This window comes from Enhydra lutris, unplaced genomic scaffold, assembly GCF_002288905.1.
Source record: "Enhydra lutris kenyoni isolate GAN:26980312 unplaced genomic scaffold, ASM228890v2 scaffoldscaffold71, whole genome shotgun sequence".
Taxonomy (NCBI): Eukaryota; Metazoa; Chordata; class Mammalia; order Carnivora; family Mustelidae; genus Enhydra; species Enhydra lutris.
Window position 1 is genome coordinate 967,584 of NW_019154155.1, and position 71,887 is coordinate 1,039,470.

Consider the following 71,887-nt stretch of genomic DNA (forward strand, 5'->3'; position numbering starts at 1 on the left):
GTGTGAGCACTGTGCAGTGATGAAGTCTTCTGGATGGTAGGGCTGTAAGGAAAGGAGCCTACACCAGATTGGGCTGAGCCCCACTCAAGGGCTTAATTCATGTTTAACCACAGCGTCACATCTCAACAATAAAACTAGAGACATGAAAGCGGGGAGTTTCCAAGCGCTTTCCTAGAGGAAAAGTGAAGAAACACAAACGAAAGCACTTTAGAATGATTGGGATTTGTAGTTTCCAGGTGCCCGTGAGCAATAAAGGGAAGAGCCTGGTTGATTAGTTAACGTGGTACCCAAGCAGCAAAGAGACAGGGACAGACTGCTGTTCGGTGGCACTCGTAGCCAGGCTCGGCAAACAGGCCACAACAAAGAGCAGAGCAGGAGCTACTGCTTCCCAAGGGTGGAGAGCAGGCTGTGTCCCCGGAGCTATGCAGCTGCAGGAGCGCTGAGGGGCCCGGTACCTGGCGCTCCTCGTGGAGGCCCTGGGACTACCACCCTGGCCGCGAGCACTGACCGGGCGGAACGCGGAACGCTAGCACCCTAGGATCCCTCCGGACTCAATTTTCAAACGCACCCGCGAGCGTCCAGCCGGCGGTGCGGCGTCTCCACTCGTCCGAGGAGGCACCTGGCAGTGAGGAAAGGAGGGCCGGGGCCTTCGTCCCTCCTCCGGAGCCGCCCAGCCAGCTGTACGACTCCGGCACGGAGTGCTGCAGCACGGGCTTCCGGCTTCTCCTTTCAGTCAACGGTTAGAGGGCCCAGCGGCCTCCGGAGGCTAGCCCCTCTCGCCCGTGGGTCACAGCCTTCCAGGACCCCAGAGGCGCGCCACCCGCCACAGACTTTCTTTAGGGGAATAAGAGGACGGCCCAGCTCCGGACGAGGTGAGCTGGCGGGAAGGCTCCCGGCTCGTCCACTACTTCCGGGAGACGCTGAGGAAAGCCAGCCCTCCTTGGCCCCCATCTCTTTTCCGATTGGTTAACTGCTCTCTTAATGCGCCCCCCTAACTGGTGATTGGCTCAGATGAGCCGTCTGTCACCTGCCTCCCTGTGGGAATCCAGGTCGCTAAGGGAAGCGTTACTTGAGGCTTGGTCGGGAAGAGGTTGGTTGGGCCCTTGAGCCTAGTTTGCTTATTGTGGTGCGAACCGTACCCCGGCGCGAGCTTCGGTTGCAACGGCCAGGGAAGGAACCAGTAGCGGGACGGAGGGCGGGGGTAGCAAGAAAGTGAACGTTCAGAAGTAACTGGAGAGACCTAACCCTGGTAACATCTGAATGGGAGCAGGGTAGGAAGGAAGGCCTCTGAGAGGGGGAGTTGTAATCCCAGGAGCTGTGACAGTGTAGGAGGGAAGGCCTAGTTTCTGTTGTGTGAGAAAAGGGCCTTGCGGGAGGTTTTAAGGACCTAATTGTGTGGGGATCTAATTTTCTAGGGGAGTGTCTAACCAAATCCACTGAAGATTTTGCTTTGACTTTGCAGCAGAGCTTTGACTTTGCTAGCCATTCCTGTCCTTCAAAGAGACAATTTATTGAATAATTCCATTCTCTCTTATTGCTTCAGATGGGCAGCTCTCAAAAAAAGCACAAACAATTGAAGGATGGATGCCATTGCCTATATTAAAAGCATGTTGAAAGGAAAATAAGGTACTCACTTTGTTTAATTGTGGTAAATTGTATAAGAAAATTACCTTTGAGAAGAAGCTCTTAAAGTTTTGAATAATAGTAGGGTAGCTTGATTTTATAATAGCTTTCAATTTTTTTGATTGTTTAGTACAAAAAAATCGTATGACTGCTGTACCTGCCAAATGTGCTCCTTGCTAATGATGGCCTAGTCCTGTTTATTCTGAAAATGGAAAGAAATCTTGAGTTTTTAATAGTGTTAATTGGTGTGTGATTGGGTAGTGCTACTAGATCTTTCCTTTAAAAAACTATGTAATAATCACTGTAATAAAATCCTTGAATGTGTAACCTAATGTTAGGTGTAAGTGAAATTGGATAGTTGCTTACTCATACGTAGTTTAGACTTGCAGAATAATTTATTTTGTATTTAAAGTAGTTTGCTTAAACACTGAATCAGAGTTGCAACAATTGCTTCGCTGGTCACCTAGCTATTTGATTCCCCAACCGCCATTAAGTCATGTGCTGTATTACAGATACCCTTTATTAACATCCAGAAGTTGTCAAGGAATAGTTTATTTATCCACAGATCACCCAAATTAGCTCTTAAAGATAGGCCTGGGCCCTACCTTGGAAAACTCTGATTTAGGATTAGAGATGAGATCTGGGCATCTGTACTTTTAAAATTCTCCTCGAGTGGAACTAGAGGGTATTATGTGCTAAGCAAAATAAGTCAGTCAGCGAGAGACAATTATATGATCTCACTTGTATGTGGAATCTAAGAAACAAAACAGGATCATAGGGGAAGAGGGGAAAAGATAAAACAAGACAAAATCAGAGAGGGAGACAAACCATTAAGAGACCCTTAATCGAGGGAAACAAACTGAGGGTTGCTGAATGGGGATGGGTGGGGGAGGGGGGTAACTGGGTGATGGACATTAAGGAGGACACGCGATATAATGAGCACTGGGTGTTATGTAACACTGATGAATCACTGAACTCTACCTCTGAAAATAATAGTACATTATATGTTAATTAATTGAATTTAAATAAAAAAATTTTTCTCAAGTAAGTTGGTCCCTTTCCAAGTGAGAACTGTTGACTCCCTAAATACATGTGTTTAAGAAATTTCTGAAATACTTATGAAACAAATAATTTTCTCCATTGATTTCTGTACAGTTTAAAAATAAGCCTCTAAGAAATGATGTTGAAGTATAATCCAAAAATAAGGTTTGCCTAGGCAAGGCCAGGAAGTTTCACTGGTACTCTGAAACCTCAGGGACTAACTATTCCAGGCCTGGGGATGAGGTTTGCTATGGGGAGACACAGAGTACTCTGCTGTGCATTCACTGTCCTCAAAGCCATGCATTGAGTACTGTTTCCTGTTAGGTTTAAGAAGAGATTAACCCCAAGTCTATTCAGTAGATATAGTAGGCTAAATTATTTTTACCTCAACAAAGTACAATGGAGGGTAATATTACAAATATGGGTTTTATTTTGGGAAGAATACCTTTGCTGGAAATAAATGTAAACCATAGCCTCCCAATAGCTCTTTGTTTATTAAGTAAAGAACATAATTTAAAATTATGCTTAAAGTGCATAATTCAGCTTAAAATTTATATGCTAACATGAAGTACCCAGATATTTGAAACATCAGGGAGGGCTTTTAGATCAACTTCACCAGAGAGTGCAAGAGGTTAAAAAAAAAAAGGGGGGGGATATAATTACTTTGGTATTCAGGAATTAGAAATGAGTGGTGAAACCAGATCTAGTCTGAGGTAAACAATGGCTTTGAGCAAAGAAGTAGGTCCAGTTGTAGTCTGTCTCCTAAGAAGCTCTTTTTCATTTTATATGTGAGTTATTCAGTGCAAAATTTGGCATATGAAATATATGACTGGAGAATGAAATTTAAAAATGAAAATAAAGAGATATAAGTTAAAAAACATGAAGCCATGTGTAGTCCATGACTAACAGCTTGAATCTAATATATATTGTTTGAACAGAAAGCCAGGAATCTCAGTATGAATACCTCTAGATCTAGATCGCATGATGGTAGTGAAGAAACCTCATCTCAGGACCATAATCATCGTGAAAATGAGAGAAGATGGCAGCAAGAGCGTCTCCACAGAGAAGAAGCCTATTATCAGTTTATTAATGAACTCAGTGATGAAGATTATCGGCTAATGAGAGACCACAATCTTTTAGGCACCCCTGGTAAGAGATGGGTGAAAGAGGAGACACCTTTTCTATCATTATAAGAGGAGTTTTAAAATAAGGAGGGCTTTTTTCTCCTACTTCCCTCTCCCAAAATATAATGCACTATTTTTAAATTTAAGAACCTTTTAATATAACAAAATAGAAAATCACTGTCTTACTTCTGTATTTGATAATTAAGTATGAATCTTGGACATGGAGCACTGTTATACAAATGCCAAGCTAACAAATAGCTTAATGTACATAATAGTGTCAAAAATTTACATATATGGTCCTATTTCTCCTTTAAGTAATATTTGTACAAATAAAATATTACTTAGAACCCAATTCTAACTCTTTTGAGGTATTATAATTTACTTATTTAGCTGAATTAATAATATTCCAAAAGTCCAGTGTGCTTTGTGAATTTTATGCAAATTCTTTTCACTGATTAAAATGATCTAATTAAAACTTGAATGTACGGTATACATTTGTATATTGCATATTTGCACATCATATATTGATAACCCATATAGTGAGCTACTGAGGTAAAATTCAAATACAGTTTCAAAGTTCGCTAGAAATCCAGCCTTTTAAATTTCTTTTTATCTCAGACAAAAATCTGTTAATCAGAGCTTATAGATTCCTTAGTGTATCAACTGAGAGGACCTTTTAAATTATTCAAATTAAATCTTATATTTTTATTTTAATAAAACATAAAAGAGACACAACCACAATGATATATACTTGTATCAATTAAATATTTTTAACTGTCTTTAGTTTAACAGAACATGAAAATAATAGAATGTCTTCTACAGATTGCTGAAGATTAGTGTTACCTTTCATGAGTTCTCATAAAGCAGTAGTTAAAATAATTACTTTCAGTGAGCAACTTTTTATTCTTTTAGGAGAAATAACATCAGAAGAACTACAACAGAGGTTAGATGGAGTCAAGGAACAACTGGCATCTCAGCCTGACTTGAGAAATGGGACAAATACCAGAGGTATTGTGGACTCCTTTCCATTGGGAGCAGGTTTGATTGGAGCAAATGCGAATTTGTACTTACTGGATCTTGTATGATATGTTTGTTTTTAATGTTTTCCAGTTTTAATGTGATATTCAGATAGCATTTACCCATTATATTCAAAGCAGCGTAGTTAGGCAGTATAGGACAGGGGTTGAATACAAAAACCTTTTTATACACAGATTGCCTTTAGGGAGCTCATAGTATACAATTAAGTTAATTACCAGCATAGTTCTTTTTAATCTTAGAATGTACACACTACTTTTTTTAAAGTAATGGAACTAAACTTCACTTCTAAAAATTTGTACCGAGCGATACAGAAAGACTGAGTGAGGAGACCTGCTTTATTGTTTTTACTGTTTTTGAGTTTGTTTTGTCATTTTATTGAAAAAACACTAAGTCATAGTATAAGAAGTTTTTAAGAAAATTCAAACTAAAGAGAAGTATACAGAATTAAAAGTAAAGCCAACTTAATATAGCTCTTACCAGTTCTATTTCCTTCCCCAGAGGTATTTATTATTGGTATAATTTCACCTTTTTTTTTTCTTTTTTTTTTTGGTAGTTTCACATACTATATTAAGATTATTGTATTAGGGCAAAGACTATTAAAAACTCAAAAATGTAATGATTCAATAAGATAGAAATTTATCTTTCATGTTAACCGTTCAGGGAAGATAGGGAAACTTTACTCCGTAATCCTCCTGGAAGCCAGCCAGCCAGCAGAGTAGTTCTACAACTGTGCAATGGAGTGCAGGAGCTACTGGCCACATGTGACCATTTAAATGTAAATTAAGTAAAAATTAAATAATTTTAAATAATTTTAAAATTCACTTCTTCACTCCTATTAGCCTTATTCAGGTGCTCAGTAGTCACTGCACATGGTTAGAGACTTCTGTACTAGACAGCACAGACGTAGAATATCTCCATTACTGCAGAAAGTTTCATTGGACATTGCTGCTCCAGAGTATTGTTTGCATGATCAAGCTAAGTCACAGCCACATCTAGGTTCCAGAAGGAGGTTCGGGCACCAGCCTGAAAGTGAGCTTATCACTTCCACTCTGATTCCATTGATGACAGTTACATGACCACACCCATCTGCCAGGCCGCTCACGTGACCATTACAATGCATTTACAATGGGAAAAAGGCAGGACAGGTTTTGTTAGGTAATTAGTGAACTCTTTACGTATACACATCATCACTATATTCTAGTAATTAAAGAAGGAAGTATCCTTTAGAATGCTTTTACCTGCCTTTTCTATTTCTTTCCAAATTAAAATGGAAATTGGATATTAACCTTTTTTCTTCTGTATATGTAGATATGAGAGTTGTACTATATTGTTGTAGCTGGTAACACTTATCTCTTTTATTACGTTTTAGTTTGTATCTTTAGATATGGCTAAAGTTGCTGTTTATTTTTATTGACACCAGAAGCCTATTAATAGCTTTAACATATAAAACACATTTTTATAAGAGATTGCAGTAATGAAATGAAATCAATCTCCTTTAACAGCCATTTTTGTGTAGAATAAATGTTAAGGTTAAAGTCTGTATAGTTCCTGTGCATTAGAGTGCTTTTTGTTGAGTTTTGCCCTTTACATGATCCACTGGTTAAAAATGGAAAACAAGCTTCCCATAGTAGCAGAATTGTAGTCAAAAAAGCTTATCAGGGGGGCACTTGGGTGGCTCAGTGGGTTAAGCCTCTGTCTTCGGCTCAGATCATGATCCCAGGGTCCTGGGATCGAGCCCCGCATCGGGCTCTCTGCTCAGCAGGAAGCCTGCTTCCTCCTCTCTCTCTCTGCCTGCCTCTCTTACCTACTTGTGATCTCTGTCTGTCAAATAAATAAATAAAATCTTTAGAACTAAAAAAAAAAAAAAAACTTATCAGGGACACATTTACTTCTAAATTGATTCATTGAACACTATTGGAAGTCTGATTTGTACCAGATACTGTTGTAGAGGTTGGGGATTTAACGGTAAATAAAATAAGACAAAAACCCTTTATCTTCACGGAGCTTACATTCTAAATGAACAGAAAATGTGTTATAGGTAGTGGCCAACAGTTACTGTGCCAGGTATTATACTAATCATTTTATATGCAGTATCTTATTTTATTCTCATGATAACCCTATGACATTTATACTTTTATTATCTCCAATTTACAGATAAGGATACAGTCTTTAACATGTCTAAAGTTTTCCAGCTTCACATAAAGACATAATGTAGTTCTAACATTGTATTCAGAAAGCCATATTTCTTGAGATACACATTTTTGGCAGTTCCTGAGAAATAGGATAAAATTCCTAAGGTTACAAAAATATGTAATTGCAAAAATGCTGAGTTACCTTTACCAGAAGGATTCCACAAATTCAAGGTGAATTATATATAAATTTTGCCACTACATTTAATTGGTTTTACCATATGAATAAAGCATTTTAAATGTATGAATTTGGTATGGGATCTGTTTCTCATTTTCCTTAATAGTTGCCAGTAACAGACACAGAGAAAGCAAGAGTGAGGATTTTTTTCAGGGCTTTGCATAAACAGTATTTATATTTTTATAATACATAAGAATATATTATACTTACAGTATACAACTTTCTTTGAGAAAGTTTAGTTTTTTGCCATTTTTAATACATTAAAATATACACAGATGCTCTTAAATATAACTTAATTTAAAACTTTATCTTGCAAGCTTTCAATAAAAGAGCGTAAATGTTAGGAATTGATCTTAAGTTGATTTGGTTTGCTTTCCAGAGTCAGAAGTCCCTAGAGAAAATTCAAATGAAGATTCTCTGCTAGAATGGTTGAACACCTTTCGACGCACAGGAAATGCAACTCGAAGTGGACAAAATGGGAACCAAACTTGGAGAGCTGTGAGTCGAACAAACCCAAACAGTGGAGAGTTTCGGTTTAGTCTGGAAATACACATAAATCATGAGAATAGAGGAATTGAAATTCATGGTGAAGATCATACAGGCATTCCATTTTCAGACATTAGCAGAGATCATACTACAAGTAGGCAACAAAGATCAGCTAGTCCTGTGGCTAGGCGAACAAGAAGCCAAACCTCAATGAATTTTAATGGTAGTAGTTCCCACATCCCAAGGACTAGGCTTGGTTCAAGGGGTCAGAATTCAGTGGAAGGATCTTCCTCAACATTGGAAAGATTAAGAAATGGAATTGGGGGAGCAATTGGTGTTCCTAGAGCTAGTGCTGCACACACTAATTTCAGTGGTCACACAAACCAGTTGCGTGGTAGTGAACTCAGGCAAAGGGAGGGGCAGCGGTTTGGAGCCGCACATGTTTGGGAAAATGGGGCTAGAACTAACGTTACAGTGAGGAACACAAACCAAAGATTAGAGCCAATAAGATTACGGTCTACTTTCAGTAGTCGAAGCCGTTCACCAATTCAGAGACAAAGTGGCACTGTTTATCGTAATTCACAGAGGGAAAGTAGACCTTTACAGCAAAACTCGAGACGGTCTGTTAGGAGGAGAGGTATAACACGTGTCTTTTTAGAGCAAGATAGGGAACGTCGAGGTACAGCTTATGCTCCATTCTCTAACTCAAGACTTGTGTCAAGAATAACAGTAGAAGAAGGAGAAGAATCCAGCAGATCCTCAACTGCTGCACGACGACAGCCAACAATCACACTGGACCTCCAAGTGAGAAGGATTCGTCCAGGAGAGAACCGCGATCGGGATAGTATTGCAAGTAGGACTCGATCTAGGGTAGGGCTGGCAGAAAATACAGTCACTATCGAAAGCAACAGTGGGGGCTTTCGCCGAACTATCTCCCGTTTAGAGCGGTCAGGTATTCAGACCTATGTTAGTACTATCACTGTTCCTCTTCGTAGGATTTCTGAGAATGAGCTTGTTGAACCGTCGTCAGTGGCTCTTCGGTCAATTTTAAGGCAGATCATGACTGGATTTGGAGAATTGAGTTCTTTAATGGAGGCCGAATCTGAGTCAGAGATTCAGAGACATGGTCAGCACTTACCAGAGAGGCACTCAGATCTGAGTAACGTAGGTGCAGCTAATGACATCAGCCAGCGCAGTGAAGGTGCCTCCCCACACAGGCGGGCCCGAGAAGACAGCACTGCAGTGCATGGTGCAAACCAGACCACCCAGCCTCCTGCCCCAAGCAGTGATAATCGAGGTGGCAGGCAGTCACGAAATTCAAATAACTTAGTTGAAACTGGAACACTCCCTATCCTTCGCCTTGCTCACTTCTTTTTACTGAATGAAGGTGATGATGATGATCACATACGTGGTTTAACCAAAGAGCAGATTGACAATCTTTCCACCCGGAACTATGAGCATAACAGTATCGATAGTGAACTAGGTAAAATCTGTAGTGTGTGTATCAGTGACTACGTAACTGGAAACAAGCTCAGGCAATTACCTTGCATGCACGAATTTCACATTCATTGTATTGACCGATGGCTCTCAGAGAATTGCACTTGTCCCATCTGTCGGCAGCCTGTTTTAGGGTCCAGCATAGCAAACGATGGGTGAAGTGTTGGGTCTATTCAAATAGTACATTTTAGTAGAGCTGAGTAAGCGCTCTTTTGTTGAATCATTTGTGATGAGCTAACCAGGATGAAAAAGAACAGATTATTATAGTTTGAACTATTTTTTGTGTGCTTTTTTAACTTGTTAAAAAGAAAATTTATATAAAACTTAAAGTGGCAAATGTTAAATTATTCATAAGTACAGAATAGTTAAGATTGCTAGAACCAAATAATCTTTAAAATGTTTTTATTTTGGTAATTTTGTCATGCTAAGCACTTTTGTATCTGCACAATTCAGTAGGTTAAAAGTCAATCTTCCTTTTCTTGATAGCACAGCAGATGTCACTTGGACTTTCATGTTCCATAGGCTTAGTACCATGTGCAGACACTGGTGTCTAAATAAGCCTTTCATTCATTTTTTGTTCTAAGGACAGTATCTTTTCATGAAAGAGTGTTTGGCTGAATGTTTGCTAAATATATTTAAGTTATTTGAAATGTTAAATTTGATATGCAGCATATCATATATGTACATATAGATATATAATTTTAAGGTTAAACTATTCAGTCTAAAAACTACAGTTTGGTTCTTATTTAAGCTTTTGGGCTATTACTGCATATGGCACAATGTTTAACATTTATAGGATCATCTCTGGGAGGAAGTAGATTAAGATATTTAAAAATAGAGATAATTTACTGAAGCGTCTCTGACAATCTTACTAGATAGCAAGCAATATGTAATACTGAAAAAGTATTTCTTTACTCAGAAATGGAACATGGACATTTTAGTACATATAGATTATTTAACTTGAGTTCAGCCTTTTTGTGACTTTTTTGAACGTGCAGACAATTCTTTGGATATTAAGTAAGGTATACAATATGCATGGTTTCTTAAATTTACTTTTAAAATCTAAAAAAAAAAAAATGTCTTTGAAGAATCAAATGCGTAGATAATATGTTAAGTTCACTTGGAGGCCAGAAAACTCCAGATAATACAAAACAAAAGAGAGAATGTAGAATTTATATACACACATAAAGTATGCATTGAAGATCTATTTCTACCAATAAATATTAAAACTAAAGCTGTATGTGAACTATTCTTTTATGTTGGTTCCTTGTGGTTTATTTATTCAAAAAAATTTTTTTTGCACCTACAAGGTGCAGGCACTGTTACAGGTGTTGAGGATTTAGCTGAGGACAAAGTCCCTGTCTTCATAGGCAAGAGGATATTTGCTCTTAGAAACTGAAAATCAGTTGATAAAATGAGTTACTGAATTATATGACTTCTGTGTTTGTTTATGAGTATATGACACAGTTTTCCTGTGGTGATACTGCTTGGGCAAAATCACAAGAACAAATACCTCAGGACCAGATTCTGTGAGACTTACATGTATCTTAAGATTTAGTTTTACTTGCTGATTAGTAACTGTATTCAGTTCATCATATGAGATGCATACACAGGAATTTTTAAGGACTGCATTTAACACCTGGAGTGAAAGGTTTTAGTAAGAGTTATGACTTTGTCTGGAGTAAATGGTTTCTATAGTTCAGTTATAGGACATGGGACTGGGACGTTTGAAGGCTTTAAATACCAGACTAAGGAATTTAACTTTACCTCACAGACTTTAGATGTCTCTTGATGAATTTTAGTGGTGAATGCTAAGATCCTCTTTCAAGTTTCAGGAAAATTGGTGTGGTGTAGTGTTCAGAACACAGTGGAATGGGGAAGGGAGAGCAAAAAAAAAAAAAAAAATAAAGGAACCATTGTGATCATTTTATTATCAGTTATCATCCTCAGTTTTCTCTAATCCAGGGCGATGGCAATGAAACTGGAAAGAGAAGGAAGTAAAAATGTTGGGGGAAAAGGACATTATTTGGTTTCTTGTTCAGTATGAAGAAGTGGGAGAGTGATACATTCACAGACGGAAAATCACCCGAATAGAAGAGGGAAAGGTGTTACAAGCTATGCCAATTTAGACATTTATCTTGAATACAGCCTTATTCATGTATCTCATTTGAGTGTTACCATTTGTTCCCAGTATGACGAGAGACTAAATCCATATATTTATATATGGAATATTCTTTAGGAAGTTCTACCTCCCCAGGTTTGTCAGTTAGGAAAATCAAGAGGAGAACAAAAGAGGGGGAAATGGAAAAAAAATAGGGATAAAGAAGAAAAAGTAGAAATACATTGATTCTTTGTTTGACTTAGTCCTTTGCAAGACATGGTAGGACCAGCACGAAAAGAACTCTCAAATAGGCATTTGAAATAGAACCGGATCCTCTATTATATGGAAAATCTCCCTGAAAATGGCAGGAAAGCTTAATATATTTTGTAAATTGGTATTTTAGTTGGGAACAAAGAAGTGTATTTAATATTTTCATTCATTTCCCAGTAAATGGGCTGATGACAAATACAAAGGCTTTTTATTTATAGCTTCTATTTAGCAATGATTGTACCCCTTATGGTTCCAATATAGAAAGGAACAAATAGTTTGAAACTCTTCATTTGAATATTACATTCCATGCCACATCCTTAGAGCTTGTTTTTCATAGTGCGGTTGTCTTGCAAACTCCTATTTCAAAACTGTCAGCTTCCCAGCTGCTTTCCCTCTTTTATCCTAGATTTGTATCATTTCAACTAGCATTGACCTGTACTTGACTGTCTCTTACTCATTCTGTGGTTATTTTCCTTTCAGTATTTAAAATGAATTTATAATTTAAGCCTCCTAAGATCCCCTTGAAGTATTACTGCCACTTAACATAGTAAGTGGCAGAGTTTACAGTCAATCACAGGACCATTTGCCTCCAAAGCTTGTGTTTTTCCCACTCAGTTTCATTCTGGAAAAGCAGAAATGATTTGAGAAGATTTCAGTCAAATTTACTCCTTCGTAAAGATATTTTTCTAATGTAGCATGTCTTTGTGATTAATGTCCGTATGCAAATACATCTTTCCTGTCTCACAAATGATGAGAGGGGCTGCTCCTGAAAGTTATAAAGCAGAATCTGTGTTGTAAGGATGGATCCAGAAAAGAAATGAGCCATCTGAAGACTCTGTGTTAAGGATCATAGTTAATAAGCTGAGTTTCAGGCTTTTTCACGAGTATTACTCATACACAAGAATTTCTGGTGAATTTCTATCTTCTGCGCTTCTCCATTTGAATAATGTCTGGCCAGAGGAGCAAGGGATTGTGTAGAAATAGTGCTCCACATGAAGGGGGTAATTATTCCCTTTGCAGTGGCAGTAAGCTCATTTGGGGTCCTTTCCTCAACCCTATGTAACATTGGAAGTCAGAGCTGGTTTATCTGTTAATACAGAAGATGATTTCCCAGCAAGCCAGAGCCATCCATCACCGAGAAGGCCAAATGTTTGATGTTCCAGAAGACATGACTGCAAGTGTTAGTGGTGACTGTTTCCTCAATCTCCATAGGCAGGTCATAAATTCTTTTTGGTTACTATGGAAGTATTAGGCCCTGAACATATCTGCCCTTGAGATAATTAGGGATCAATTACAATAATTACTCTCAGCAAGGTTTTTGTTTTATTTTGAGCATTACATCTCTGAAGACTCTGAGTTGGCCCCTATACTTTTTCTTTCCTCTTTTTTTTCTTTTAAAATAACATAATCACATGTCTTCTGCAAAATAAAAAACACTTTCAGATGTATTTTTCCTCTGTTGTATAACTGTCTCATTTGAAGACCGAGGAAGCTCTTGGTTGCCGAGTATATATGTGCCCTTCCTTCTTACACATTTGACTGAAAAAATGCCCCTACTTAACCGTATTCAAACTGTCTTCTGTGCAATTGCAAAAAATTGTTACATTCTCCCCAGTGGGAAATAATCCAACTTCATATATAGTCTGTATAGTGAAGTGACACAGTTTAGCCACTCTTACATGTTCTGCTTCCCTGGATGGTGTCCATTCTTCCATTAGGTTGGATTGATCAGGTTTAATTGTGATCCCTTACCATCCAGGTTATGGGATAAATGATAAATGTAACTTCTATCTACCTGATAGAGTGAACCAGAATAAATATCAAACTAAAAAGGTGGGAAGAAGTGCCATTGATTACTGGTAGAGAATGTACACACATCTTGCTGACAAGCTTAGTGGGATGAATGACAGGAATATCGAGTCTTGTAAGCATCTCTTTGTTGACTTCCTTACCTGAATGTAGAGTAAGTTGTTTCATCAGCCAATCTGGCTGGCCCTGATCCTGAATTAGGGCCACTTTCAGAAAGACATCCAGAGAGAATTTCCCTATTGGTGCAGTGGGTGGGTATTCATGGTGGGGGCTCAAAAGGTTTGAGGAGATGCTAGTGACCAGCTTTGATCTTAGCACTTTGATGTACTTGGTTAGGGCTCAAAGGTTTGAGGAGATGCTAGTGACCAGCTTTGATCTTAGCACTTTGATGTACTTGGTTAGGGACTTTTTAGATAACTTCCTTAAAATTTTTAAATTAGCTCCTTAACAATTTCAGTTGGGGTCTTGTTTCATATGCCAGAAATCTTGTATTCTTGATTTGCTAGAGGGACTAGCCATGGCCCTTGCCACAATTTTTGGGAATCTTACCACTCTAATTCTTAGCAAAGTAGGTTTTGCTACTGGCGTAGTTGGGAGCTTTTCTTTAGTCTTCCTTGAGTGTTACCCTTGTCCCTTTGCTGCATTTCAGACAGTGTGCTTTACAATGTTCATTTTTGTCTGTAGGATGAGGCAGAAGGACCATTCTACTCTGACTCAGGTCACATGGCCAGTCCACTGCAATCATGTTGCTTGGGAGAGGTTTAATTCTATTTTGAGTCCCAGCATTGAAGTTACCCAATCTTCCTGATAACTCTCTGTGTTGGAACATCCCAAGACCACCCCCAGGTTAGTGGTTGGCTAGGGCTCATGGGACACCACATACATAGTTGTGCTCACAGCTAAGATTTATTATAAGGGAAGGAGACAAATCAGAGGGAAAAGGCACATGGGATGAAGTGTGGAGGAAACCAGGCAAGCTTCCAAGAGTCCTATCCTAGTGGAATCACACAAGACACACTTACATTCCTCCAGCACCCAATGGGACACGAGAGAACTGTTGTCTGCGAGGGAAGCTCATTACAGACTCAGTGCCCAAGGTTTTTATTGGGGGTTGGTCACATAGACACCTCTGCCTGTCGTGTACTGAAATTCTAGACTCCCAAAAAGAAAGGAAATATTAAGCATAAAACATATTGTTTACATAGTTTAGGTACATTGAGGCACTTTTATCAGTAAGGGAATGGTGGAAACCCTCCCCAAATCAAGTTCCTAGATACCAGCCAAGGTCAATCTTACATGTAGGCCTAAGGGTATCTTTTCTGCACACACCCACATCTCCATCTATATAGCTCAGAATGTTCTCCTAAATTCTAGGATCGCATTTTTGTGTTTTAATTTTTTTTTAAAGATTTTATTTATTTGAGAGAGAGAGAGAGCATGAAAGGGACAAGGGGCAGAGGGAGAAGCCGGCTCCCTGATAAGCAGAGGGCCTGATGTGGGACTTGATCCTGGGACTCCAGGATCATGACCTGAGCCGAAGGCACTTTTTAGATAACTTCCTTAAAATTTTTAAATTAGCTCCTTAACAATTTCAGTTGGGGTCTTGTTTCATATGCCAGAAATCTTGTATTCTTGATTTGCTAGAGGGACTAGCCATGGCCCTTGCCACAATTTTTGGGAATCTTACCACTCTAATTCTTAGCAAAGTAGGTTTTGCTACTGGCGTAGTTGGGAGCTTTTCTTTAGTCTTCCTTGAGTGTTACCCTTGTCCCTTTGCTGCATTTCAGACAGTGTGCTTTACAATGTTCATTTTTGTCTGTAGGATGAGGCAGAAGGACCATTCTACTCTGACTCAGGTCACATGGCCAGTCCACTGCAATCATGTTGCTTGGGAGAGGTTTAATTCTATTTTGAGTCCCAGCATTGAAGTTACCCAATCTTCCTGATAACTCTCTGTGTTGGAACATCCCAAGACCACCCCCAGGTTAGTGGTTGGCTAGGGCTCATGGGACACCACATACATAGTTGTGCTCACAGCTAAGATTTATTATAAGGGAAGGAGACAAATCAGAGGGAAAAGGCACATGGGATGAAGTGTGGAGGAAACCAGGCAAGCTTCCAAGAGTCCTATCCTAGTGGAATCACACAAGACACACTTACATTCCTCCAGCACCCAATGGGACACGAGAGAACTGTTGTCTGCGAGGGAAGCTCATTACAGACTCAGTGCCCAAGGTTTTTATTGGGGGTTGGTCACATAGACACCTCTGCCTGTCGTGTACTGAAATTCTAGACTCCCAAAAAGAAAGGAAATATTAAGCATAAAACATATTGTTTACATAGTTTAGGTACATTGAGGCACTTTTATCAGTAAGGGAATGGTGGAAACCCTCCCCAAATCAAGTTCCTAGATACCAGCCAAGGTCAATCTTACATGTAGGCCTAAGGGTATCTTTTCTGCACACACCCACATCTCCATCTATATAGCTCAGAATGTTCTCCTAAATTCTAGGATCGCATTTTTGTGTTTTAATTTTTTTTTAAAGATTTTATTTATTTGAGAGAGAGAGAGAGCATGAAAGGGACAAGGGGCAGAGGGAGAAGCCGGCTCCCTGATAAGCAGAGGGCCTGATGTGGGACTTGATCCTGGGACTCCAGGATCATGACCTGAGCCGAAGGCAGTTGCTTAACCAACTGAGCCACCCAGGTGCCCTTAATTTTTTTTTTAAAGTCAGAAAAAAATATAATTCAAACTGTATTATATTTATCTTTAATAATAGTAATAGAATATAATTTTAATATTTTTTATGGGGGAAGGGGCCCAGGAAGGCAAAAGTGCTTGAGAACTCATGAAAGTAATGATGTGGCCCTGCTCCCCTCCCCATTATGCACTTCAGCTACACTGTCTTCAGCAAAGAACTGCGAGTTCCTTGAAATTATCCTCAGCACCTGGCATGATGCCTGGTACATATAGTAGGTCACTCAGTATATATTTAATAAGTAAATGAATAAAAGTGCCATAAATAGGTAGGCCCTGGCTTACAAATGGCTCTTACATTAAAAGCTTGTTTGTAAGATTTTTTTTTTTTTTTAACTCAGAACACATTTACTATAGATACAATATCATATGTTTGTGGTTTGAGGCAAGAGGGGAAAGGCTCCCAGGCCAGCCCACAAAAATCTACATTACCCAGAGTGTTTCTGAAGTACGATTTAAGTGCAGCCAAAAGCAGAAAAAACTAATATTCCTGCAAGTTAACAAAGAGAACAAGAATGAAATTGAAGAAAGTATTTTTAAAAAATTTATCTTGAATGTTGAATGGTGATGCTTGAGACTCTATAAAGGAAGCCTTTCTTTACCTTTTTTTTTTTTTAATGAAAGCTCTACATCCGAGTAGGGCTTGAACTCACCACCCCAAAACTGAGTCACAAGCTCTACGGACTGGGCCAGCCAGGTACCTCAAGGATGTCTTTCTCAAATTTCAAGTTGCCCTTTCCTCATTGGCCACGCTGTTTACTTACCACAGTGGCTAAACCAGGCCCCTAGTTCTGCCTCCGGCCACCTTGCTCTGTAAATGGTGGCTTTGGTTGTGTGTGCTCTGCTTTTCTTGTCTCTCACTGCCTCCATCTCTCTCTCCTGACTCCCATCCCCAACCACTGGGAGGGGGTGAAGGGCCTCCAGCCAAAGAGCCGGCAGACAGGCTGGTCATTTTGACCATGGGGAGAACCACATAGGCAAGTGGGAAAGGGGCTTGGTGGTTGCCAGTGCCTTGGCAGAACAGGTTGGCTCTTTTACAGCTTAATTCTAAATGTGTCTCACCATTAACTGTACTCGGATTTTTTTTCCTTGCAAAGAAGAGGTTTTAGGTTTAATCTTAAAGAGTGTTTATTCTGTGTGATTGTTTGATAGTAGAGTTGTTTGTATCTTGGGAGCTGATGATAGCAAACACCTTATTCAATATAACATTGTCATGAAGCTCTTTAACCAGTTCAGGTGAGAACAGAGGTTTAACCTTCTCAACTCAGTATACAGAGAGGGATAATTACCACGTCCTCCTAAGGGAAGTGTACTATATACCTATGAAAAGGCATTTTCTGAAATGGCCAGTCCTCATGAGAAACAAAAAATAACCTTAACCCCTTAATAGGGATTGAGGATTACAACTTCAATGATTTTATAATGTTGACCCCCAAAATGCAGAGTGTGTGTGTGTGTGTGTGTGTGTGTGTGTTTGTGTGAGAGAGAAGAGGGGGGTGGAGAGAGAGAAAGAGAGATCTGGACAGCCTGAATAATTTATCCAACGTCACACAGGTTGTTAGAAGCAAGACATAATATCCTTTGTAATTTTTTAAATGTCTTACTTTACTAATTACAAAGAATTATTCAAAGCTCTAACCCCTTCTTTTAACTGTCAAAATATGTCTATGGGTCTTATAAGGCTGATGACTCACTCTAGGGAAAGGCCTCTTCTAACCTAGTCAGGACAAATGCTGAGCCATGGGTTATCTGACTCTTTAGGATTTTGGGGAAGTTTGAGCTGAGTCATGCTGTTCCAAGGATTCAGCTGGTTCGTGAGGGCTTAAACCTCAGATCTACAGCTGTCTGTTACTAATGACTATTGGTCGCTGCTCACTTTTGATTTGATTTGATTTGATTATTCTGATTAATTTTAATAGCATCTGTTAGAGCAGTGCAGGTTTCAGATCACAGGTGGGGACAGGTGCAATGAAGATGTCATTTCAGGCACTTCTCATTGTCATTCAGATAATACCTTAAGGTCCTAATTCTTTTATAACGAAGTGAATTTTTCTTAAAAAAATAAAGCTGAGAACATTCAATCTGTTATATTCATGTCCCAAATATAAACTCCTAGAATTTCAGGCCTAGGAGAAGATGGGCTGTTTTCCAAGCACATTTTCTTTGGGCCCTGAAAGCCTGTACTTAAAGTTTCTCAATCACTAGTTGTCACACTTGCTTTTAAAGACAAAGGTATCATTTCCCTTTCACTACACACACAATATTGTATGAGTTTGGGTCTCTGAGTAGTGAACACCCAACACAGGATTACATGCAAGGGATTTACTGGGGGAACATCTGTTAAGGAGAAAGGTGAGGGAGCAGGCATAGGTGAGAACTTCCAGGCTGGGATATAGGTATGTTACCTAAGAAAGGAAGGGGGTAGGAGGAGGCTTAGGTAGGAAAAGCTTCAGACTGCAGTGGAGTTCTGAGACTCTCAGGTGGGAAGTCAAGGCTGATGGGGGGAGGAATGGTCCAGCTCCAGCTCTTGTACTCAGGCTCAGTCATTGGCTAGGGGCAGCCTGGGGGTCAGCATGGCAAGGGCCAGAGTGCCAGGGCAGACCCAATAGTGTGACACCTGGAGGTTGACAGTCACTTATGCTCCCCCATCAAGGTTCTCTTGAGTGGTGCAGCTTCATGACCACCACAAATATTTAACGCTCTTCACTTCTAGAAACTTCTAGATCACGGTTTGATCCTGGTTTACTCTGACTCCTTCTTTGCTCTCCAAAACCACCCATACTGGTTTTCCATTCTTGATTCCAATTGCTACCAAATAAGTTAACATGGCTCTGGATCGTATCTTAGCTTGCTTTTCCCCATATTAAATAATCTTATTCCTTTCACTGCTATCCTTTGAATCTGCATAAGGTTTGCCAAGGCCCTTTGCCAAAACCCAGAACTGCAACCCATGTTCTATGTGAGCAGGGTGATCTTTGGGAGTTGATTGACAATACTGAAATTAGGAACACAGATTCTGGAGACAGATATCAGCTCAAGTCTCAGATTTGCCACATAAGGGTTAGGAGATCTTGGGGAAATACTTCAACTTTCTGGTCGTTTTCCTCACTTGGGAAAATGAGTTAAATAACACTCACACCTACCCGGTGGGATTAAATGCACAAATACACTAAGAGTCCATCGCCCATAGTAAGTGCTTCATAAACATCAGCATAAAATATTAGCATTATATTCAGTTTTGAGCTTTACTAATAAAAGGACTTGGGTTGCTGACTCATACCCAGTTTGTGATCCATTTGGCTGAGCCTTGAGGTACTTTTGTTCATTATTTATTCTCAGTATCTGCCAGTGTGATAATGAGGTCTCTATTTTTCCTTCCCAAATGTACCATACTATTTTTATTCTTGCTCGCTGACCCTCTGTCTCCTGCAGCTTTTCTGCAAAGTCTGTGCTTCTGGGAATCAGTTAAAGGTTTTTATTTCTGTTTCTGTTTTTGTTTTAGTGATGCTGTGAGGCAAGAGATAAGAAACTGCCTTTTATCATTGTTAAAATAGTCCATCTCTGAGTTTTGACAGCTAATGCCTTTTCTGGATTCATAGCACTTCCTGGGTTTTCAGGAAGCTTGGCATAGCCACAGAACTCTGATCCTTATTTCATGAATAGCAATATATTGAAAGGTTATTCTCCAAATCCAAACACGGTCCTTATTTTATCCTCTCCCATAATCAAGGGGAGGGTACAGCCCCACTCTCTAGAGCTACTAATAATAAGTATCACATCATCTCAATTTTCTATGAAATTTCATTTTCCGAAAGAGATTTCATGCTTATTATCTCATGTGTGAACCAACTTGAGACTAGGTTGGGTAAGAATAATTTATGCTTATTTGGGAAGAAACTGAAGTATAGAAAAGTGAATAATTGGCCCAAGTCAACCAAAAGGCCCGTGGCAGTGCCAAAAACAGACCTTGGTTCTCCAAATTTGCATTGGAGGCTCTTCAGTTTGGGCCAGACTGCTTCAAGGCAGGATAGAGCTACACTCTCAGAATAAGGGCAGAAGGGCTCTCCTCCTTCTACCATGCAGGGCTCTAGAACCACACCCCTCAATAGGTAGCTTGTCTTTGTCCTCCCAGTAGGGAATAAGTAGTCAGTCCCTGAAGCTTCTAGACAGGTCTCACAGCTGGTTCACTGGCTATGAAGTTTGGTATGAAACCAAACTTCTGGGCAGCAACATAAAATCTCAGACACTTAATAGGCTTCATTAATTCTGAATTACTATTTTAGGAATCTGAGCCCAAGCCCGCCTCTTAATTATACTGCTTTTAAGTAAAATCATTAATAAATCTATACTCCTAGGGACTAGTAGCCCATATGTGTTTGAATATGTTTGATCCATGTTTGGTTGCCTCAGGTGTAATTTACAAGCAATTCTTTGCAGAAAGCAGTCATTTTTCTAGATAATGTCTTTTTTTTTTTAAGATTTTATTTATTTGACAGACAGAGATCACAAGTAGGCAAAGAGGCAGGCAGAGAGAGAGGAGGAAGCAGGCTCCCTACTGAGCAGAGAGCCCCATGTGGGGCTCGATCCCAGGACCCTGAGATCATGACCTGAGCCAAAGGCAGAGGCTTTAACCCACTGAGCCACCCAGGTACCCCTCTAGATAATGTCTTAATGTGGGCTTGAATCAAAAAAGGGATTGAATCAAAGCAGGAACCTGAAATTTGAGCGCTGCCATTTGTAATAGAACATCTTGCTTCTCTCTTTATTCATTTTCTGCCTCATTATTGCTGCTTGTTTAGCATCCCTTTCTCCATTCTTTTAGGGGAAATACTCTTCCTCCATTCTCTGTGTTACTGGTAGGGCTGCCGATCATAAGATCTCTTTCACTTTCTTCAGAAGGCTGCAAATGTGACCAACTTAGCTTAGCCAGCTTCTCTTTCCAGGTCATGTGGTAAATACATGGCTGACGTTACAAGAAGTCACTAAATTGTTTTCCAAAATGGTCATACCATTGACATTCCTACCAGAAATGTATAAGCCAGAGCCAGCTGCGTAATTTGCTAGATCTGTTGCAAATTCAAATGTGTGGTTCACTGTTCAAAAGGCAGGAAATATAAGGCTCTTTTCTTCTGCAGTCTCTCTCTTGACTTGTCAGGGTGGTTTTTATTTGTTCATGTTATTAATGATTAGCATGAAGTTTACTGCTATTTCATCTTTATATTATGCAATGTCAAAGAAATATACATATATATTTTATATACATATATATGTGTGTGTGTGTATATACACATCATAACATAAAGAAAGTTTTCCATATATATATACGGAAATTTTATATATATATATATGTATATATATATATATATATTTCCATACACACATACACACACACACACACACACACACACACACACACACACATATATATAGGAAATTTTCTTTGTGTTATGATGTTTGGACACCTCAAATGCCTTTCTGGCTGGAGAGAGACTGCTCTGTCCTAGGCTAGCCGATTTAGACTCTTCCACTCTCCCAGGACCCATTAACCATAGACAGTCGCCCGGGCCAGGCACCTGCCATCTGACATGGGACCCATTTGAACCTGAACTTCCACAAAAACAAAAACAAAATACAAAACTCTGTTAAGTCTGATCTTATTATTCCTGATCTGGGTGCTTTCACTCATTTACACTCCAGTAAACATTTGTTTCAACCAAATGTGGCAAATGCTGAGACCCGCCTCAACTCCAGTAAGTACCCACTTGAAAAGTATGCCCCAGTCCCACATCCCTGGCCGGGGAGCTCACTGCTGGAGATGACATCACCTCAGATGATGTGGTCTCTACCCAAGACTCACCATTGGAGATGACTTCGGCCACTGCGTGAGAGATACTTCGCCCTGGATACTAAGATCACAAATGATGACCCGAATGATGACCCCAGACTGCCAAATTGGACACAAGGCATCTTTGCCTTCCTTCCTTTAATAGTAGGGATTCTGTTATGTTTCTGAGTTCACTGCTGGCTTAGCCCAGTATCCTGGTATATTCCTTGCTCTCTTCTCAGATATGCATCCTGCACTCCCATGCCTAACAAGGAATCTGGTAGAAGTTACTACTATCTGTGCCATTCTAAAAATTAATGGAGATTATCATTTTCGCCAGGAGGCACTTGTTTCATATTAGTCAACACTTTGACCCTCCTACTACCCACCTGCAGCTTCCCACCGCGATCTCCCACCTTGCATCTCAGACCACCACCAAACCACTGTTTCCTCTTGGTTACACACAGAACCAGTAGTCTTAATATACACTCTATGAACTTATCATTTCATACCCTTCGACAGCATAACTGCCAGACCTACCACCTTGACCTGAACATATTTCTAACAAACTTTGAACTCCTCCAAGATATTATTTAAAACCATCAAAATTTGGGATCTATTTTTCTTGGCTAATGTCGTATTGATGGGAAATGTAGTTATGGACCTGCCTGTGGAGACTCCTTGTACTTCTACTTCTGTTCCTCCTTTCTACTCTCATAATAAAATATTCTCTATGCTGTTTAGGGCAACTTAAGCCCTTAGTCCAAAAACCTCCATTACTATCACCCCAAACTTTCCTTAATATGATGTTAAAAATCAGAGGGCCAATTGCATTGTGTGTGTATATGTGTGTGTGTATATGTGTGTGTGTATTTTCCCCCTGTACATTATCACACTCTGACATCTTAAAAATCTTTTCCAACTGGGGAGTACATGCCCTCCTGGGCTAGCCAGTTCTTAAAGATAGCAATGAATTCAGCCTGAGCATGCTGTTGATACACGAGCTGTCCAATCCAGAGCCATACCTCCTCCCCCTGGCCCATCGCACCCCAGTAGGCTATATTCCTTTGACTTTATCTTCACATGTTTTCAGGTAACTAGGGACCACCCCGGTAGTCCAAAGCCTCCAGAAATGATTCAGATTAGTCTATCCTACGTTGTTCTCTTACCCTGTCTTGACTTCTTCAAGGAAACACCAATAAAGACCCTGGTCTAAGTGCACCCCTCCTGGCCCCACCCCCCACTGGCACATGTAACCACCCCCACTCTTGTTTTCCGCCTCTTGACCACTCTGGCATCTCAGATTTCACCTTGTGCGCCTCCTGTCTCTAGGACCTGTAAGTGTAATTACCTTTGTTTTGTCTTGAGCTACTCCTCGTCTCCTCTTGTGTCTGTACCTGACTGATGGTCTCATGAAAGAATCCCAAACAGCCAATTTTAGGTACAAATCCAAGAGCTTCTAGCTTGTATGTGGAATCACTGAAATTACACAGTTTGGAGTTCATAGAGCATATATTTAATTAGCTCTTAGGAAAGCAGTAGAAACACTGCACAAAACTAAGTCAACTCTATTTCTCTTCTCGACACATGCTTTTTGTAGCAAGGCTACCTTAGGCTTAGTGATGACTGAGAAAGAGCTGACAGGAGCAGGAACTCTAGCTGTCTTTTTTGTTCCTTTTAGGTCCTAGGTCTTCATTTCCAGTGTAAGTAGTTGGCTAACACAGAGGGTAACACAAGTGAAAAAGCGTTCTTTGGTGTTTCATGTTTCTTAGAATGCTACTGCCCCTTTCTTCATTCAAAGGAAGTTCTGGTTCAAATGGCAAGTATGGCCTCTTGAGTAGGATTGCCCATGTTAGCAAATAAAAACCCGAGATAAACGATTAAATCTAGGTCTCAGAGAAACCACAAATCATTTCTATAGTACAAGTACATCCCAAATCCTGCATGGGACACACTGTATTTTACCTGGCAACTCTGTGTCTTAGGGCTATCAGTGCCCCCGATTTCTCAGTCAGACATGCAACATAACTAGTTTTTTAAAACTGTGTAAAATACATGGAACCATTAAGCATTTTTAAGTGTCCATTCAGTGGCATTGAGTACACTTACACTGTTGCGCAACTGTTACCCACAGAACTCTTTTCATCTTGCAAAATGGAAACTCTATAGCATTAAACACAAACTCTTCATTTCCCCCTTGTCCCAGCCCCTTGGCAACCACCATTCTACTCTCTGTCTTTATGAATTTAGCTGCATTAAGTACTTCAGATGAGTGGGATCATGTAGTATTTTTTTTTTACAGCATTTTAAAGCCCTTTTGCAACTCATTATGTCACTTAGCATAATGTCTTCAAGGTTCATCCATGTTGTACCATGTGTCAGAATTTCCTTTTTTAAGGCTGACTAATATTCCATTGTACACACATGCCACATTTTGTTCACCCAGTCATCCACTGATTGATACTTGCATTTCTTCTACATTTTAGGTATTGTAAATAATGCCTCCATGGATATGGGTGTACAAAGTCTCTGCTTTCATTTCTTTTGGGATACATACCCATAGATGGGATTGTTAGATCATACGATAATCCTATTTTAATTTTCTGAGGAACAACATGATTAGTTTTTATTTGCTTCGATTCTTGTTGAATGCCCATGCATTGCATTCACCAGAATTCTGTGCTCATGGGACACTGCAAACACCATGTCTAAACGAGGCAGGAAGGAACACACAGGCATATAATGAACATCTCCTCTGCTCACATGCATTTTCCATTGTTTCATTGGACTTCACTTAGAAAACACTAACTCAAAGGTAAAATTGTCAGGCTCTTGGATTTTAGCCATTGTATGATTGTGAAATGGTATCTCATTGTAGTTTTAATTTGAATTTTCATGATGATTAATGAGGTTGACAATCTTTTTTTCTGTACTTGTCAGCTTTTTATACCTCTTCTTTTTAGTCCTGTCTTTATAGAGTTATATATGTTTCCCATCCCCCCTCCCCATTGGTTTATCTTGTTAGTGTTGAGTTGTAAGAGTTCCTTATGTATTATGAGTATCAGTCACTTGTGATCCATATCTGTGTATGTGATATTAGATTCTAGATGCATAGATGCTACGTGTGTATCTATGTAGTTATCTATACTATATATATATTGATATACATACATACTATACATAAATATATACACATTATGGATGTTTTTTCCTCCCAGTGTCTGACTTGTCTTTTCATTTCCTTAATGACATCTTTAAAGAAGGAGAATGTTTTTAATTTTGGTGAAGTCCAAATTATCAGTGTTTGTCTTTTATCATTTATACTGTTTGTGTCTTACCTAAGAATCTTTGCCTAATCCCAAATCACAGAGATTTCTTCCCTCCTCCTTCTCTTGTAATGTCTTCCACCCCCGCCACCTTCTCTTCATCTTCTTTAGCTGTTACATTTTAAATCTGTGATCCATTTCGAGCTTATTTTTTTGTGTGGTGGGAGATAAGAATCAAGATTATTTTTTTTGTTTGTTTTTGAATATGGACACTCTCTTGTTTCAACTCCGTATGCTGAAAAGACTATCCTTCCCACTGAACTCTTTGGTGAGAATTAGTAACTGTGTATATGTGAGTCTATTGCTAGGTTCTCTGTTTTGTTGTGTTGTTCTATATATCTTTTCTTACACCATACTCTATTCTTTTGGCTATGTTAGATCCTTTGTGTTGTCAAATAGATTTTATAATCAGCTTGTTAATATCTATGTAAAAGAAGGTTGCGGCTGTTGGGAGGGACAGCTGCCTGTCTCAGTCAGAAGAGAATCTGATTTTTGATCTCGGGGTCATGAGTTCAAGACCCAAGTTGGGTGTAAATAAAAAGCTTTTAAGTCCCTCTCCACCAAGGATGTTGGTATTTTGATTGGGAATGCATTGAGTCTATAGATTGGGACTATACAATTGGGAGAGAAATGACATCTTAAAAAACATTGAATCTTTCAATCTATCAATATTGTATATATCTCCATTTATTTAGGTTTTCTTTAATTTCATCAATGATTTGTATTTTTTTAAAGATTTTTATTTATTTATTTGACAGAGAGAGATCACAAGTAGACAGAGAGGCAGGCAGAGAGAGAGAGAGGGAAGCAGGATCCCTGCTGAGCAGAGAGCCCGATGTGGGACTCGATCCCAGGACCCTGAGATCATGACCCGAGCCGAAGGCAGCGGCTTAACCCACTGAGCCACCCAGGCGCCCGATTTGTATTTTTTTTTAGTGTATTTTGTATATTTTGTTAAAATTTATGCCTAAGTATTTCGGGTTGTCTGAAGTCATTGTAAATGCTATTTTTGTACAATTTTAATTTCTAGCTCTTCATTACTAGCATATAGAAATGCAATTGGCTTTTGTATTTTGAGCTTATATTCTCTGATTTTGCTAAACTCCCTTATTCTAGTAGCTTTTTAAAGATTCTTATATTCTGTGTACCAATCATTTCATATGCAAATACATTTTTTCCCCTTTATGATATGTATACCTTTTTTTTTCTTGCCTTGTAACACTGGGACTCCCATTACTTTTAGTTAATTGAAAATATTTTATTTCTCCCCTATCTCTGAAGGTTCCCTTCTCTGGACATAACATTCTGGATTGATAAAGTTTCCCTTTCAGCACTTTGGAGATTTTGTATCTTTGACTTCGGCCCTATATTGTTTCTCATCAGAAACAATGTACGTTTGTGATATCTTCTTTCTCTTGCTGCTTTCAAGACATTTTCTTTATCTTTGGTTCTCAGCAGTGTGACTACAATGTACCTGGGTAGTTTTATTTGAATTTATTTTATTTGATGTTCAGTGAACTTTTTGGATCTGTGAGCTTTAATCAAATTTTGGAAAACTTTGGTCATTATATCTTTAAATATTTTTATGACTCTTTCTAATTCTCTTCTACTTTTGGGTCTTCTATTATATATATATATCTTAATCTGCTTGGTATGTCCCCCCACAGGATCCTTGGTTTATCTTATCAGGATTTGACTGAAAAGAATAACTCATATAACATGTCCAAGGAAAATTAGGTTCAAATAAATAAGATCGTCTTTAGAGAAATTACAAAAGATGGTCCTGTACATGATTGTATGTATGTGTGTGTGTGTGTGTGTATATAAGAGGGGAGATGATGGGGTTTACATATCACCCCATGATGGTACAATGGTTAGGACTATTAGCTCTGCAGACAGACACATTGGTTTCAAATTCTGGTTTTGCAACTGAATTACTGTGTGACCTTGAGCAAGTTACTTAGCCTCTTGAAGCCTCAGTTTCTTCATCTATGAAATGGGAACAATATTAGCATAGGTGTAACTCAGAGGGAGATATTGTGGGTTCGTTTCCAGACCACTACAATAAAGCTAATATTGCAACAAGTATAATATTGCAATCAGTCAAGTAAATTCCTTGGTTTTGCAGTGCATATAAAAATTATGTTTACACTATGCTATAGACTATTTAAGTGTGTAATAGCATTATGTCTAAAAAAATGTGCATACTTTAATTAAAAATACTTTATTGCTGGGGCTGCCTGGGTGGCTCAGTGGGTTAAGCCTCTGCCTTCAGCTCAGGTCCTGATCTCGGGGTTCTGGGATCAAGTCCCACATCAGGCTCTCTGCTAGGCAGGGAGCCTGCCTCCTCCTCTCTCTCTCTCTCTCTCTCTACTTGTGATCTCTCTCTCTGTCAAATAAATAAAATCTTTAAAAAAATACTTTATTGCTAAAAAATGCTAACCATTATCTTTCAGTGAGTCGTAATCAATGATTATAGATTACCAGAACATATATAATAATGAAGTTTGAAATATTGCAAGAATTACCAAAAAGTGACACAGACACAAAATGAGCAAATCTGTTGGAAAAATGATACTCACATACTTAACTTGATGCAGGATTGCCACAAATCTTCAGTTTATAAAAATTGCAGTATATATAAAGTGTGGTATTCATGCACCTAATTTATGGAGCTATAAGAAGGAAAAATGGTATTTTGTTGTTTGAATTAGCATTTTTTAAAATTAGTGAGACTGAGCATCTTTGAATGTAATTATAAGTCACATTTTTCCCCATGAATTGTCTGCTGATATTGTTGTGCATTTACATATATTCATTGAATTAATATTCACTGGGTTATGAGTTTTTTATTACCTTAGTATGAAGTTAAAATATGAAGATGTATTATTGCAACTATATCTTACTCATTTACTATTTTGTTGATTATATGTGTTATAAATTCTTATTCCTAGTTCAATTTTTACAAACTTTATTAATTTCTTCTTAAGAAATGTATAATTATTATGAAATAAAATCTGACAATATTTCTCTTTATAGCTGTTGGACTGAGGGACTCCATTCCCAGCTGGCAATTGGCCAGAGGCCACCCTCAGTCCCTTGCCACATGGGCCTCTCCAACATGGCGGCTTAGTTCATCAAAGCATGCGAGCTAAGAAGGTAACAGACTCTGCTAATAAGACAGAAGTCACAGTATTATGTAATCTACTCAGCGAAGTAGCATCCTGTCATCTTTGTCATCTTCTGTCAGCAGGCCGTTGGGTCCAGCCCACCCTCAAGAGGAGGGGATTCCAAAAGGGAATGATTACCAGGAGACAGGGGTACTCCTCTTTTTCCTTTGCCTGCACATCCAACCCATCAGCAAATCCTACTGGCTCTGCCTTCCACATATTCAGAAACAACCACTTTCTCCCTACCTTCACTGCAATCACTCTGGTCTGAGCCATTGCTCTCTTTCAGCTGGAGTAATGCAATAACCTTCTAATAGGTATCCCTGCTCCTGACTTTGCCTTCATGGACTCTATTTCCAAAACAAAAACTAGAGAGATTCCATTTAAAATTAGATCATGCCACTTCCCATCTGACTTGAAAAAGCCAAGGTTCTTATAATGGCCATCAACCTTCTATCCCTGGCTACCTCTCTGGCCTTATTTCCTATTATTCTCCCCTGCACTCACTGCACATCAGCCACTCCTTGCTATTTCCGAAACAAATATGCTCCCATTTTAGGACTTTGTATTAAATGCTACCTCTGCCTAAAATGTTCCCCTTCCAATGGTAGCACCTTCCTACCTTATTTAAGGCTTTACCCAAATGTTATCTTTGTAGTGTTGCCTTCCCTCAACATCCTATTTGAAATTGCAAACTCCTATTCCCTATTCCCATTGCTTGCTTTGTTTTTCTGCATAACACATATTCCTACTAATATGCTTCCTGTCTTAATCTGCACTAGAATGTAGCCTCCATGAAAACCAAGATTCTTCTACTTTTTTTTTTAAGATTTATTTATTTTAGAAAGAGAGAGCCCATATGTACAACAAGTGAGGGAGGGGCAGAGGGAAAGGGAAAGGGAAAGAATGTCAAGCAGACTCCATGCCCAGTGTAGAGCCCATGCAGGGCTCAATCCCATGACCCTGAGACCATGACCTAAGCCAAAACCAAGAGTTGGGTGCTCAACTGACTGAGCCACCCAGGCACCCTGAGAACCGAGATTCTTGTCTGGTTTACTGCTATATCTACAGCAACTTGAACATGGTAATGGATTAATACATATGTGTTTAGTAAGTGAATGTATTTACATATTTAATCCACCTGAAATTAATTTTTATGAATGTTGGAGAGAAGAATGTACCTTAATCATTCCCCCCCAAACAGGGCCAATTATTCCAACATCTTGTATTTAATAATCTATCCCACACACCACCACTTCCCCCTGAACTGAAATAGTCTAAATAGAGCGTAATGTTCCATAGAACATTATCTATTTCTCTACCAGTTTTTTAATATTCTAGCTTTATGGCATCCTTTACTGAGGCTTGGCCACATGAACACTGGAGCTGGATAATGAGTCTGTATTCTCAGAAAGAATTTGTAGATTTTCACTCTAGTTCTCTGATATTTCATATGACTCAGTCCCCCTTTGGATTTCTGGATTTTTCTGTTTCATGCTAAATGAATAATGAATCAAAACACTGGTGATGATGGTGATGGTGATGATAAAGAAGAACCCACGAATCCACCAGCCATGACATCTTTTGGATTAGAGAAGTGATTGAGGAACAATGACAAATCAGATAAAATTGACAGTAGTAGGCCATTTTGTACAGCCCAAACTTTCACCAGCTAGCGCATGATCTCCAGCTCCTCTCAAAGTCTTCCTCTGAGACTCCTCAGAGTGTCTCACATGTGCCTACAAACAAGCCCTCTCAGCTCCCACCCACTGTCTAAAGCTACAATTGTCAGTAAGGATCTGATACTGTAGAGGTCACATCTTAGATCTGTCAACCCTGGAACTTCCCCCGAGAAACAATTTCCTGTTTAAGAGTAGACTTGAAGGTTTGGAATATTTTCCATGGTAATTGTAGAAATTAAGTGAGCTTAGCTTGGTTCACTCAAATTGTCTCAATCATGTTACATCTTTTAACAGCTAAACCTCTATACAAATAAGGGAAGAAACTGAGTCATGACTGGCTGCCCCAGCAAGATTACATTTTGCCTCACAGGCAAGGGAACCATTGATCTTTGCTACTAGATGTGCCCAAGTTCCCTGGGGTGATATAGGTAGTAACAGCAGGGAGTGATCCGAGTTTTCTAGAACCTTGTAGAGAACCAAAAAAGAATAAGATGCCAGTGTCATACCACTATCTACTCAGACACTGAGTAAGGGAGCCAACACTGTACTAGCATTTTGCTTTTATTTTCGACCCTGCCCACTTATAGAAGAATTTGTAGTTTCAAGTGAGCATACCCCCTTAGGGACCCAACAAATTTTAAAAATAAGAAACTCTGAGAATGAGGTTATCATCACCGGATACAAATTTGGTCCCAACAAAAACAAAGCCAGAAACATTTCCAGCAGTCATTAAGAAGGTCTTCAGAACCATGACTGACATCAATCTGTAGCCAAACAAAAGTCAGAATTCTTCTGAGTCTAAAAGACAGACATGCCAAAATAAATACACGAACTTAATCATTTGGCAACAAGGCATTCTAATAAGAAAACAAAATCAAAGGAGAGACCTCAAATGTTGATTACAAAATGCATCACTTTCCCAACAATGACAAAGCTATGTCATCAGATAACTCAGTCCAGTGAACTTTTAATATTATTGTGACAACAGCAGAGCCTCTGGGAAAGCTGAATTGAAAAGAAACAGATTTTTTTTTTTCATTTTCTATGTCAGGACATTTGAATGAAAACTGGTTAGGTTTATTTACATTATTTCAGTGACATCTAGAAACAGCAGCGGAGACTATGAGTGGGAATGACACATCCCTCTTACCAGCTCTGAGAACGCATGTGGAGAGGCTGCATTTAGATGAAGAGAAAAGGGTAAAATTTAAGTTAAATGAATAAGAAAAATGCCTCAATGACCTCACCCATTGGAGCATCCTCTAGCTTTTGCTTTACAGATTGTCATACCCTGGAGTTTTGAGTGACTCGGGTAAACTCAAACACAGCAAGCCAAGGTGCTTAGGCCTGGATTTTGTAAGCTGTAGAGAGGGACACTGTAAGAAGTGGCTCTTGTGCTGCAAACACCCTCACGTTATTTCTGAAGAGCGCATTGGTGGGCTCACGTTACCTTCCTTTTGAGCACTACAGGGTCAGGCCTCCCTATTCTGACGTGCTGCTGATCATGTGAGAAAATATGCTTGGACTGGGGAGTCCCAACTTCCAAGTGCCTTGCTCATCCTCCATGTCTGACTTTTGGTTCTTTCTTGCTTTACAGGATCTTTACAGATAGTATGGGGAGATGCCAGAACTGAGCTATCCCATTGCCACTGAATTCCTAGCCTTCTCTGTGCCTTTGCGAAGACTTCTATTTAACAACTAGAGGAAATGCCCTGTCCTCAGCCATATGCCCAAACTAGGAGGCTTATCTGCCCTGATTCCCCATCTCATCTGGCTGCTATGGTGTCAGTACGAGTCTATGCAATGTCTCCCCGCTAGTCTTGGCTTACTGAAATCTTGGATGGTCATCGTGGAAGGCTCTACTTTTTCCAGGAAGCCGTCTTTGCTTAATCTAATAGAAACCGATCTGCCTCATTTACAATTGTTTCTCCCTCAAGGCTAGAGTAACATCTTCAGAGAACCATGACTCTGAAAAGGCTTTGGTATTCTTCCATTATTCAAAATGCAAACAATACTAAAATATAAAATATGTGTACAAAGGTCTAACCAGTTCTACCCACCCCCTCCATAATTGCCAGACAGGAATTTTTTTTTGGTGGGGGGAGGGGAGGGACGGAGGGAGGGAGAGAGAGAAAGAATCTTAAGCAGACTCCATGCCCAGCACAGAGCCTGATGTGGGGCTCAGTCTCACGACCCTAGAGATCACAACCTGAGCTGAAATCAAGAGTCAGACCCTTAACCGACTGAGTCACCCAGGTGGCCCAACAGGTGATTTTTAAAACATGTATAAAATTATTTCAAAAATTATTTTGGTCCCCCTGATTTGGTAGTATTCAAGGTGATGCTAAGGCTTTCTGTCTATTGGATTATTCACCTGCTTCCTTCACTAGAAGAAATGCATTATGAGACTGGGGACTTTGGTTGATTAATCACTATCTCTGAAGCCTAGAATATAGCATCCACATACAATAGGTGTTCAATTTGTTCAACTAATGAATAAAAGGGAAATTTTCTGGCTGTCTTCAAATATATCAAGACCTTCATGTGGGGGATATGTAGGTGGGGATACCAGTTTAGGTTTTCTCCTGTGCTTCTTAAGACAAGGACCTATGTGGGTGCCTGGGTGGCTCAGTGGGTTAAGCCTCTGCCTTCAGCTCAGGTCATGATCCCAGTGTTCTGGGATCGAGCCCCGCATCGGGCTCCATGCTCAGTGGAGAGCCTGCTTCCCCCACTCTCTCTCTGTCTGCCTCTCTGCCTACTTGTGATCTCTGCCTGTCAAATAAATAAATAAAATCTTAAAAAAAAAAAAAGACAAGGACCTATGCATTGGAGCTACTGGGACTGAACATAAGAATTCTGTGACATTTAGAGTTGGTCAGCATTACCGTTTTATGGCCTTGTGAAGTAATAAACTCCCCATCTGTAGAAGTACTCAGAGGAACATCTGTAAGTGAATTCCTTTTTCTAGAGAGGAGTTGGAAGAGATGCCTGTGATACACAGAATGATGATGCCCCCAATGATGTCTACATCCTAATCTCTAGAACCTTTGAGTGTTATCTTACATGGTAGAAGGCATTTTATACATGTGATGCACCTTAACATGGGGAGATTATTCTGGACTATGGGCGGGGGGAAGAATCTAATTATGTGTCCTTAAAATCAGACATTTCCTGGCTGATGTTGCAGTCAAAGGATAATGTGAAGAACAGAGAGGTGCAATATTGCTGGCTATGAAGAAAGAGGAAGGGGGCCACAAACCAAGGAATATGGTTAGCCTTTAAAAGGTAGAAAAGGCAAGAAAAGAGGCCCCTGCCCCACACACAGCCTCCAAAAAGGAACACAGCCCTGTTAGCACTATTTTTATGACTTGTGTTGAGTTTTTGACTTCTGTTGGAACTCTAATGTACAGAACTGTAAAATAATAAATTTGTGTTTTAATCCATCAAGTTTGTTGGAAAACGAATACAACCACCTGTAAGGTTGTTTTCCAGATCTAAGGTTCTATAATGCTGAGTTGTTGGGAGGAAGGCCTGGATTAGAGCCAGGAAAACAACTACAAAGTTGAGGGTTTTTAAGCATGGAGGTTGTTTATTGAGTAGATTGTGAAATCCCTATCTCTCACAAGTTTAAAGATCAGAATGGGTGAATGTGATCGGTCTAGAGCTCAGTCTAAAGTTCCATTACCCAAGAGTTCTGCGGATAAGCTAGATGAAGTCTCACTTCCTGGAGTCTATAAAGGGTCTCAGAAGTGAGAAGGTAGGGTTTCTCTAAGAATGGAGCAAACTGCATTCATTCATTCATTCAAATAGCCTTTAAGTGCATTTCCCTTCGGAATGCTTTGGGTTTTAGGTGAAAATGTCCAAAATGAAGCAATTTAAAAATTTCTATTTCCTATTTGGAATGTATATAAAATTTCACATATAACACAGCCATTGATACTATGTTCAAATGAGCCTGCCATTTGATTTTGAGTGTTTGAGCAAGGCTGCTTATTTCCATAAAAAGGTCTGTTATAATAGGAATGATTTTGATTATTTCTTAAATTTAAGAAAACTCCCTTTTGCCTCAGGGGAGCACAAGCCTTTGAGCCCGCAAATCAGTTTTCACACAACGAGAACCCTCTCCAGGAACCTGTTTTGACTTGCCAACTAAGGTTCCTTAGAGAGAGGGAGAGAAGAGCTGCAGATTTGACCTAAAACTCCCTCCGGTCTGTGCTTTCATGTGTCACTGGCCTCTGGCTTCAAGGAAGTCAGCACGTGTGCCTTAAGAAGTACCTAGACGTTGCTGCTCTTTTTGGGGGGGGGGGGCATCATACTTGTTTTGGAAAGTAAAATGTTAATTGATATGGACTGCGGATAATTCCAGGAGCTATTCAGCCATATGTGATGTGAGGGATTTCTCTGAAACTGATAAGTGGCATTTTGACCACAGAGTCACTATCTCAAGTCAGCCTCCCTTCCCCATGTGGCACAGTTAGATTCTTGTGTCTGTTTGAAGGGAGGTGGAGAAGGAGTGGGTATAGGGGGCAGCTAGTGTTATAATCGCCTCCTTTACACCCTCAGAATGTCTCATCTGTCCTCGTGCACCAACCAGTTTAGTGGTATAGAATCTAGTTTTGCATCAGCGATGATGAGGCTACTATCACCTAGGAGCTAGCTGCTGCAGCTGGGCTTGAAAATCTGTTAGCCTGGAGACATCATTATGATGGGCTGGATGTGGCCTTCAAATGACCAGTTACACTACCTAGAATTCCTAGACCTCGGACATTAACCCCATTTCATCCAGAGGACACCGAAGAGGAGAGAACTGTAGAGTCTTATTATATGTCATATTCTGACTGCTAGTCCTATTTTTTGACTCTTAGTCCAGTGCGCTTCATGGTTCAGAGCACTGTGACCCAAACTGGTTTCCAATACAGCTGAGGCTAAACGTATCATAAAGAGATCTAGCATCTTGGTTAAGAGAACAGCCTCTGGAGTCCAGGATAACTGGGTGTGAATCCTGCCACTTACTGGCAATGTGACCTTGGGTAAATTGCTAACCACGAATTTACCCAGCAAGTCAGAATTTGGCCTAATCCCTGCTGAGGAGATTCCAACAAGGGCTTGGGTAATTTTTATTCAACTAGCACATCCGATGGGAGCAGGGAAGGGTGGGTGGACATGGTTCAGAGGAGTCAGAAATTGACTTGAGACCCAGAAAATCAAGACGCGTGACATTTCTTGCTCACCAGAGTTCGCCGGCCACCATTCTTACCGACTACACCAGAAAACCTTAAGAATTCTCATACTCCGCCATCCCCAAGGTTATTGGCCCCGTCTGAGTCTGACCATCAAACATTCCCCCTTCTTGAGCCGGCTTAAGTTTTCAGGACTTGCGCCGTCCTATTGTCTCCTGCCAGCTTTCCAGTCCGAAGGCTGGGATCTCCCACGTTGCTAGGGCCACAGGAGCCCACGGTGGCCGGACTACCGTGACTCCGCGGGCTGCAGAGACCGAAGGCACGGGGACCGCGCCGTCCCCGAACTTCACACCAGGCGAGGCTCTGGAGAAGTCCTACGCTAGGTCGGGTCCGCCGGTGGCCGGGTGAAAAAGGAGGGGTCCAAGGGACAGAAACCTGACGCTTCCGTCCCCTCCCCACGGTGGGCAAGCCTCTATCCTGGGATGGACTGTGTGCACACACAGCGCACTGCCCATGTTTGGGAGCAAGGCGCCACGACGCCAATGACAGTCGGGGACCGCAAAGCGGGCGACGGCGGCCGAGGAGGCCCAAGTCCCAGGCTTTGGCAGATCGGGGTCCGCACTGACGGCTGTGCGCGTGCGCGCCTCCGTGTAGTCAAGGTTCAAAATCTGCGGAGCTGCCGGTGCGTCGGCGGCGTGCGTGGGCGCGGTCCCGAGCACGGCTGGGGCGGGGAATGGGGGAAAGGGGGCGCGCGCTGGGCGCGGTCCCGGAGTCTGCGGGCGGTGTGAAGCCAGGCTGCGGGGGCCGGGTAGCCCGCGACGGCCCTCGGCGAGCGGCTCTCCAGCTCTGTATCCGAGCTAGCGCACCGGGGCCAACTGCGAGCGCTCCGCAGACAAACGCGGACGCGCGAGGTAGTGGCTGGGCGCTTTGCGGACAGAGCGGAGTTGGCCGGACCGCTTCAAGCCCTGTGACTGGCTAGCGACTTGACCATTGGGCACGCGCTTCAGCTGTAAACGGGACCTGGTGACAGCACTCCCTTCAAGGCGGGCGTGGCGAGGGCTGGATGAAGAGCGAGAAGCCAAGGGATGTCTTTCTACGTCACCTGCAACTGGGAAAAGCAACCCCTGCATTCTTGTGGCAGCTCGAGTTGTTGGCGCTTTATCTCCCTCTTTGGAGGGTCAGCTTCTGGGAGGCTGTGTTGGGGACAGCTTTCCCAGATTTGGGAAGTTTACCAGTCACTTACCAGATTTGCTCTGTTCTTTTAACCTACACATTTAAAAAACGTTTCTTCTTAAGGCTGTATATTCCTTATAATGTATTATTTTCACTAATTACTGTGCTAGTGGGAAGGAAGGTAATCAAAGGTGTATATATATGAGAAGACTCTTCAGGGAAGTGTTAAAAATTGCCGGGCAGAAGGCAACTCACCAGATAGCCAGCATTGTTGCATGAAGAACCATGGGAGCAGACATTAGACTCTTTTAGGGATCATGGTTGGATTTTCAGGCATTTCCTGTTAAATCATGGTAAAGAATATATATTTGTGAATAGAGGGGCCCATTTTATATCTTAGAAACAAGCCTGATGGAGTACCTGGATATTATGTTTTAGAAAGTATGAGCCCATTGTGGTAGGCTGAAAATGCACCCACCCCTAAGATTTCCACATCCTAATGCCTGCAACCTGTGAATGTTACCTCATTTGGAAAAGAGTTTGCAGCTGTAATTAAATAAGGATCTCCAGATGGAGAGGTTATCTTGGATTAGCTAAATCGGCCCTTAATGCTATTACAGGTATCCTTAGAGAGAGGCAAAGAGAGATTACACAGGAAAAAGAGAAGATGGTCATGGGAAGATGAAGGGGGAGAATTGGAGTTTTATGGCCACAAACCAAGGGATGTTGGCAGCCATCAGAAGCTGGATGAGATGAAGACTGGATTCTTCCTTTGAGCCTCCAGAGAGAGCAAGGTGTTTTGTCGATACCTTGATTTTTTTTTTCTCTTTTAAAGATTTATGCATTTATTTCAGAGAGTGAGAGTACTAGTGGGGCAGGGGGAGGGGGAAGGGGGAGGGAGAGAATCTTAAGCAGACTCCCCACTGAACGCAAAGCCCCCTCTGAATGCAGCACGCATGGTGAGGTGGGGCTGGATCCCAGGACCCTGGGATCATGACCTGAGCCAAAATCAAGATTCAGCTGCTTAACCAACTGAGTGACCCAGGTGCCCCATGAACAACACCTTGATTTTTGGCTCACTAGAACTAATTTTAGATTTCTGGCTTCGAGAGCTGTGGTAGAACACATTTCTGATGGTTTAAGTCAGCAAGTTCATGATAATTTGTTACTGTAGCCACAGGAAACTAATGCTCATTATTAATTCAGAGAACTACTAGATCTCCAAGTCCACAGAACATGGAATTCATTGATACTAGCTTTGTCCTATTTTCCTTCCACAGAATATCTTGACTGTGGTTGATGATATTGAGAATGACTTGGTGACCTTGAGTAGCATGGCTTCAGCCCACTTCTCCAGGTGTTTTCACTTGGTGTTGGTTGGCAGGGATAGCAATATAAACCGTAATGTCCCTGTCAAGGCCACGAGGTCAACATTAGCCTGTCAATGTCCATGTTGGCTTCAGAATGTTAAAGTTAATTGCTCACCCTGCCTCTCCACGCACTGTGAGAATTGGATAAGCCTCACAGTTGGTGTGTGGTAATAAGGTGAGCCAAGTGAAAAGAAACAAAGGAAAAAAAAACCCTTGGCTGTTTATATTTAGCATTGTGAGCAAAGTTCTGTTGTACTGGGTTTATAAATCATAACCTATAAACAAACCCATGAAGTCAAGATTGATTCAGGAGCCCAGGCTCTAGTTCTAGCTCTTCTTTAGGCCATTTACTTAACCTTTCCGAAGAGATGAAAGGGCATGAGACACAATAACAATACATATTATTTAAAAGCACATGTATCAGAAACTGGACTAAGTGCTCTCTCTCTCTCTATATATATATGTATAATCTTATTTCATCTTTGTGAAAACCCATAGCAATAGCTTATCTTCATTATACAGATGAAGAAATTGAGTTTCAGGGGCACCTGGGTGGCTCACTGGGTTAAGCCACTGCCTTCGGCTCAGGTCATGATCTCAGGGTCCTGGGATCAAGCCCCGCATCGGGCTCCTTTCTCAGTGGGGAGCCTGCTTCTCTCTCTGCCTCTGCTTGCCTCTCTGCCTCTTGTGCTCTCTCTCTCTCTGTGTCAAATAAATAAATAAATAAAATTTAAAAAAAAACCCAACATTTATTAAAAAAAAAAGAAAGAAATTGAGTTTCAGACAAAATTAAGAAAACTTTCCGAAAGTTGCAGAATCAGTGGCTGAGCTGAGATTCAGACACAAAGATGTATTTTTTCCCAAGTACATACTGTTAATCACCATTGAGTAGTTCATACATGTAGAGACAGTGGAAAGGTGCATCATTATGCATTGTAAATTAGTCTTTATTGATGTCATTATGACTTTAATTTCATAGCATCAAATACTCACACAAACTCTAGAATCTGTTCCTCCTAGACTCAGTGTTGGATGTCCTTACTCTGAGTAGCCCCAGTAAACCAGTGAGGATTTCTGGGGGTCAAGACTTTGATAATGTATTTATTTTGGGAAACCAAGCTCAAATCCCACTCTATCAGTGAAGATTTCTCTCCTTACTACTTATCGTGGTGAACTCTCATGACCTGGAGATTGCTATAACTACAGCCCACAGGTCTGGAAACCAAGGAAGCCTCATTCCCTGTGATTATCCTAAATATGCTATAATTTCTTATTTAATTTGACATTTAATGCAAGTTACACAGAATGCATTTTAAATTTTCTGAGCATTTGAATTTATTTTAAGCCACAAATCTTAACAGAGCTCTGAATGTGGATTATTTTTCCCCCAAAGTATTATAGATCCAACTGCTAAAACCACTGGGTAACACTTCCAAAAGCCTGAGTGAGGGGCAGGGATATTGTAACCATGAGGGAGTGAGGAAGAGCCAATATAACAATGTGGTCTGAAAATCACTCCTGTGGCCAGTGGGAGCTCAGTTCCTCTGGGAATGTTCCAGATGTTTTCTAGAACTACTTGTTTTGAAGGGTGGGAACCTGCTTTTTGCCACTGGTAAAGGTTTTCCCTTAGCAGGGGTGTGGAGAAGAGGCATGGGGAGCAGAGGGAACAGCAACCATTCTCCCGTATTTCTGGGCAGAGCTTAAATAGGCCAGTGGCCTTCCACTGCTTCAGCTTCTGAGAAGTCTCTGAGGCAGGACACCTACAGACAAAGGTATGCCCATTCCTGTATTTAACAAGTGTTGAATACCTGCAAATTTTCGGGCACACTGCCTGGCACTGGAGATAGAATGTTGAATTAGACTTGGTTCTTGTCCTTGTGGGAATTACAGTCTAGTGAGGTATCACATGCCAGAGTTTATAGGCAAGGAAGTGACTTGAGTATAGGGACCCAAAAGTTGTTCAACGTTCAATCTAATTGGAAAAGAGAGGGTGAGGGGCAAGAAAGACTAAGTAACCAGGGGTTAGGTTATAGAACACTCTTGTTAAGGAGCTTGGGCTCCATTTTGAGGGCAGTCATGTTCTTAAGCGGAGAGTGACATCATAATACTTGTATTTTGGAAAGAAATAAGCACATGGGGTAGGACATAACTAAGGAGGAGGATCTTGTGACAGTGCAGGTGAGAAATGAGTGGGTCAGGGTAGACTTTTGGCAATGGTGGTGGGTGGAGAAGGTATTTAAGAGGAAATTGACAGTTGAATATGGAGAGTGAGTAAGCTGAAGGGTTTTAGTTTGTTTTCTGGCAGCATGATAGATTGTTAAATTATTTCTCAACTTACAGGAAATGTAAGGTGGAATAGGTTTGGGGTGATTTGAATTTGGGTCTCTCTCATGGTTATGATTATCACCTGGTTGTTAGAATGGATGGACTCTCACACTGAGAGGGGTTCAAACAAGAAAAGAAGGGAACCAGACAGAGTTCTGCTGCCCACTGATGTTTTGGAGGTGGACAGAGGAAGAAGATGCCCCCAGGAAGTGACATGGGGATCTAAGAAGAGTCTGTTGGAGCAGTTGACAAGCAGGACATTGACAAGCAGTGATCTTTGTGAGCAGTTTCTGGGGAGTGGTAGTACCCAGATTTCATCAAGCTGAATGGTTAATGAGAGTTGATAAAGCAGAGTCCGCTGGTGTAGATGGTGCTTCCAGGAGGTTTGTCTTTGTATCAGTTCCTTAGAACTGCCGTATCCAGAAGTTTGTGTCAGCTTCTTAGAGCCCAACAAACCAGGTGGCTTAAAACAACAGAATTGTATTTTCACAATTCTGGAGGATACAAGTCTGAGATCAAGGTATCCGTAGAGCCATGCTCCCTCTGAGGTTTTGAGGAGAATCCTCTCTTGCCTTTTCCTAGTTTTTGGCGGTGGCTATCAATTCTTGGTGTTCCCTTGATGGTAGACCCATCACTCTATTCTCTTTGTCCATCATCATGTGGCACTCCTCTTGGTGTGTTTCTGTCTATACACGGCACTTTCTTCTTATAAGGACCCCGATCCTATTGGATCAGGATCCACCTAATGACATCTTCTTAACTCGGCTACATCTACGAAGACCCTATTTCCAAATAAGGGCACATTCTCAGATACCAGGGATCACACAGACATCAACATATCTTTTTGGGGGGGCAGAGTCTAGTCCATAGTAGTCTTTCAAGGGGAGGCTGGGAAGAGCATCCTTAAAGTAAAAGTATAGACTAGAGAATACCAGGAAATGAACTGAGGACAAATTTCTCTGCAGAACAATGGTCAGTCTTTTTAAAATTTATTTATTTTTTTAAATTTTGAGAGAGGATGAGAGAGAGGAGTGGGGGACAGAGGGAGAGGGAGAGAGAGTATCCCAAGCAGTCTCCACACCCAGTGCATAGCCCAATGCGGGGTTTGATCTCACAACCCTGAGATCATGACCTGAGTCTAAATCAAGAGTCAGATGCTTTACCAACTGAGCCACCCAGGTGCCCCAACAATGGCCAGTCTTGACCAGAAAGGTGTAATTTCATTTCATAGTTTGCCATCTAACCCTTCTTTCTGTCTCACCTCAGGCCTCCCAACCCAGACAACCACCACTGTCCTTCAGTGCTTTCCCCTCCTCTTGGTCAGATCTTTAAGATTCACTTCTAAAGATCTGAGGGGCAACTTTGTGTCCTAAGACTGACAGGTTTGTCCAGAACAAGTCCATTGCTGGTTTTCCCTGGAATATGAGAATACTGTGTTCCTATCTTTTCCTGGTCAAACACATAGACAGTATGCCTTGAGAATCCTAAGTTTTAAATAAGTATGAGAGAACTATAAGAAATCTATCATTTTTGCTATTTCCCATGCGTATTTTCAAATTGGAAATTGCCTGGCATCTTGCTATAACTTGGAAGTGCATACTTCCATACAAGGAGGTCACTGCAAAAGTGAAGGGGTAGCACATTAGTTTCTGGCCCACCCTGTCTGACTCCCTCATGGCATCTTCTTCTGGTTCTCCCATCCTCCCCAGTGTTCTTCACTTTCAGCCTGCTCATGGCCTGCAAATAAGGCACATCTGTATACATAATTTATTAGGATGCCAGCAGCTGTGATGGTAATCAGGATGTCAAAGATGAATAAGCCAAGTTTTATCTTAGGGAAGGCAATGTGATAAGCCCTAAGGATATCCCAGTTACTCACTAGGTTATCTTGGAGAAGAGGAGATGATGAGTATGCCTGGAGTCTGGGGCTGGAGAAGGAAGCTCATTCTTTGGGTCAGGTATCCTCTTAAAATACACCTGATTCAGAAAATGAGCACCGTGGTTGGTACTAAACTCCTTGGCTGCTAAAGCATCAAGAGGAACCTGGTCATGAGCAAGACCCTTTGGAAATTGTTATGGATTGAAATACGTCTCCTTAAAAAATTCATATATTGAAGTCCTAATCTCTAGTGCCTCAGAATGTGACTTTTTGGAAACAGGGCCTTTAAAGAGGAAATTAAGTTAAAATGAGGCCTTTAGAGTGGGCCTTAATCTGATATGACTGGTATCTTTATAAGAAGAGATTAGAATCCACAAAAAGCCTCCAGGAATGTGTGTCTACAGAGGAAAGATCACATCAGAACACAGCAAGAAGATGGTCATCTGCAAGGCAAGGAGAGGGGTCTCGGAAGAAGCCTAACCTGCCAGCACCTTGATCTTCTAGTCTCCAGAACTGTGAGAAAATAGATTTATGTCTATATCATGTAGTCATGTAGTCTGTGGCATTTTGTTAGGGCATTCTACCAAACTAATAGGAGAATGGGCACAATTAAGTCTCCTGGTGGACAGTCTAGAAGTGGGCCCTGCTCCATAGTTTCCCTAAACTGTGACCCATCACGTGGTCATAGCACCCTATTGAGAGCTGATAAGGGGCTCCAAGCTGGGTGTGATAGGGAGAAGCAAATCAGGTTGAGCAGATGTACCTCTTCTTCCCCAGTGTATTCAAGGAGCTGCTTTCTGCCACCTGGGCTTATGTTACATTTCATCCAGTTAACATCTTTGCTACAAGTGTTGTTCCATTTTAAAAATACAGGGTTAGGGGAGGGCGGCTAACTCTGTTCCAAGTGCTGATTTCCAAGTACTATCAACTCGTGAGATGTTCTTTTTTCAGATTCATCCAGGGAAGCGAACCTTCTACATTCGAGATGATAATAGTGAATCAGAAGCTGTTTCATGACACATGAAGCACAGACATCACTTCCCCAGCTCATATATTCTTATTTATTTATTTGACCGAAAGAGAGAGAACAAAAGCAGGCAGAACAGCAGGCAGAGGGAGAGGGAGAAGCAGAGTCCTTGCTGAGCAGGGAGCCCAATATGGGGCTCAATCCCAGGATTCTGAAATCATGACCTGAGCTGAAGCCAGATGCTTAATTGACTGAGCCACCCAGGCACCCCCGCCAACTGATATTCCAATAATTTAAATATGGTGGTAAGAAGAAATTAAAAGTGTATATGCACATGTGTGGAATTTACCTGGGAATGGTGAGAAACAGGAAGAGAAGGACGAAAAATAAATCATTTTTTTTTTTTAGAAGGACCGCAAAAATTCTCTTGTCTACATGTGACAGACAGTCTTACAGAGTAATCCATCTTTGGATGTCTCTCTCTCATGAGCAGTTTTTCTTCATCTCCTGTCAGCATTTCCACAGTCCTCACTCGCTCATATAGTTCATGTTTGTCCCCTCCCCCACCAGCCATCTTCTCTATTTTGAATATATTTCCTTGGAAAACTATACAATAATATTTACTTTGTATAAGTTTTAAAATTTTACGTAAAGGATATTGTACTATAAATCTCATTCTGCGAACTTTCATAAAATGCTAGGTCTTCAGGATCTAGTCATGTTATTTTATATGTCATCCTTCTTTTTTTATTTTTATTTTTATTTTTTTATATGACATCCTTCTGATTGGTGCAGTCACATACCATAGCTCATCTTTTCCTCTACTCATACTTACTTAGGTTATTCCCAACTCTTCCTGCTTTTATGAACTTGTACACAGCTTCTATGAACCTGCCCTGTAGTGGTGGTTTTTTTGTTTTGTTTTGTTTTTTAGTTTTTCTGTATATATGTCCTAGAGTAGATGCCAGAGGTTTCAGGCTTATGTATTTCATTTCACTAAGTCATCCTGGATTGTTCTCAGGAATGGTTGTACCAGTGTAATTTCTAATGTGGTAAATACTAGCAATAGATATAAGCTACATAAACAAAAGTTCCTTAGGTTCTTTGATCATTTTAAGAATCTGAAGAATCCTGAGACCCTACATTTTGAGAGCCAGTGACTTAGTCTACAACAGTATTGGTGAAAATCATCAATTATCAAATCTACGTTAAATTCATGTATCCAGTGAGGTACTGTCTTATCTTTAAGTGTTCACCTATTAGGAAGGCATGTTCCCTCCTTTTTTTTCACCATTTGGAGGAAAAGCGAATTAATTCCGAGCATGGAAGGTCTCTTTTATCCTTCTAGGATGAATTGAAAGGAGGGAAGTACTTCAGAGAGCAAGGAAAGCAGGCTGGGAGAGTGTGGAAGGACAGCCCTGTCCCACGAGCATGGGGTGAGGGCGGTGTTGAGCCCTCCACTCTCAGAACTTCCAGTGGCAAGCTGGGAAGGTTTCTGCTGATTCCGGGCCAGGACCAGGGGCCACCGTCCGGATTAGGGCTGTTGGTGCTGGGTGAAGACATTCAGGATATTAACCAGAACGGGTCAGTTTTCCAGTCAAAATTGTTGTCCCCAGCCTGACTGGTGAGTAACTAGGAAACCCTCTGTTTCAGTGTGTGGTCCCTTTAAGAGCAGCTGCAACTGTTCCAGTAACTGAACTTGGTCCATTCTGGGAGTCCCAGGCTCGCCCAGGAGCCAGTCATTCCCTTTCATTCCAGGGCCTGGCCCTTGAAATTTTGCGGAACAGGTGTCAAGAGGCTGGAATCAGTGCCCTGTACCCTAAATGGCCAGAAAAATAATAAACCGAGACGACAGATTCATATTCACTTACCCACTGCTTAAAAACATTCTAGTAGTTTGGACTGTTACTGTTTGGCAGTTGCCAGCACAGTCACTCTTGTGATGTGTGTCTGTGCATGTATATAAAATTCAACAAACATGCATATGTTCACCATACAGAATAAACCTACATATATATATATATACACACACACACATATATATATTTATAAACTATATATATATGTATATAGTTATTTTTTGGTTTTATGCTTTTAAATGTTTATTTTTAAATTTTTATTTAATTTAAATTGAATTGATTAATTAATTTTTAAAGAAATCATTCGAGATAAGGCAAAGCAAAAATCACCTTTAATGTTACCTCCATGCTCAATCCCTGTCTCCCTCCCTTGGCCCCTGTTCCAGGCACTTACTATTCTGAGTGTGTTGTGAATGATTTCAGTCATTTAAAAATACATTTACATACCTACATTTACAAATACAATTATATTTACAAATACAGATCCATAAGCAAGACAGAATATTGTACTTACGTTTCTGAAAAGTTTACATAAATGATTTAGTAGAGTACATATGTCTATCATTTTCACATCACTCTTAGATTTCTCAGCTCTATCTACCATATCAATCATCTATCATCTGTTGATAGTCACTCTTTTAAACATCTCCACAATATTTCATCACATGATTAAGACTTTTTTTTTTTTTAACATTTTGTTTATTTATTTGACAGAGCAAGCAAGCGGGAGAGACAGAAGCACACGCAGGGGGAATGGCCAGCCACAGAAGCAGGCTCCCTGCTGAGCAAGGAGCCTGTTGTGGGGCTCGATGCCAGGACCCTGGGATCATGACCTGAGCCAAAGGCAGCCACTTAACTGTCTGGGCCACCTAGGCGCCCAAGATGGGTTTTATTTACCTGTTCCTCTATTGACAAGTTTTTCCTTTTATTTTCACTGTTGCAAACAGAGCTGAAATGCATATGCTTGTTCACACCTCCTTGGACACACGTATGAGATTTTTTAAAGCCATAATTAGGAGTGGAAATACCGTAGTCCCCTCTTAACCCCAGTTTTGCTCTCCAAGGTTTCAGTCGTTCCGGGGGTCACCCGCAGCCCAGAAGCAAACGATCCTCCTTCCGGTGTCTGGTCAGCAGGTCAATAGTAGCCTAACACTAGGTCACAGTGCCCATGTCATTGACCTTGCTTTGTCTCCTCACACAAACATTTTATCACCTCCCATTATCCCAAGAAGAAGGTGAGCTACAATACTACCAGATATTTTGAGAGAGAGAGACCATATTCACATAACTTTCGTTATGGTATATTGTTGTAACTGGCCTATCTTATTATTATTGCTGTTATTCTCTTACCATGCCTAATTTATAACTCGACCTTCATCATAATTGTGTATGAATAGGAAATAACATAGCGTTTATAAGTTTCAGTACTCTCTGTGGTTTCAGGCATCTGCTGGGGGTCTTGGAATGTACCACCCATGGATAAGGAGTGACTACTGTACTGGATTGTGGGACACCTGCAGCTTAAACTTACTCTTTAAAATGCTTATAGTAATTTATGCTTCCGCCTGTCCTCTGCTGGCTTCCCATCCCCCATGTCCTCACCAACACTTGGCATTGTCACACTCTTGAGATTTTAGCTTTAGCCTGATTGAACTTGAGCATATCTTAGTATGTTTATGGGCCAAATTAATCACCAATCATATATTTTGCTCATGTTTTTATATTTTTTTACTGATTTGTAGGACTTCTTAAAATCATCTGGGTAGAAAACCTATGTCAGTTACATATAGTAAAATATACCCTAGAGGTATGGGGTTTGTTTTTAAATCTTATTTCATTTTGCAATGTACTAAAGATTCGTTGTTGTCATGAAGTGAGTCGGATTAATTAGTATTTTCCTTTATGGTTTGTGCTTTTGACCATTTTTGCAGTAATCTTTCCCATACCGTGATATCATACAGATTCAATTAATATTTTCTTTTAAATATTTGAAATTCTGCTTTTCATGCTTAGACATTTAGCCTATCTAAAATGTATTTTTGTGAGTAGCGTAAGTTAGAGATATAATTTCCTCCCCCATATCACTAACCAGTTAGTCCAGTGTCATTTTCAGAATGGTCTATTCTTTTCCTGAAGACTTTAAATGCCACTCATTACTCTCCAGGCCTCTGTATGTATATATGCTCAACTTTCCTTTGCTTATTTTGTTCCTAGTCACTGTTTAATTGTAATAGTTTTATAATATCTGTTGCCTATTATCTTATTGAGGTCAGAGACACAGAAAATCTACCATTCAAACAATTTTTAGGTTAATAAATCAGTAGCATAATGTACATTTACAAAATTGTGTAAATATCCCCACTCTATATTTTAGGAACTTTTTCATCATCCTAGATGAAAAACCCATACCCATTAAATTCTCCTTTTTCCCTTTCTGCCAGCCCCTGATAACCTCCATTCTGTTTTTACTGTTTCAGTGAATTTGACTACTCTAGTTACCTCATATAAGTAGAATCATAATATTAGTCCTTTTGTGTTTGCCTTATTTCACTTACCATAACGTTTACAAGTTTCATCCATGTAAGATGTATCAAATTTCATTCTTTTTTAAGGCTGAGTAATATTTCCTTATATGTATATATCACATTTTTAAAAAATCAGGTTATTTGTCGATGGACATTTGGGTTATTTGTGCATTTTGGCTACTGTAAATAATACTGCTGTGAACACTGGTGTGCAAGTTTCTTTTTGAGTCCCTGCTTTTAATTTTTGGGGAGAAAATCGAGAAAAGTCAAGAAATAGAATTCCCAGATTATATGGTAATTCTATGTTTAACTTTTTTTTTTCTTTAAGTAAGTCTCTGCCCAGCATGGAGCCCAACACAGGGCTTGAACTCACAACCCTGAGATCAACACCTGAGCTGAGATCAAGAGTTGGACTGAGCCACCCAGTCATCCCTCTATGTTTAACTTTTTTTTTTTAAAGATATACTTGACATACAACATTAGTTTCAGGTGTACAGCATAGTGATTGAATATTTGTATATATTGTGAAGTGATCACCACAAGTCTAGTAAGCATCTGTCATCACACAGAGTTGCAAAATTTTTTATTGTGATAGGAAGTTGTTAAGCAACTTTCAAATATGCAATACAGTATGATTAACTATAGTCACCATGCTGTATGTTATATCCTCAGGATTTATTTATTTTGTAACCAAAAGTTTGTACCTTTTGACCTTCTTTAAAATTTTGCACACTCCCCATCCCTACCTCTGGCAGTCACCAATCTGTTCCCTGGATCTATGAGCTTGTTCTTTTGTTTGTTTTGATTCCCACATGTAAGTGAGATCATAAGGTATTTGTCTTTTTCTGCTCTAATTCAGTTAGCATAGTGTCCTCGTGGTCCATCCATGTTGTTGCCGATGGCAAGATTTTCCTCTTTTTTATGGCTAAATAATTAATTATATATATATATACACGCACACACACACACACATATATATATATACACACATTCATTTTCTCTCTCTCTATATATATAGAGAGAAAATGAATAATAAAGAAAACATGGTATGTATATATATATACAACACATATATATAAAGAAAACATGGTATGTTTTCTATATATATATATACCATGTTTTCTTTATTATTTTTTGTTTTCTTTATTATGTTTTCTTTATTATTCATATATATGAATAATATCTATATCTATCCATCTATCTATATATATATATACACCATGTTTTCTTTATTATTCATTCACCAGTGGACACTTCGGTTGTTTCCATATATTGACTATCGTAAATAATGCTGCAATGAATATCTTTTAAAGTTAGTGTTTTCACTTCCTGATTGGTACATAGGCCTTCAGGTGGCAGTTTTTCACGTATACATGAAGTTTTTCACGTATACAGGCAGGACCCTGAATGTAAGCCCCACTGGCTAGCAGAACCAGGTAGTCTAGAGGAGTCCCCTGGGTAGCAGCTGCAAAGACGGTACCAGCCTCTGAGGTCTTCGGAGAGGATTCCAGTTAGCTGTTACACGTGTGCTTGATTAGAAGCCTGCCCCTCGGGCTGCAGCTCTGAAGCCATTAGGCCTGTTTTACAGAAAGACAGCTGCCGCTCTGCTGTGCCCTGAGAGGCATAGCTGGTTAAGAACTTTCTCTGTTGGTTACGTTCTTAAGGGACCCATGAGTATAAATCCTGCTGCTTAAGAGCCAGGCAACCTAGAGGTGATCCCTGGGCAGCAGTTAGAAAAATCAGGGTGCCCAGACGAGGGGCCAGCTCGTTTCTGGGAGATATTGGCAACCCAGAATGAGGTAGAGGGCAAGCACACAGCAAGCATCCACCGGCATCCATCCCTAGAGAATACGTCAACAGACCTTAGTATGCCAAATCAGTAGCCCGCCCCTCAGGCGGAAGCTCTAGGACCAGCTAAAAGGCCTCTTCCACAGAAAGACTGGGGCTGTGGGGGGAGGGGCTGGTTTTAGTCCGCTGTCTGTGACCTGCCTTGGGGGTCGTGCTAGCCAAGAACCAGCTCTGTGACTGGTGCAGTCCCGTCCCATGAGACCCAGGAAGGTAAACCCCACTGGGAACCAGAGCCAGCAAAGCAAGCAGCATCCCCTGAGTGGCAGCCATGAAAAATGGGGCACCACTGAGTCTAGAAGCTCCCCTCTGGGAGACACTGGTGCTCTGGAGGGTGGCAGAGTATAGACAGTGCCTAACCTCCCAGGTCTCTGGAGAGGATGACTGTGGGCCTTTGGATGTGTATTTGGTTGGAAGCCTGCCCCTCAGGTGACACCTGTGGGGAGAAATTAATTGGCTTGGTTCACAGAGAGTCTGGGCTCTGCCCTGTAGACGGGGTGGAGGCTGGGTAAAAACTATTTCTCCGTTGCTTACAGTCCAGTGGGACTCAGGAGCCTAAGTCCTGTCAGCTGCAAAATAAGGTCACCGATGGGGGTACAAGCTCCACTCCAGGAGATACCAGAGGGTTGGAGGGAGGCAAAGGGGTGTGCAAAGATGGTGCCCTCAGGCCTTTGTGTTAGGAGAGAATTTCCACAGACCCCTAGTTGTGCATTAATGCAGATGCTAGCCCCTCAGGCTAGTGCTTTAACATGACTTTTTAACAAAAGTCTAGGTAGGCACTTTTCAGGTGGCTGCCTCTTGGCTTGGTCCTGGGGTAGGTGTATTTGCAATTGTGAACCCTTTAAGAACAACTCAGTTCACCATAGTCTTGTGAGTCTTGTGGATGCAAGCCACATTAGATGTTTTGGGAGCTCATTTCTAAGATGCAGGAAAAAGTCAGGATGCCACATGTGGGGTTCAAACACTTCACTCTTCAGGGAGAAGCTCAGGGTTCTGATTTCCTCCTGATTGTGTGTTGCCACACCTCTGGTAGGGTTCACAGTGAGATAGTATCAGCCTCTCCTACCACTCTGATGTGGGTTGTTGTCATTCACTTTATGTGTAGAAGTTGCTCAGCTAGTTCTTAGCCTCCCCTTTCCCACCCTGGATGTTGTTATATATGCAGCTCTAGATTCAGTGTGTATTTTGGTTTCCCTAGAGACTCCTTCTTATTTTTTTCCCTTTATATAGCCATAGTTCACTAAAATTCAGAGTGTTTTACCTACATAAAAATACCTGGTTATTACATAGAAAGGTAAATATGGATTAAACATATATACATTTCCATTACAAGACAACATGACATTAAAGCAAGATGTGAGGGGTCACCTGAATACCACACTTGGTCAAGCATCTGACTTTGGCTCAGGTCATGATCCCAAGGTCCTGGGATCGAGCCTCACATCAGGCTCCATGCTCAGAGGGGAGTCTACTTCTCTCCCTCTCCCTTTGCCCCTCCCCCTGCTCATGTTCACCCGTTCTCTCCCTCTTTCTCTCTCTCAACTAAATAAATAAAATATTTTTAAAAATAAAATAAACCAAGATGTGAAATTAAGATGATGTAAGACTAGTTTTAATTTACCCACTATGGTTGAAATTTGTTTTTTCTTATTGGTTTATGAAGATAGATTTACTTTCAAGTATGCCTTGGCTGTGCATGGCCCCGGACAAGTCTTGTCTCTCTTTCTTATGCAGTAGTTCTGCTCTTAGCCATGTGCCAGAACCCATTAATGGAGAGCACAGCAGTAATGGTTTACCTCTGAATCACAGAACTGGAGACCAAGTCCTCACTGAATGAGCAGGGACTGAGTTATCTCCTTCTTCTCCTGTAGTCTGCCTCAGAAGTTGCCCTTCAGGGTGACAGCTGAACCTGCTGAGGTTGGCATGTCACACCAAGTCCACCATCTTCTTGCTGTCTCTCTCTCAAGCATTCTCCTTTTGCCTTATCCCAGTGCTCAGCTTTCTTTTCCCTGAATGCTCACATGAAATCTAAACCTTCCCAAACCCCACATCTTCCACTGTTACATTTCTAAGTAGCAAAGTTTCAAAACACAGCTGTTTCTCAAGTTTTTTTTCTAAATTAACACATAATGTATTATTTGCCCTAGGGGTACAGCTTTGTGAATCACCAGGCTTACACATTTCACAGCACTCACCATAGCACATACCCTCCCCAATGTCCATAACCCAGCCACCCTCTCCCTAACCCCCAACCCCCAGCAACCCTTCGTTTTGTGAGATTAAGACTGTCTTATGGTTTGTCTCCCTCCCGATCCCAACTTGTTTCATTTCTTCCCTCCCTACCCCCCATGACCCCTCACCCTGTCTCTCAGAGTCCTCATATCAGAGAGATCATATGCTAATTGTCTTTCTCTGTTTGACTTATTTTGCTCAGCAATACCCTCTAGTTCCATCCATGTCATTGCAAATGGCAAGATTTCATTTCTTTTAATGGCTGCATAGTATTCCATTGTATATATATATACCACCTCTTCTTTATCCATTCATCTGTTGATGGACATCTAGGTTCTTTCCATAGTTTGGTTATTGCGGACATTGCTGCTATAAACATTCAGGCGCATGTGTCCCTACAATGTGATCACTACATTTGTACCTTTGGGGTAAATACCCAGTAGTGCAATTGCTGGTCATAGGGTAGCTCTATTTTCAACTTTTTGAGGAACCTCCATGGTGTTTTCCAGAATGGCTTCACCAGCTTGCATTCCTACCAACAATGTAGGAGGGTTCCCCTTTCTCTGCATCCTCACCAACATCTGTCATTCTCTGACTTGTTAATTTTAGCCATTCTGACTGGTGTGAGGTGGTATCTCATGGTGGTTTTGATTTGTATTTCCTTGATGCTGAGTGATGTGGAGCCCTTTTTCACGTGTCTGTTGGCCATCTGGATGTCTTTGCAGAAATGTTTGTTCATGTCTTCTACCCATTTCGTGATTGGATTATTTGTTCTTTGGGTGTTGAGTTTGATAAATTCTTACAGATTTTAGACACTAGCCCTTTATCTGATATCTCGTTTGCACATATCTTCTCCCATTCTGTCAGTTGTCTTTTGGTTTTGTTAACTGTTTCCTTTGCTGTGCAAAAGCTTTTGATCTTGATGAAGTCCCAATAGTTCATTTTTGCCCTTGCTTCCCTTGCCTTTGGTGATGTTTCTAGGGAGAAGTTGTTGTGGCTGAGGTCGAAGAGGTTGCTGACTGTGTTCTCCTCAAGGATTTTGATGGCTTCCGGTCTCACATTGAGGTCCTTCATCCATTTGGAGTGTATTTTTGTGTTTGTAAAGAAATGGTCCAATTTCATTCTTCTGCATGTGACTGTCCAATTTTCCCAACACCATTTGTTGAAGAGACTGAGACTCCTTCCTAAATAGGTTTTAAGCCAGTTTTTTCAGCTGTAATTCCCTCTTACTGTACAGGAACTGTATTCATATTGTGGTAAATGCAGGAGAGAGCAAATGTTCTATAATACTATGACTTGGTTTTGTTCTTCACAAGGACTTTTTAGGTGTTTTTTTTTCCCCCTGTTAAATGAGACAGGAAGACTAAGACTAGAATGAGCTAAAGTTAGGTATTTCCCTTCTTCCGCATTGATGAATCTCTGGTAAAATACTTCTCCTTGAGGGCCGGCCTTTGTTGAGGGGAACAGAATGTGCTGGGCATATTTTATAATGGTCCCCTGTCCCCTTCCCTTGCTGGAAGTATGAGGGGCCTTTTCTCTGATCTTTACCCTGAGAACATGGCGGTGCTCCTTAAGGTCCCCCTCTTGGGCTGTGTCCTCAGGAGATTTTATCTCAAAGCTAATGCACGGTTCAGCCTTTTGCAATTAGTCCATTACCATCTCATGTTGGTTCCATGTTGCTGGCTCCAGAGATAAACTGTGATTCTTCATATTTACCCAACTCTTCCATTTTTGGGGTGACAATTTGCCCTGTGACCTGAATTATCTGATGGATCTAAGAAGAGTTGTTGATTTTCAGTTTAATCAGTTATTTTTTTCTCTTTAGGAGGAAAGGAGTCTTAATCTCCAATTATTTTCACATGGTACACCAGAAAAGTTTTTATGATAGATTCTTTGAGAGTATTTTACATAAGCCATCATGTGGTTTGTGAATGGAGTTCTATTTCTTTCTTTTCCCTTTGCTTTTTGTTTATTTGTCTCACCTTATTGCATTGATGAAAACCTCCCTTTCAATATTGTATACACGTGGTGAATAAGGATAGCCTGCAATGTTGCCAGTCTTAGGAAGAAAACATTTGGTCTTTCACAATTAAGTCTGATATCTGCTGCAGGTCTTTCACAGATATCCTTCGTCAGGTAGAAGAATTTACCCTATTTCCTTGGCTTGTTGAGTTTTTATCAATTGATGTTAAAATTTGTCAAATGCTTCTTCTGTATCTATTGAGATTATCCTAAGGCTTTTTTTTCTTTAGTCTTTTGAGATGATAAATTACATCATTTTATTTTCAAATGATGAATCAAACTTCCTTTTTTGGAATAAACCCCACCAGATCACTATCCATTTCCTAGGGTTATCATGGGAAAGTACCACAAACTGGGTGACTTAGAACAACAGAAATCTATTGTCTCAGAACTTGCAGGGATAGAAGTCTGAAGTCAGGATGTCGGGGTAGGGCCATGCTTGATTTGAAACCTGTGGGTGAAGGTTCATTCTTTGCCTCTTGTGGCTTCTGGGAGCTCCAGGTGTTCCTTGTTTGTAGCAGCATGATTTCATTTTGTACCTCACACGGTATTTTTCTTGTCTCCTCACATAGTCTTCCCTCTCTATGTGTATCTGTGTCTGTGACTCTCTGTCTCTCTGTCTCTGTCTCTCTGTCTCTCTCTGTGTGTGTGTGTGTGTCTGTGTGTGTGTGTCTCTGTGTGTGTGTGTGTGTGTGTCTCTCTTTCTGTGTGTGTGTGTCTGTGTGTGTGTGTGTGTGTGTGTCTCTCTCTCTCTCTGTCTGTGTGTGTGTGTGTGTGTGTGTCTCTGTCTTTTTCTTTCTCTCCTTCCTCAGAATGATACCAAGGCAACTTTCCCGAAAGCCCTGTGGGAGTGGTTGAATGGATAATGGCGCAGCATTCTTTCTACTTCACTCTGACCCTGAGGTGAATCTGTGTGACTATGGGGTTTTCTCAGAGTCTCCATCTTGGGCACAATCTGAGCCTTGACTTATATACCCCCTGTTCCCCCACAGCTAAATTTAGTATTAATTGGCAGATTTCTTCATGAAAAAAAATGCTTTTTGAATTTTTTGCCTACTCTCTTGATTTTTGTTTTTGATTAAAATTTGACTTGATAACAGCTATTGTCTTGCCTAATGAATTTAAAAAGCTTTTTTTCCCTTGCAAGTCAGCATTTGAAGCTGTTTCAGAAGTTTGGTTACAATAAGATGGGCTACCATTATCTAAAGCCTTATTTTTATATCCAGATAAATCACAGCTTTCTACATCTCGTTTTTCAGCTTTTCATTCATTTCTTGATAGGGTACCTGGATCTCCTGCTTCTAGCTTGAATATTTCAGTGGTGACATCGGAGTGTGGCCCCAGTATTCATTCCCTCTTTCTCCAACCCTCGAAAATGATTTGATTTGTCTAATAGTGATTTTTTAATTATTCTTAAAGTCCAATAAACTTTGTCAAGAAGTGTCTTGGCATTTATTTTGTGTCTGATCTTTCATAATCATGCTCTCATTAAAGAAAGATCTACTTTACCAGTTTTTTTTTAAGATTTTATTTGTTTATTTGACAGAGACACACGGAGAGAGGGCATAAGCTTGGGAGCGGGGAGCGGGAGACTTCTGTTGAGCAAGACCCCAAAGCAGGGCTCCATCCCAGGACCCTGGGATCATGACCTGAGCCAAAGTCAGACGCTTAAGGACTGAGCCACCCAGGGATCCATCTCTTTCCTTTCTTTTCTGAGGTCTTTCAGGTCACATTAAAAATTCCTCCGCAGTTGGGGCCCCTGGGTAGCTCAGTGGGTTGAGGCTCTGCCTTCGGCTCGGGTCTTGATCTTGGGGTCCTGGGATTGAGCCCCGCGTCAGGCTTTCTGCTTGGCTGGGGAGTCTGCTTCCCTTCCTCTCTCTGCCTGCCTCTCTGCCTCCTTGTGATCTTTGTCTGTCAAATAATATCTTAAAAAAAAAATTCCTCCGCAGTTTCAATATCACATTAACAAATAATTTTGTGTTTCTTCTTTTGAACTCTTTTTCATAATGGCCATATTTAATTTCTTTTATAGGAAATGCATTTTCTCTGTTTTGTAACAGTTCTTTTGAGGTGCAAACAGGTATTTCCTTTGTCTCTTTTTCCTTATACTTTGCCATTTTTGGGGCAAATGGCTACATTGCTTTTTCATAGATTCTATGTTGGCTCATTTTTTACTATTACTCAACTTAAGGGAGCCACTCTAACAGACCAGCTCTTGGCTGGAGAGACCTGTTGGTGTAGTGGGAGGCACCTAGTGGGTGAGCTGGGACATCAGCTTAGGCCTTAAATCTAGGATACGAGTTTACCAGCCCTCTTCTCTCAGGGAGCAGGTAGCCTTGAAGCTCCCAGGTCTCTAGTCAGGTGATCGCCTGCAGCTCTTAGTTAACTATCACTCACCTTCTGTTTCTTCACCCTCACACATGAATGGGTTGTCCAGGAAATGCTTAAAGAGAAAGAGATAAACTAAACCTAAATGATGGTAGGAAAGCTCCTTTACTCCAGGACCTGCATATCCATGTCAATCCTGCATGATAGGACTTTTTGCAAGTCTGAAAAAATTTGAGCGTGTTTACCCTGGCACAAAGATGCTTGTTACTGTTGAGGCCCGGCGAGCCTCTATTTCTCGTCAGAAACAAATGGGACTTTCCGTGGCCTGCTGGTAAAAAATCTCATTCATTTTTGGGTTAGGAGATATCAAAGAACACCTTGCCTGGGCAAGGTTAACCAGGCAAGGAAGACTTTAAGATTATGGCAATTGGGGAGAGAAGTTGAACTCACCTCAGGTGAAACAAGACAGTTTATAAGAGGTCTGTGGGGAAGGTGGGGATTGTCACTGGCCACTTGTGTCTGTTGAATGGCTTTGTCCAAAGAATAAGTACATTTTCTCTTGTCTTCATGATAGTTGGGGCTTTTATACTTGGTGCAAGTCACCCCCTGAAGGTAGGCCCCTACCTTACCATGGGGATCTTCTCTGATGATTACATTTCAGAGACATCCCAGGTCCTTGAGAAAGATATTCCTGGATCCTAAAGCTTTAGCTTTAAGATCCAGGGAAGACAAAATGTCTTTGAAGGGTCTTTGGAGGATATTTATATACATTTCAAAGGGAGTAGAGCGAGAATTTACAATTAGGTATTCTAAGGTAAATGTTTTAGCAAAAAGGAAAGGGAGTTTAGGGGTCTATGGATAAGACATCCTTTAAAATTAGTCAAACTCGGGACACCTGGGTGGCTTAATTGGTTGAGCAGCTGCCTTCGGCTCAGGTCATGATCCTGGAGTTCTAGGATTGAGTCCCAGGATCGAGTCCCACATTGGGCTCCCAGCTCCATGGGGAGTCTCTGACTTTCTCCCTCTGACCTTCTCCCCTCTCATGCTGTCACTCTTTCTCTCTTAATTTAAAACTTAATCTTAAATCTTAAAAAAAATCTTAAAAGAAAACCCCTTAGTCAAACTGAGGGGAATGTTAAGGCCAGGGGCTGCCCTCTGGTCAAGGAACTACTGCTCTTCAGCCAAGTTACTCTCCTTGCCTCCTCCTGCAGCCCTCTTTGCCCTCTCCCCTCCCCTCTTCTCTTTCTGAGCTCAGCTGCTGGGTCTTCTCTATCACTGCTTGGTTCCCAGTCTCCTCCCTGGGCAGAATGTCAGTGCCCACCCAGAGCCTCTGGGGCTGGGGAGAGGTTGCAGGTGTGGCAGCTGAGGGAACTAGCATTGCCCCTCCAATGCAGGGTGGCAGGGGAGGTCTAGGTCTAGGGGATCCGATCCCTGGAGAAGTGGATTGGGCAGATGAGGAACTGGGGGCTAAGAAAGCAGTCGGCCTCCAGGGGGCTCACCGAGGCTGAAATGCCTGTCCAGAACACACAGTGAACTTCCTCCTTTCCCTGGAGCCTGACTCCATCTGCATTTCCGAGTAACATCCCTGTGCCTTCTTGCTGCAGAAGCTGTCCATTTCCCTCTGGGCTGTCAGAAGGTGGAGGAAGAGATGGGCTGGCAACAATCTCTGCAAGAATCCGATGCGTCCAAAGTCCGCACCATTTACCTCAATGAACCCCTTAGGAACAGTTTCTGCAAAAACTGGATCAGGTGAGAAGGGTGTGTGCCTGGGAGGCGAGGAAGGAGGAAGAAGGTGGGGTCCTCACCTGCAAAAAATACGTGGTGTGGATGCTTCAGGCTTTAACACTTGTCTCAGACCTTGAGAAATTTGAACTCTCAAGTCCACCACCAACAACAGGCTGTGTTGTCATCTCACCTTCAAGGTTTCTTTCTCTGAGGTGGCCTCTCCTCTCACTGTTCATGGCAATACCATGCATGCAGCACACTGCCATCTGGGAGTTAGTTCTCTCTAGTAATACCTACTGGGGAGATAAAGTGCTTTCCAGTGGAACCTTACAAATCTGCTGAGTTCCCCACCAATATCCTATATTGGGGAATGGAGCACGAGGCTTTTTTTTTTTTTTCTTTTAACTGAAGTTTAATTAATATGCAGTGTTAATGTTAATTTCAGGATTACAATGCAGTGGTTCAGCAGTTCTATACATTACTCAGTGCTCATCAAAAGAACTGTACTCTTAATCCCCTTTACCTATTTCATGCAACCCCCCCCAACTCCCCTTCCTCTGACAACCACCAGTTCATTCGCTGCATTTGAGTATCTGAGTAATATTCCGTTGTATATATACATTTTATCTTTACCCGTTGAACTATGGATGGACACTTGGGTTGCTTGCATATCTTGACTAGTAAATAATGCTGCAGTAAATGTAGGGGTAAATATAGGTGTGCATATATCTTTGTGTATTTTGGGGTTTTGTTTTCTTTGGGTAAATATACAAAGTGAATTAGGAGATCATATAGTAATTATACTTTTAATTTTTCAAGGAACCTCCATACAGTTTTCCACAGATTGGTTGCCCCAATCTGCATTCCTAGGAATAGTGTTCAAGCGTTCCTTTTCCTCTACATCCTTGTTATTTGTGTTTTGTTTTATTTTAGCCATTCTGACACGTGTAAGGTGATATTTCATTTTGGTTTTAATTTGCATTTCCCTGATGATGTGTGATGTTGAGCATCTTTCTGGCCTTCTTTGGAAAATTGTCTATTTAGGTCCTTTGCCCATTTTTAATCAAATTGATTGTGGGGAAGTGTTAAGTTGAATAAGTTCTAAATATATTTTGGATGTTAATCTCTAATTGGATATATCATTTGCAAATACTTCTCCCACTCAGTAGAGTGCCTATTTATTTCACTTAGTTTCTTTCACTGTTCAAAAGCTTTTTATTTTGGTGTAGTCCTGATAGTTTAATTTTACTTTTGTTTCTCTTGCCAGAGAAGATGTATCTAGAAAAATGTCTCTACGTCCCATACCAAAAAAACAACTGCTCATGTGGTCTCTGAGGAGTTTTATTATTTCAGGTCTCACATTTGGATCTTTAATCTATTTTGCGGGTTTGTTGTGTATAGTGTAAGAAAGGGGTCCAGTTTTCCAAGTACCATTTCTGAAAGAAACTGTCATTTCCCCATTGTATAGTCTCGTCTCTTATGTCATAGATTAAGTGATCATATGTGTGGTTTTATTTCTGGGCTCTGATTCTGTTCTATTAATCTATGCGTCTATTTTTGTGCCAGTACCATACTGCTTTGATTACTGCAGCTTTATTGGAAATCTTGAAATCTGGGACTCAGATATGTCTAGCTGTGTTCTTTCTCAAGATTGCTTTGGCTATTTGGGGTCTTTTGTGGCTTCATACAATTTGAAGACTATTTGTTCTAGTTCTGTGAAAAATATTGGTGTTTTGATAGCTATTGTGTTAAATCTATAGATTGCTTTGGGTAGTATGGACATTTTAAAAATGTTAATTCTTCCAATCCTTGAGCATGAAATATCTTGCTACTTGTTTGTGTCATCTTTAGTGTCTTTCATCAGTGTTTCATAGTTTTCAGAGTAGAGGTCTTTCACCTCTTGGTTAAGCTTATTCCTAGGTATTTTATTATTTTTTGGTGCAATTGTGAATGGGATTTTTTTCTTGATTTCTCTTTCTGCAACTTCATTATTAGGGTATAGAAACACAACAGATTTCTGTATATGAATTTTGTATTCTGCAACATTACTAAATTCATTTCTCAGTTCTAATAGTGTTTTGGTGGAGCTTTAAGGTTTTTTCATATATGGTATGTCATCTGCAAATAGTGACAGTTTTTCTTCTTCCTTATCAATTTGGATACCTTTCCTTTCCTTTTTTTTCCCCCTGATTGCTGTGTCTAGGACTTGCAGTAGTATTTTGAATAAAATTGGTGAGAATGGACAGCCTTTTCTTGTTTTTGATCTTAGAGGAAAAGCTGTCAGTTTTTCACTGTTGAGTATAGTGTTGGCTGTGGGTTTTTCATATAAAACCTTTAGTATGTTGTGGTATGTTTCCTCTGAACCTATTTTGTTGAGAGTTTATATCAAGAATGGATGTTGTATTTTATCAACTGCTTTTTCTGCATCTATTAAGATGATCATATGTTTTTATCCTTTTTCTTGTTGATGTGATATATCACACTAATATTGATTTGCACATATGGACCATGTCTGGAATAAATTTTACTTGGTCCTGGGGAATGATTTTTTTAATGTGTTGTTGGATTCCGTTTGGTAATATTTTGTTGAGGATTTTTAAATCTATTCTCATCTAGGATATTGGCTTGTCATTTTCTTTTTTGCAGTGTCTTTATCTGGTTTTGGTATTAGGGTAAGGCTGGCCTTGTAGAATGAATTTGAAAGTTTTCCTTCTCTTTCCGTCTTTCCTTTTTTTTTTTTTTTTTTTTTTTTTTTTGAGAAGACTATGTACAAAAGTTTGGCAAAATTCACCTGTGGACTATCTGGTCCTGGACTTTTGTTTGTTTGGAGTTTTTTGGTTACCAATTCAATTTCAATATTAGCAATCTCTGTGTTCAAATTTTCTATTTCTTCCTGCTTCAGTTTTAGAATATTGTATGTTTCTAGGAATTTATCCATTTCTTTTAGGTTGTCCAATTTTTGGCATATAATCTTTTCATAATATTCTTTTACAATCCTTTGTGGTGTTGGTTATTTCTGATTTTATTTATTTAAGTCATTTTTTCCTTGATGACTCTGGTTAGAATTTATCGATTCTTATCTTTTTTAAAGAACCAGTTCTTGGTTTCATTTATCTTTTTCTAATATTTTAGTCTCATTTTATTTTCCACTCTAATCTTTATTGTCTCCTTCCTTCTATGAGCTTTGGACTTCACTCTTTCTTCTTTTCCTAGCTCCTTTAGGTATAAGGTTTGTTGTTTGAGATTTTTTTTTAAACTTCTTTTTTTTTTTTTTTTAAATATTTTATTTATTTATTTGACAGAGAGAGATCACAGGTAGGCAAAGAGACGGGCAGCAAGAGAGGGGAAGCAGGCTCCCTGCTGAGCAGAGAGCCTGATGCGGGGCTTGATTCCAGGATCCTGAGATCATGACCTGAGCCGAAAGCAGAGGCTGAACCCGCTGAGCCACCCAGGCACCCTGTTAAACTTCTTGAAGTAGGCTTGTATCACTATAAACTTCCTTCTTAGAAACCTCCTTCCTTACTGTGTTCCAAATATTTGGGACCATTGTGTTTTCAGTTTCATCTGCCTCCATGTATTTTTCGATTTCTTCATTGATTAGGTACACATTATTTAGCCTCCACGTGCTTGTGGGGTTTTTTTGTTTGCTTGCTTTTTTGTTTTTTAAAGATTTTATTTATTTATTTGACAGAGCATGAGTGGGAAGGAGGGGGAGAGGAAGAAGCAGGCTCCCTGCTGAGGGCTCAATCCCAGGACCCTGGGATCATTACCTGAGCTGAAGGCAGATGAGTAACTGACTAAGCCACCCAGACACCCCGTGCTTGTGTTTTTCAGTTTGCTTTATGTAATTGGTTTCCAGTTTCATATCATTTTGGTCAGAAAAGATGCTTAATATTATTTTAATCTTCTAAATTTACTGAGACTTGTTTTGTGGCCCAACATATGGTCTACTCTAGAGACTGTTCCATGTGCACGTGAAAAGAATGTGTATTCTGTTTTGGATGGAATATCCTGTTTATATCTATTAGGTCCATCTGGTCTAATCTGGTTCACAGCTACTGTTTCCTTGTTGATTTTTCTGTCTGGATCATCCATCCATCGATGTAAGTGGAGAGTGGAAGTCCTGTGCTATTAATTGTATTACTATCAGTTTTTTCCTTTATTACTCTTAATGTTTGCTTTTCATGTCTAGGTGCTCTGATGTTGAGCGCATAGATATTTGCAATTGTTACATCCTCTTGTTGGATTAAACCCTTTATCATTATATGGTGTATTGTGTATTGTCTCTTGATATAGTTTTTGTTTTAAGGTCTATTTAGTCTGATAAAATATTGCTAACCCAGGTTTGTTTGTTTTTGTTTTTTAAGCTTCCATTTTCTTGGTATGTTTTTTCATCTCTTCGCCTTCAGTCTGTATGTGTCTTTAGGTCTGAAGTGAGTATCTTACAAGCAACTTACAGATGAGCCTGTTCTTATTTTTTCAGAATCCTATATATTTTGATTTGAACATTTAGTCCATTTACATTTGTCATTAATATGGCCATTTTGTCAATTGTTTCTGGTTGTTTTTGTAGTTCTTCTCTGTTCCTTTCTTCTTTTCTTGCTCTCTTTCCCTATGGTTTGATGGCTTTCTTTAGTGTTATACTTGGATTTCTTTCTTTTATTTTTTGTGTAACTATTATAGGTTTTTGATCTATGGTTACCATCAGGATCATATATATGACGTCTTATGTATGTAGCAGCCTATGTTAAGTTGATAGTCACTTAAGCTCAAATACCTTCTAAAGGCACTAAATTTTTACTCCCCCTGCCCATGTTTTATGTATATGATGTCCTATTTTGTCTTTTTATTTTAACCAGTTTGTAGATAATTTTGCTACTTTTGTCTCTCTTTCTCTCTTTTTTAAAAGATATTATTTATTTATTTGACAGACAAGTAGGCTGAGAGACAGGTAGAGAAAGAGAGGAGGAAGCAGGCTCCCTGCTGAGCAGAGAGCCAGATGGAGGGCTTGATCCCAGGACCCTGGGGTCATGACCTGAACTGAAGGCCAAGGCTTTAATTCACTGAGCCACCCAGGCACCCTTTTTGTCTCTTTTTAATAAAGACTTTATTTATTTGAGAGAGGGAGAGAGCAAGCACAGAGGGAGGGGCAGAGAGAGAGGGAGAGAGAGAGAGAGGGAGAAGCAGCCTCCCCACTGCCTGGGGAGCCTGACATGGGGCTCAATACCAGGATCCTGAGATCATGACTTGAGTCACAGTCCAACACTTAACCAACTGAACTACCCAGGTCCCCCACTACTTTTGTCTTTTAACTTTCATAGTCACTTTATAAGTGATTAATCTACCTTACTACGTTCGCTTTTACCTGTGGAATTTTTTCCTTTCATAATTTTCTTCTAATTATGGCCTTTTCTTTCCACTTAAATAATTTCCTTACACATTTCTTGTAAGTCTACTTTAGTGGTGATGAACTCCTTTGAATTTTGTTTGTCTGGGAAACTCCTTATCTCTTTTTCTTTTCTGAATAGTAAACTTGCTAGATAGAATATTCTTAGTTGTAGGTTTTTTGTTTTTTGTTTTTTTCCTTTTAGTGTCCTGTGTATATGATGTTACCTCCTTTTGGCCTGTGGTTTCTGCTGAAAAGTCATCTTATAGTTTTCTGGGGGTTTTCCTTGTATATAACTCTACTTTCTCTTGCTTTTAAAAAAATTCTCTTTATCATTACTCTTTGGCATTTTAATTATTGTATGTCTTGGTGTGGATATCCTTGGGTTCATGTTGTTAGGGACTCTCTCTGCTTTCTATATCTTGATGTCCTCAGATTAGAGTTATTTTCAGCTATTATTTCTTCAAATAAACTTTTTGCCCCCTTTTCTTTCTCTTTTCTAGGATCCTTATAATGTAAATGTTGTTACACTTGATGATACCACAGAATTCCCTTATCCTAATCTCATTTTTTATTATAGATTTTTCTTTTGCTGTTCAGCTTGGTTGCTTTCCATTAACCTGTCTTTGAGACTGCCAATCTGTTCTGCATCCTCTAACCTGCTTGTGGCTCTCTCTAATGTATTTTTTATTTCTGTTATTGAATTCTTCAGCTCTCAGTTTTTTATTTTTTTGTATTTTCTGTCTTTTTGTTGAAGTTCTCACTGAGTTCATCCACTCTTTTCTCAAGTCCTATGAGTATCTTTATGACCATTACTCTGAAAAATTTTTTTTAAACAGGCATATTATTTTTGTTTTATTTTGGTCTTTTCCCGTGATTTTTGTCTCATTCTTTCATTTGTGACATATTCTTCTGTATCCTCATTTTGTCTAACTCTCTGTGTCACCTTCTGTGTATTAAGGAGCTTGATTACATCTCCTGGACTTGAATGTAGTGGCCTTCTATAGAAGAGTGCTGCCCTATAGTGCAATCTCCCTTAGTCACCAGAGCCACATCCTCCAGGGGTGTGCAAAGGTGCAAGCAGCCCACCCAGGGCTACTTGCACCCTCCTCTTGTGGTTGCACCTCAATTACCCTTAGTTCAGCCAGCTGCAATGACCCATTTTTCCTTCTGTTTGTGCACTAGACAGGGTTTGCCCCCTGCACTGTGGAGAGACCTGTCAGTGGCTATTGTGGCCTAGCTGTTTGCAAATAGCCTCACTGCCAGAGCTGTAGGTGCACAGTAGGGCAGAGCTTTCCTTCTGCATAGCTGGCTAAGAGGCTTGGCTGCAGAAATTGTGTGCATGTTGGAAAGTGGGCTTATCTCTCCTCTCTCTAGAGCAGGAGTCACTTAGAAAGTGGTGCTGGTCCCTGTGGGAGTCGCTTGCCGGGTATAGTGGGACAGGAGATGTTTTGGTAGGATGCCTGCTGAGGAATCAAGCAGGTTGGTTGGGGAGGGTACCAAGGGGAATGCGAGGGTGGGGCACCCTAATGATAGCAAGGTAAATGAAGAATATTTCTGGTTCCCACAAACATCTGGCTATCTAGGCTGTGGTAGGGAAAGAGGAAATGACCTCCACTAGCACTCTTGTTCCTAGAAAAAATCTCATGCAGGTTCCTGCTCCTCCAGCACATGTTCTAACATTAGTAAATAAATCTCCTTCCTGTATACTCCATGTGCTTCTCATACTGTTGCTTCTGTGTTGGGTCTTGGGCTGTGTTTAGTATACTGGCTCTTTAAGGGCAAGGACTCAGCTTTCCCTCACTCTCTGGCTCTCCCACAGTTATGCATGCTGAATTGTACAGCTCTTGGATTGAAGCCCTGATCCAAGCCAGATTTTTGGGGACTCATCAGGATGGGTCCCCCAAGTCTGGGGGTCCTTGTATGGGATCAGTGTTCTGCCCCCTGTTTCCGGTTAGTTTTGCTGAGAACTTGTTTCCCAACTGCAACTCTGCCCCTCCTGCCCTTGTTGGTGTGGCTTCTGTGATGGAGCTGTTATCTTGGTGTGTTTGTGGGACAAGTTGAACTCCGGATCTTCCTATTCTGCTGTCTTCCCCAAACTCCTGGTCTTTATGATTTTAAAATAGAGTAGATTCATTAGAAAACATGAAACACCCCTGAGATGATTTTCTTTGTCCATAACATGGCTTAGGCATTTGGGAAGATTGATGGATTTAAGATAACTTTTAGTGATAAAGAACCTGTGAGGGAGAGAAGGGAGAAAAATTGGTGGCTTTTATTATCCTTGAACTATAAGATGAATGTTTAGAAGTTCTGTTATAAGAATTACAGGCCGTTAGAAAATGTGGAATACATCTTGCTCATGTACTGTGTTCATAGTACTTAGTTCCTGAAATGGGGAAAATTTTCTTTATTCCAACATTGTTTTCAGATAACAATGAATGTTTTTAAAAATGGCAAAAAATCTTTAGAAAAGAGTGTTCTATAACAATATTTTATCCACTTCTAGGTTTTCCTTTGATGTGTTTAGAGTTCCCAGTGTTAACTGCTAATGGTATTTTTCTTCTTACCTACAGCACAGCCAAGTACAGCATTTGGTCATTTCTTCCTCGATATCTGTACCTGCAGTTTAGCAAAGCTGCTAATGCTTTCTTCCTATTCATTACTATATTGCAGGTAATATTTCTGAACACATTATTAGATTAAGCTTTTTAGTAAAGAAAATACTAGAATCTTATTTAGCTGAATTAAGAATTTGATGTAGAGAATAAACTCAAACACTGTAAGAAGAGAACTCTCTCCTTACAATACTCATTAAGACACTGAAACTCCCATTTGGGGGCTGAAAAACATGTTGATGCCTAACGTATGAATCAGTCCACAGTTCTTCCTGATTTAGATCACTAATGAGATATTATTGGACTGCATTTTATAATTTATGCCACCTCCATGATAGGATAATTTAAATATATTTAAAGGAATAGTTTAAAGAAAGTCCAGATGCTAGTTTAAAATAGCTAATTTTCTTTTCTTTTTTGTATTTCAGTAAAAACAGTTAATGTGAGATCTACCCCCTTAACGATTTTAAGTGTACAATACAGCAGTGTTCCCCATAGACATCTGTTGTATAGCAGATCTTTAGAACTTAATTTTGCATAACTGAAACTTTATGCTCATTGAATAACAACTACTCATCTCTCCCTCTCTCCAGCACCTGACACCACCATTTTACTCTCTGAGTCCATGAATCTATGTTAGATGTCTCATAAGTGGTCTTATGCTGGATTTGTCTGTCTGTGCCTGGCTCATTTCACTTGGAGTAATGTCCTCAAGTTTCCTCCATGTCATTACGTGTGGCAGGCTTTCCATCTTTTTTTTTTTTTTAAAGATTTTATTTATTTATTTGACAGAGAGATCACAAGCAGGCAGAGAGGCAGGCAGAGAGAGAGGAGGAAGCAGGCTCCCCGCTGAGCAGAGAGCCTGACGCGGGGCTCGATCCCAGGACTCTGAGATCATGACCTGAGCCGAAGGCAGCGTCCTAACCCACTGAGCCACCCAGGCACCCCTCCATCTTTTTGAAGCCTGAATAATATTCCACTGTATATATGCCACACTTTCTTTATCCAGTCATCCACCGACAGATAATGAAGTTGTTCCCATACTTGGCTATGGTTCTGCTATGAACGTGGGAGTGCCGCTGTGTCTCCAAGATCCTGATTTCAACTCTTGGATAAATACCTAGAAGTGAGATTGCTGAACCATATGGTAGTTCTATTTTTAATTTTTTGAAAAATCTTCATATTATTTTTCTGTAATAGCAGCACCATTTTCTATTCCCACTGGAAGTGTACAAGGGTTCCAATCCTTTCACATCCTCATGAACACTTGTTATTTTTTTGTGTTTTGCTAACAGCCATCTTAACTTGTGTGAGGTGATGTCTCACTCTCGCTGTAGTTTGGAGTTTCATTTGATGATTAGTGTGATGTTGGGCACCTTTCCTGTACCTCTTGGCCATTTGCAGGTTGTCTTCAGAGAAATGTCTATTCAGGTCCTTTGCCCATTTTGATTGGATTATTATTATTACTACTATTTTTCTCATTGAGTTGAAGTTCCTTATATCAGGTGAGGGAGGGCTTCAAATATTTTCTCCTATTCTGTAGATTGCCTTTTCATTTTGTTGATGGTTCTGCTTGCTGTGCAGAAGATTTTCAGTTTGATGTGGTCCCCCTTGTCTATTTTTGCTTTTATTACCTGTGTTTTTGGCATCCTAGCTGAGAAATCATTGCCAAGACCAATGTCTAAAGCTTTCCCCCTTTTAGGAATAACATCTTTTCAAAAACAGTTAAATTTAAGGCTTTCCATAATTTGGTTTGTGCCTGTTTATTCAGCCTTGTTTGCATCGTGAACCCTACAATACAACACAATCCAAGAGGCAAATCTCCTCACAATTCCCCAATTTTCTTCCTAGCTCTAGACCTTGGTTCATTCTGTTACCTAACCCAGAAGGCACTCATCTGGTTATACTCTATCCATTCTCTTAAAGGCACATTTCAAAATCCCCTTCCTTCAAATGTCACGAAATGCCACACTCCATGCTGAGTTCCCCCATCTTTATCTTCTGTAGCAATGATCGTTGCTATACATTATAATTGATTTTATTTTTCCTGGAAAACTGTAAATCCCTTGAATAGAAATAGTGCCTTCAAAATGGCCAAGCTTTGGGATAAGAATTTAATGAACTGGTTGGATTGAGCTTAAACAGAAGATGGGTATTAGTGAACATTTGCAGTCAATGCTCTACCACTGGCATTAGTGAACATTTATAGAGGTCATGTAAGTGTGTAGCAAAATCTGTGCGTGGAATTAACTCAAGAATGAATGATCAGACATAGTTCCTACCTTTGGAGAACTGGTATTCCTTTTTTTTTTTTTTTAATATTTATTTGTCAGAGAGAGAGATAGAGCAAGAGCACAAGCAGGGGGAGTGGGAGAGGGAGAAGCAGGGTTCCTGCTGAGCGAGGAGCCCGACGTGAGACTTGATCACAGGACCCTGAGATCATGACCTGAGCCAAAGGCAGATGCTTAAGTAACTGAGCCACCCAGGCAGCCCCATGGAGAGCTGGTAGTCTTAACATACAAATACTTTAAGAAATATTTATAAAGTATTAAGGGAACACAGGCCCCTTTGGGCTGGAGTCTGAGTGGTTCAGGAAAAGCTAGTGAAAAAGAAGATGACATTTGAGCCAAAGATTAGAGGAGGAGGAGTCTAACAGTAAGCAGAGGGGCAGTGGAAGAAAAGGCCTTTCAGCCACAGGAGACTGTGTGAGAAAAGGCATGAAAACAGGAGGCACTGGTTTTCTTTTATAAGAACCAGGGACCAAAGAGAAGAAGGGAAAGACGTAAAATTTTCTTTGAGAACATTTTATATATTTTGAATTGTGAAAATTTAGCAAGTATGAAATTTTTTTCTAGCGTATGGCGTGTCCTGGAAACAGTAAACATTTTGTTTGGAGTGTAGAGTAGGAAAGAATCTGAAGATGTCAGGTGAGATCAGGATATAAGAAGCTTAGTGCTACATTCAGAAGCTTGGACTATGTTCGAGGGATAGGAAAAAGGCAGTGACAGTCAGGAGCTAGAGTGAAATGACCAGCTCTGGTTAGGCTTAACCAAGGAGGAGACAGAGAGAGGCCTGTGAGTGACAAGACTGGCTTGGAGGTGCACTGTGGAGAGATGGAGAAGAGGGACAGATAGGAATTATTTGAAAGGCAGATTTAATTGATAGCCTAAGCAATCCTAAAATTTCTCCCCTTTTTCCTCTGGTTCTCAAATTGTTTTTATTTTGTTTTAATTATTTTGATTTAATTTTATTATTATTTTTTAAAGATTTCCTTTATTTACTTGAGAGAGAGAGAGAGAGAGAGAACATGAGCAGGGAAGGGGGGGCAGAAGGAGAGGGAGAAACAGGCTCCTCACTGAGCAGGGAGCCCTACCAGGACTCGATTCCAGGACCTGAGATCATGACCTGAGCCAAAGGCAGATGCTTAACCCACTGAGCCATTGAACCACCCCCTTATGGAACCCCCTTAACAATCTCCCTTAGATTGCTTTTAAAGTAATTATAAGAATTATTGAGAATTTCAAAATAGACACTATTTTGCTATAGGAACAAATAATAAGCAAGCAGGAAATAAGGCAGCATAGAGCGTACACACAGGCCCAAGTTTGGAAACATAAGCCTAAAAACTGGTCTAAATCTGGAAAACTATAAACAGTCCAATCTAGGACCTTACCTACCCTTTTCTCCATCAGGAAACTGTCACAGCCTCTTTATCACTTTATTTCTCATATCCTGTTTGTTTGTTTATTTACTTATTTAGAGATTGTGAGCAAGGGTGAGTGGGGGAGCGGGGAGGGGCAGAGCAGGAGAAAGAATCTAAGGCAGGCTCCACGCTCAGTGCGGAGCCCCACAGGGCTCGATCTCACAACACTGAGATCATGACCTGAGCCGAAATCGAGAGTCAGACACCTGACTGAGCCACCCAGGGTCCCTACTTTATTTCTCCTATTTTAAACAGTGGGAGGTAGACCTAGAGTTGTCTCTGTAGGAAATTAAAAGAAATATTCTCCAGCTTCTCCCAAAAATTTCTCTTGTGCCTCAAAAAGAAGGTTCAGTTAACTGACCTTTTGGATTTAACTATTTTGAAGGGATGCTATTTTAGACATTTAAGTTTTGAACTATTCTCTTCGAAATGTGGTAAATGCATTGTACTGGAAAGATGACATAATGACCCAAGTGTTAAGCAGTCGCTCTGGTGGATTTTCCATAACGTAATGTTTAGTCTCATGCTTCAGGGAGGGTTTTGATATGCTAAGAGTCTCCTTCCTCTTTTTATTTAACAGCATGTGTTGTTCTTATGTCCCACGTATGCTACTAGTAGTCTGACTTTTAATGTCAAGCAAAATGTAAGATTCATCATAAGATTCACAGTGTGACTCTGATTGTTTCTGCAGCAAATTCCAGATGTGTCTCCGACAGGAAAATATACAACTCTCTTGCCTTTGGTGATTATTCTTATGGTTTCAGGCATCAAAGAGATTGTAGAAGATTATGTAAGTTCACTATTAGTGAAATGTTCTCAAAACTGTTGCCTTGAATAGAAGAGGCATAGTTGTTGTTTTCAAGCTTCTTGTTGGAACTGGTATAATTCTTTAAATCTGTAGTTGATATGAAAAACCAAAGTTTTAAGGTTTCAAATCTTAAATTGTGTGTGTGTGTGTGTGTGTGTGTGTGTGTGTGTGTGTGTGTGTTTGAGAAACCAGTGGGATTTAATTGTGGTCATAAGATGTATCTTTGAGGATTTAATGCAACCAGAAAATCCTAACTGGCTAAAAAGGTCAGGAATTGTGCAGTGACTTCATTTCTCCTTTAACCTTATCACAGATACATTTTTTCCCCCAAGATTTTATCTATTTGTTAGAGAGCATAAGTAGGGGGAGGCAGAGAGGGCAGAGTGGGCAGTGCGGGCAGCAGGCTCCCAGCTGAGCAAAGGAACCCGGCGCAGGACTCCATCCCAGGACCCTGAGTTCATGACCTGACCCAAAGGCAGATGCTTAATTGACTGAGCCACCCGGGTATTCTCACAGATACAATTTCACATGAGCCTACAGATTTTAGCAGTAAAGGAAAAGAGAGAGATTTAGTATTGTTTTCCATTGGTTCTGACCGTACCTGCTACACCTGGGCTCTCTCTAGTAGGATCCCCTTTTTCCTCACTCACAATCCTAATGCTCATTTTCCAAAATTGGTAGCTCTTGTTATTCCTATGTTTCTGCCTCATTCCTCCATATCTTATAAAGATAGGTCATCAGTAAAATCTATTTGGTTGCTGGTCTTTTGATTGCTTTATACTATGAAAGAATTTTTCAAACTTAATCAAAAGCCTTGAGCTAAACTGGGGCATAATTCAAGATTGCTAATTATGAGTTTAACTAGAAGGGTGGTCATTGAAAGCCATATATAATATGCTGACATTTTAAGTAGCACTTCACTATGTAGGAGGCACTGTATTGTATATATTTACATGTGTGTGTATGTGTGTATGTGTATTCATTTAAATTGAGGCACATTCTGGTTAGTGACCTGTGACCTGACATGGCTGCATTCATAGGAGGTAGAGTTGGAATGTCAGCCAAGACGGGCCATCTCTACTGGTCACATACTTAACCACTATGCTGTGCTCCCTCCATTAGATCACATCTCAATTAAGAGAGCTGATAGGGGTAAAACAAAATTGAAATCCATTATGACCAAAAAACATACAAAAAACCAAACCCCCTAAAACAAAACAAAACAAAAAGCTCAAAACCCATTACAATTAGGTTCGCTGCCTCTATTCTTTCCTAGGCCTACTATGACTTGTGTTATGATGTGCATTACTCACTTTGAACTTTTGACATAATGAATTTTTTTCTATAACAGAAACGACACATGGCAGACAAATTAGTTAACACAAAGACGGTGATAGGTAAGATATCAGACGAATCTTTTATTCTCTTTCACTATAAAAAAATATCTAAATTGACCAGATACACGTGCTGTGTTTTATAACATTTTGCTATTTAAAGAAATATAGAAAGCAAAGAACAACAACCGTCAGGAAACTGTTTCCTATATGTGAGAATCATCAATTATGTTAATTAGAATAAAATAAATGAAAAAAGATGGGAAGTTGGAATATTTGGGATATGAACAATTCTTATGTCAATAAAAAAAGTTCTGGGTGTTACATAGTCTCTCTCAGTCCTAATTTCAATATGTGCTAACTTTGTAATTGATTAGAAATATATAACGTTGCTTTTCGGGGCATCAGCCAGTATCTTAGCAAACTGTTTTCTCTTTAGGATCAGAAGTAACTTAACATAACTTTACGTAATAGTCATCTATTCTTATGTTA

The 71,887-nt window shown here is 40.3% G+C and overlaps 2 protein-coding genes across 4 annotated transcripts in view; both read left to right on the plus strand.

Annotated features, from left to right (window-relative positions):
• The first annotated feature begins 574 nt into the window (after window positions 1-574).
• Window positions 575-32,164, plus strand: LOC111159922 (ring finger protein 6). Of its 3 annotated transcripts, XR_002641444.1 has the most exons (7): window positions 575-872; window positions 1,544-1,626; window positions 3,603-3,813; window positions 4,701-4,796; window positions 7,573-7,691; window positions 28,304-28,423; window positions 31,714-32,164. XR_002641444.1 is itself a non-coding variant. In XM_022522605.1 (6 exons), the coding sequence occupies exons 3-6, from the start codon at window positions 3,621-3,623 to the stop codon at window positions 28,313-28,315; spliced, it is 420 nt and encodes a 139-aa protein (XP_022378313.1). In that variant the 5' UTR covers window positions 575-872; window positions 1,544-1,626; window positions 3,603-3,620; the 3' UTR covers window positions 28,316-29,213. The 3 variants fall into 3 exon arrangements, 2 of the variants coding, with proteins under 2 accessions (XP_022378313.1, XP_022378312.1); XM_022522605.1 differs by lacking the exon at window positions 31,714-32,164 and having other exon boundaries at window positions 28,304-29,213; XM_022522604.1 differs by lacking the exons at window positions 28,304-28,423; window positions 31,714-32,164 and having other exon boundaries at window positions 7,573-10,406.
• Window positions 32,165-40,497: 8,333 nt separating this feature from the next.
• Window positions 40,498-71,887, plus strand: part of LOC111159894 (phospholipid-transporting ATPase IB-like) — a 197,253-nt gene continuing 165,863 nt past the window's right edge. The window contains exons 1-9 of the mRNA XM_022522564.1: window positions 40,498-40,547; window positions 42,047-42,122; window positions 44,359-44,594; window positions 45,934-46,104; window positions 54,775-54,836; window positions 57,426-57,570; window positions 65,509-65,608; window positions 69,945-70,043; window positions 71,413-71,458. Of these exons, the coding sequence (XP_022378272.1) occupies window positions 40,498-40,547; window positions 42,047-42,122; window positions 44,359-44,594; window positions 45,934-46,104; window positions 54,775-54,836; window positions 57,426-57,570; window positions 65,509-65,608; window positions 69,945-70,043; window positions 71,413-71,458 (985 nt within the window). The remainder of the gene's footprint in view (window positions 40,548-42,046; window positions 42,123-44,358; window positions 44,595-45,933; window positions 46,105-54,774; window positions 54,837-57,425; window positions 57,571-65,508; window positions 65,609-69,944; window positions 70,044-71,412; window positions 71,459-71,887) is intronic.

What these genes read in the sequence shown, in the direction of transcription:
- LOC111159922 (XM_022522604.1), top strand. Translation starts at nt 3,621, where the DNA reads ATGAATACCTCTAGATCTAGATCGCATGATGGTAGTGAAGAAACCTCA. An exon ending in CAATCTTTTAGGCACCCCTG is followed by an intron (nt 3,814 to 4,700) that starts GTAAGAGATGGG and finishes TTATTCTTTTAG; the next exon opens with GAGAAATAACATCAGAAGAA. An exon ending in AAATGGGACAAATACCAGAG is followed by an intron (nt 4,797 to 7,572) that starts GTATTGTGGACT and finishes TTTGCTTTCCAG; the next exon opens with AGTCAGAAGTCCCTAGAGAA.